Raw genomic sequence first — 72,089 nt, 5'->3', positions numbered from 1 at the left:
AATATATTTCCTTGAGAATTTACCAAGACTATCGCCAATACAAGGAATAGATTTCGGTATTGATTTAGTACCTGACATGCAGCCCATAGTGATACCCCCATATAGTGTGGCACTAGTAGAATTGCTAGAGGTAAAAGAACAGTTACTAGATTTATTAGATAAGAGTTTTTTTTAAATCGAGTTTATTACTGATGGGTGCATTGATATTGTTTGTATAGAAGAAGAAAAAAATGACTCCATACAATGTGCATTGGCTGCAAGTACCAAATAAGATAATAATACATAATGAATACCCATAATTTCATATAGAAGACCTGTTTAATTAGTTATATTGAGATGCTCGCTTTGTAAGATTGCTCCTTGCTTCTGGTTATTATCAACTCAAAAACGGAAAGGAAGATATTCCTAAGAAAACCTTTAGGACTCGCCACTGTATTATGCATTCTTACGATGCTTCAGACTGACAAATTTTCCAACCGCACTCATGAACTTAATGAACAGGGTGTTCAAGTTGTTTCTGGACAGACATGTCGATGTATTTATAGATAATATTTTAGTATGTTCTAATACCTAAGAAGAATATGAGGATCATTTGAGAATTGTGTTGCAACCACAGAAATTGACATATTGTTAAGTTCTCAAAAATAATTTTTGCTAGACTTTGTAGCATTCCTCAAGCATGTTGTATCAAGAAATGAGATTATGATGGATCCTAAGGAGACAAGCATTTCAGCAATATCCAAGACCACTATTCCTATAGAGCATCGTAACTTCCTGGGTTAGGTAGGCTATTTTAGGAGTTTGGTGCATGATTAAAAAAAACTTCTCTAACCAAGCTAACATAGAAGAACCCGAAGTTTCAATAGGCGAAGAAAAGTGTATAGATGCTTTCATAAGCTCAAGACATATTTGATCGACACACCAATGTAAGCATTACCACTAGATTTCAGAGATATTTGAATATTTGGTAAAGGTGGTGATTGGAACTATTCAAGGACTATAATTGTACTATTCTCTATCATCCTCGAAAGATATTTGTTTGGCTGATGCGTTGAGTAAAATATTTATGGGTAGTTTGATATATATATAACTCCGGCAAAGAGACTTTTGAAAAAAAATACACAGACTAGAAGGTGCAAGTATTATATTTATTATGAAAACTTCAGAGGCATTATTGGCTGATATTCAATCCAAGTTTTTATTATTTGTGCACTTATAAGGCTACTCAATACGAGGATGAGCGATTGCTCTAAGTACACGAGACTAGGCCCTAACTGGTGCAAGGATATGACTTTTAATAATGATGGTATTCTTCGACTAGGTAATCAATTAATAGCAGCAAACATATATGGGTTGAGATAGGCTATACGTGATAAAGCTCATAACTCTAGATACACTATATATTTCAGGTCCATAAGATGCATCATGACTAGAAGAAAATTGGATTGGTTGGAAAAGAAAGAAGAAATAATTCGTTAACTTTGTTTCTAACTATTTGATAGTCAGCATGTTAACGCAAACACTTGCTACTCGTAGGCCCACTACAATAACTCAAGATTCTGAAGTGAAAATATAATAGAATTACAATATCTTATATGAACGAATTACCCAAACCATTAGAGGCATGATTATGTGTGGGAAAATTGTAAATTGTCTTACAAAGCAGGCACATTTCTTTCTAGTCAAAACTCCTTACATTGAGGAAAAATATGCATAGATATACATGGACAGAAAATATTCCGACTCAATAGGGTTCTATTGTCTATCATCTATGATAGAGGATTACATCTATGATAGAAAATCTTTTCAAGCTGCGTTGGTTACACAAGTAGATCTTAGTATCGACTTTTATTTACAGACAAACGGACAATCTGAATGTATTATACAGATCTTGGAGGATATCTTGAAAAATTGTATTCTGGAGTTTGGAGGTAGTTGGGATGCCTATCTATCTTTAGTTGAATTTGCCTATAATAATAACTTTCCGTCAATCATACAGATGACACCATACGAAGCTTGTATAGTAGGAGATGTTGTTCTCCTATCAGATAGTTTGAAGCTGATAAGACTAACTTATTGGGACCTGATCTGGTATAAGAAACTATTGACAAGGTCGAGTTCATTAGGCAGAGATTTTTCGCAACTCAAAGTAGACAAAATCTTATGCTGATAAAGGGAAAAAGGACTTAGAGTTTTTAGTTAGAGATCGAGTTTTCCCATGTATCTCTCCCATGAAAGGTGAATTAAGTCCCAGATTTGTAAGACCGTATAGATACTTGAACCTGTAGGAGCTGTGACATATCGTTTGGCCCTTCCTCCTGAGTTATCTTTTATTTATCAAGTGTTTCATGCCTCTATGCTTATAAAATGTATATCAGACTCCTCTCAAGTGCTTGAGACACTAACTATATCGGTTGATGAGAAGTTGTCTTATAAGGAGGAGCCTATGGCTATTATTGATTGACACATAAGAAAGCTATAGTCACAAGAAATTGTGTTCACTAAAATCTTAGTGGAGAAATCATACCGTTGAATAAACTACACGGAAAGTGAAAAATGCTATGTGAGTCAAATATCCTCATTTATTTCAATCTACAGGTACATAGTTGAGTTAAATGTGGGGACCGAATTTCATAAGGTAGGAAGAATGTAATACCTCCCATAAAAAAAATAATAAGGATAGTTAAGTAATTTGCCAACAAAAAGAGAGAACAAACTAATTAAAGGAAAAAGATAAAAAAAATAAAACAAAAAAAAGAGCTAGTTACCTTATAGACAACATAAGTGGCGTAACTAAAACCAAAAAGGAGATTTGAGTCCTTAGCCTTGTAGGATTTTAAAAGAAAAAAATATAAGATTTTGAGGGGAACAAGGAAACGCAACCTTGTTGCGGCTAAAACAGAAGCTGTAACAGTGGCAAAAAATGCAGAGGAGGAACAACAGAGAAGACGAAAAAAGAGTAGTTGTTGGAACAACTTTGACAAGCAAAAGTGCAAAAGATAAGATTTTGATATTAATATTTACAATCAAAAAAGAAGGAGAATTGAACCTATATTGCAGCTCCAAGCGAAACAATTCTTCGGCACAAAAAGGTTAATTTTCCTCTTTCTTTGATTCCTCTTCAGTTTTCTGGTGGATTTCTTTAAATCCCGATTTATGTATTTATAGGATTTATCGGCTATTGAAAACTAAATACAAAAAAAACACATTATGGACAACACTTCTATTTAAGTTTCAACTTATACGCATGACTACGAAAATTGAATAGTACAAGGAATAAACTATATAAATATTTTTTTAATAGAAGATTTTGGAAAACTTTAAATTACTCATAGCATGGGTAAATATAATGATAAAACATAAAACTCGAAGGATTGGGTATTCTAAATCAGTGATGAATTAGCCTAAATAAGGCAATTGACACGAGATCAATATTATGTGATTATAGATTCATTGGAGGAAGTTGTACGTTTGCTCGAGGTGAAGTATTTGGTAATTCGGCACGAGACTGTGAGTAGTAATCTTACTGCAATTTGTATTTTCATAACCTTCATGGTTTATACATGATTTTGAAAAATAAATGTGTTAGTGAATGTTTGAAATTGCATGTGGGACAAGTCCTTTACTTGATATAGTACTGGATAGTTTACTTGAGAGGTTTACAGTTATTTAAAATGTTCTCATGTTACTAGACATGTTTTACTGGTATTTGAGATATGATTACCGTTACCGAAATCGGATTACATGATTTGATAAGAATTGAAATGCCCTGTGCTATTTTGAAAATGCTTTCATGTGAATATTTATTATTACAAATAAAAGTATAAATGGGAGGAAACTTTGAAGGATCCCGTAGCTAACGGCGGGTTCGTTAGACCTGGTGCACCTTTTATTTACCGATTACCGAGTACAGTTATAACTCTCGCTAGTGAAAAGGTAGAACTAGCACAGTTACAGTTATTCCCTCGAGTAGGGACCTACAGTTATATTTGACTCCTTTTACGAAAGGGTCCACATAGTGATACAGATTACATGATCCTTTCTTGGAAACCTCCTAAACATAAAGATTTGCTATGAGACAGTGTTTACCGAGTTTATTACCGATTTGTTAAATTGATTTATGTTACAAGAAACACATGAATAGACTAATTATATTTATTGTTTTAGAAAGGGCATTCTTATGATATTTTTTTGATTAATATACTAGCATGTTTTCTGACTTGTCCCCGTTAAAAACGGTTGTGGTTAAGTGTTATTACTCGCTGAGCTAGCGACTCACTCCCCGCTATTTTTTTTTACACAGACAACAATTGACGTAGGCGAGGATTTCGTTAATTAGAACGCACAGGTTGATAGTCATTGGTAGGCCTCGCACTTGTTCGCGTGAGCGGAGATTTTATTTATTTTTATGGTCTTTTCTTGAAACTCTTAGAATCGCTCCATAGTCATTCTTTTAGTGTTGAGAGTTTTCTTCGTTATTATAGACTTATGATGAGTATTGCACTTTCTTATCAAATTTGGAGATAAATTAGGAGTCTGGTTGTTAGTGGGTTGATTATTAATGGTGGAGACTTGTTTTGGTTAATTGATAAGTTGTTGGTTGGTTGGTTGGTTGGTTGGTTTGATATTAGGATGGTTGGTTGTTGATTTTGAGACAGGAAATTATTTTTGGATAGTCCTAAAATAGGGAAAACTTTGTCCAATTTTCTGTAAAATACCGATGAGGCTTACTTGGAGGCACTTGCTCCTAGGAGCCGGTCATGATCCTAAATTGGGTCGTGACAAAAGATTTTGTGATTTGGAACCGAAACAACCAATAATGTCCAAGATAACGCCTTAGCTAGCACGTGGACCGAGAATCTTTACTTTTTGTGGGACGGGTGGGTTCCACTTAAGTTTTTCTTTTGATTAAAAATGGAGGGCAAGACCGCTGGATTTTAAAATGGGGGAGGGGAGGGGTTACGATTCTGTTTTGGGGGAAGGAAGGAGGCGATCTATATTATATGTATAGCGTTTTTTGTTAAGACGTTATATATAAATAGTGTCCTAACAAAAGACGCTATAGTTTCCGGCTTTATTTAATTCAAATGCAGTGTCTTTTTAAAAGGCACTACACTTAAATGGCCAAACGACCGTTAAAGTATAGCGACGCTATATGTATTTTGGTCACTATATTTTTTTCCCACATATTTTTGTTCTTTGAGTCCAAAAGAACCACATTTTGGTTCCGGACTCCAAATATAAATTCTGGATCCATGGTCCCAACCCAAAGGTGCTTCCTTGTGTATTCGGGGCAAAATAACTTTAGGGATCTTTACATAAATAGCCGGTCATATTTATTATTTATTTTTTCTAGCCATATACATAGATTATATATTGATTATACACAATTATACATATATAATATATAAATTATGCATATATTATACCTCCATCGATTATTTTTAATTTAAGCGGTTAGGTAGGTGACTATTTGGGTTAATTCTTCAAAACTTTATTTCCTTTTTGTTTTGTGTTATAGTTGGGAATAGCCAAAAAAATGGGCTTTCCATTGGGCAAATATGACAATACTTTCATGTCTAAGTGGACTGCATAATAGTAATAAGTTAAGGAAAAATGTCATTGTATAACCATCGTAAAAATAATAGGCTAAAATAATATATAAAATTTGTATATATATACACATTCTGTATGTTATATACAACAATTATACAAATTTTATACATTTTTTCGGCTAGCATATGTAAATAGTTTCTGGCGCGGGCTAAAAGTGATAATACCCATAAATTAAACGTTGTTCTTTTGAGTATCCAACCTTTAAGAAATATGGGCGAAGTGCACTAGTAGTCACTTTTAAGTATATTATTTAAAATATATCAATACTCCCTCCGGTTCACAATAAGTGACCAATTTGCTTTTTTATTTTGGTTCAAAATAAGTGTCCAGTTATGTAATCAAGAAAGAATTCAATTTGCTTTTACAAAATAACCCCTATGTACATATCCCTAAAACATTTTCTTACTCCTCACATTAAATGTTTAATTAGGGGTTAGTCATAGTATGTATTTTTGTATAGAATTTAGTATTTTTCTTAATGGGCGTGCTAAAAGCAAATTGGTCACTTATTGTGAACTGGAGGGAATAATTTATAATTTATTTAAAGTTACCCAATTCATCCAAACTTCAAGACTAAGTATCCTAATTTTTTGAGCTGCTTTGGAATTCTGGACTTAGTATCCTGAATTTTTTAGCTATTAATTTGAAATTGAAGACTATGTGTCCTGAATTTCTGAACTGTTAGTTTGAAATTGAGGACTAAATATTTTGAATTTTTGAATTGCAAATTTAAAATTCGAGACATAAAATTTTAATTTCTGGACACAATATTCGAACTTTAGAACACGATATTTTTGAACGAAGTTTGAGCGAAGACTAATCTTTAAATGCATTATATAATATGGATAAATTTTAAACATCATATTTAAAACTGGCTACCTGGTGTCATTTCCACCAAGAAAATATCTCCCTCTATTTAACCCAAAAGGATTTTTAAGTTAAAATGTGTGAAGTACTATTGCATTTGGGATTGTTTGTCTTTAAAGAAGCAATTCCATGATTTATCCTCCATTAGATTTGGCGGGATGCTAAATGTTAATAAAACATCTCACTCTTTTGTTCTAGTAGCTTTATGGTATGCAATTTGTATAACTTGAGATTCATATCCTTCATGTTTAGCTTCTACTTATCCTCTCATTTAGAGAACGGAAAAGGGCCTAAAATGCCCCTTTACTATGTAAAATAGGATAGGCTAACCCTTCATTAAAAGTCGGTCTCTATTCTGCCCTTACCGTTAACAAATGGGCTCGTATATATCCCCCATCTAACATTTTGCATTTTAAAAATCTAAAACCATATATCCCCTAATTAAAAAAGTCACATGGATTTAAAAAAATACCCTCACCCCTCGTTTTTTTCATACAGCACCCTGCCCCACCCCCAATCTTGCTGGATAACAACATTAAGAAAGAAAGAAAGAAAGAAAGCTAAGTCCGTCGGCCATTCAAAGCACCTGGATTTCAACTGACGAACAAGATTTGAAAATGAGTTTTCTTGAAATTATATGGACCATTCAAAGCACCTGCCATAGGACAGTGGCTGAAACAAACGGAGTCGCTGGAAATTATCCGACTAACTAAAGTCACCAAAAATCCAAAGTCCGATTAGATTCAAAAAAAGACATGCACCTGAATTTATAGCCACAGTTAACGTCCGTAGACGGCATTGACACTGTGGGGTCCATACCTCACCTACTAAATAAAGAAAAATGTGGAGAAGACAAAATAGGCAGCCGGAAAATTTGCAAAAGTTTGGGCGGCTGGACTTTACAAATTATTGAACCAATCAGATTGGTTGGGTAGGTAAAAATTGTGCCTATAAAAGGAGTTATCCGTTCCTCATTGAAGACACACCAAAATAAAGAGAGAAGCAACATATAGTTAGTGAGAGTAATCCACAGATTATTGTCTGTGAGATAATTAGTGAGCGGTAGTAATATTGTAGTGAAGTGTGTTAAATAAAGAGTGTTATTTCTTTCAAAGTTGTAGTAGTTTCTTGACACTACTAGGTTGCAATATTATAGTGATAATATTGCTCCACTCGGGTATTGTATTTTACCCCGCGATAATATTTGGTGTCATTGTTACTCTCTCGTGTTATTATTATTTGCTATGGATATTATTCCTGAGCGGGATTATTTATTTTATCCCAACAATGTGGTATCAGAGTCATGACAAATAATGGTCCGCTATCTTTTCAGTACCCCCGTCTAACAAAAAATAATTATGAGAAATGGTGTCTACGTGTGAAAGTCATCCTTGGCTCTCGGATGTATGGGAAATCGTAGACAGAGGGTATGCAAAACCCGATAATGAGGAAGCTCTACCCCAAAATGAAAAAGAGGTCTAGGCAAAGACAAGGAAGAAGGATCAACAAGCCCTCACGCTCATCCACCAATGTTTGGATGATGCCATGTTTGAGAAGGTGGCAGATGCTACCACCTCAAAGGAAGCTTGGGAGATTTTACAAAATTCTCTTCAAGGAGTTGACAAGGTGAAAAAGGTAAAACTTCAAACTCTAAGGGCTGATTTTGAAGTTTTAAAAATGAAAGAATCCGAATGCATCTCGGATTATTTTTCAAAAGTGAAGGTTGTTGTAAATCAACTAAGAAGATACGGGGAGGACATAGAAGATGTCCGTGTGGTAGAAAAGATCCTTCGCACTTTAACACCTAAATTTGATTTTGTGGTGTGTACTATTGAGGAGTCTAAAGATTTAGACTCTATGATGGTGGAGCAATTGGAAGGTTCTTTACAGGCCCACGAAGAAAAGATCAAAAGGAGACAAGAAGTGTCATTGGAGCAACTTCTTAAAACTCAGGCATCCTTCAAGGATTATGGAGGTGAAACAAGCTATCGAGGAAACGGATGAGGATGAGGCCGAGGACGAAGTCGAGGAGGTCATGGAAGAGGAATAAGTAATGGTAACAACTTCAACAATGAAGTTAAAATCCACCAAACATTCAGAGGTCGTGGTCGTGGATAAAGAGGAGGAAGAGGACGTGGATACTACCAAGAAAATAATAGACAAAGGTATGACAAATCAAAAATTGAATGTTATAATTGTCATAAATTTGGTCATTACTCTTGAGAATGTCGTAGCAATGTTGAAGAAAAGGCTAACCTTGTTGACGACAAGAAAGAAGAAAATGAGTCGATGTTGTTGATGGAACTCAAGGAAGAAGACAGAGATGATTGCAGCTCGTGGTATTTGGACAATGGAGCAAGCAATCATATGTGTGGATGCAAAGAGAAGTTTGTGGAGATCAATAAAATAGTGAGAGGTAATGTGTCCTTTGGAGATACCTCAAAGGTTCAAATCGAAGGGATAGGTACGATTCTGATCTCCTGTAAAGATGGTAGTCACAAGTTAATTCAAGATGTTTATTATGTGCCAAAATTAAAAAGTAATAATTTAATTTTGGGCCAACTTCTTGAAAAGGAATATGACATCCACATGAAAAATATGTATCTTTGGCTTAGAGATTCAAGTGAAATTCTAATTGCTAAAGTGCATATGGCAAATAATAGATTGTTTTCTCTGAATCTTAAAACAATTGATGCAAAGTGTTTGAAGGCTAATGTGCAAGATGAATCATGGTGTTGGCACATGCGATTTGGGCACTTAAATTTTGAAGCGCTCAAATCAATGGGAGAAAATAACATGGTACATGGGATACCATCAATCAACCATCCAAATCAATTGTGTGAAGCTTGTCTTCTTGGGAAACATGCAAGGAGGAGTTTTCCAAAAGGAGGCCATGTCAAGATCAACCAAGCCGCTCCAGCTTGTCCACACTGTTGTGTGTGGACCAATCAATCCACCTTCTTTTGGTAAAAAAAAATACTTTCTGCTTTTCATTGATGACTTTAGTAGAAAGACTTGGGTTTATTCCTTTACCAAAAATCTGAAGTTTTTGCTGCTTTTAAAAATTTCAAAGTACTTGTAGAGAAAGAAAGTGGTTATGAAATTAAAGCTCTAAGGTCCGATAGAGGAGGGGAATTCACCTCAAACAAATTTAATGACTTCTGTCAACTTCATGGGATTCGTCGCCCTCTAACGGTACCTTATTCACCTCAACAAAATGGTGTTGCAGAGAGAAAGAATCGAACAATTCTTAATATGGCTAGATGTATGTTGAAAGCTAAAAGTATGCCTAAGGAATTTTGGGCCGAAGCTGTTTCTTGTGCAGTTTATTTAAATAACAGGTCTCCAATAAGAGAACGTTAGAGATCAAACCCCTCAAGAAGCATGGAGTGGAAGAAAGCCAAGTGTCAAGCACTTGAGAATCTTTGGGAGCATAGCTTATGCTCATGTGCCACATCAAGGGAGAGCGAAGCTTGACGATCGAAGTGTCAAGCATTTGTTTGTTGGCTATGATACGAGTTCAAAAGGCTACAAGCTATACAACCCAAGCAGCTATCACACCTCCTCTTTCCTACACCCCCGAGAAGGGAGTATATAAGGGAGTTTTTCCAATTAAAGGACAATCGAAACGGGATTTATTAATTAATTCAGAGTCGTCACTTGGGAGATTTATGGTGTCCCAAGTCACCGGTTGAATCCCGAATCAAGGAAAAGATTAACTCTGTTTAACAGTTTGTGCACTAGAAATCCGGATAAGGAATTCTGTTAACTCGAGAGAAGGTGTTAGGCACTCCCGAGTTCTGTGGTTCTAGCATGGTCGCTCAACTGTTATATTCAGCTTAATTATCTGATTTTTATACAATTATGAACCTATGTGCAAATTTTAACTTTTAACCGCTTTTATTATTATCATTATTATTTTAACAGAGATTTGCAATGTTGTGAAAACGTATCTCGAACCACGTTACATCAATGTACCCGTGGTTATCGACACATTTCGACTTCGTTGAGATTTGGATTTGGGTCACATAAATGTGCACCCGAGTTTAAGAAAGTAAATTATTAAAGGCGCGCCTAAAGCGACTAGCGTATCATCATTTTGGGGAAGGCCGTAAACTTTTGCTAAACAGCCCATCCCAAAGTCTAAGGAATTTTACAAACACTTATAGAGAGCCCCACAACTTATGTATTTCGTTTGTCGAGGCTCGTCTCATTCATTATTTAGGAAAAAGAATTGCAACATCATGGAAATGCATCTAGAACCACGTCACAATCAATGTACCCGTGATTATCGACATATTTCGACTTCGTTGAGATTTGGATTTGGGTCACATAAATGTGCACCCGGGTTTAAGAAGGTAATATTATTTAAAGTACGCGCCTAAAGAGACTAACGCGTTGTTATTTTGGGAAGAAGGCCGTGAAATTCGCTAAGCGGTCCTATCCCGAAATCCAAGTATTTTAATATATACAATTATCGAGGGCCCCGCAACCTAGGTGCTTTATTTGGCGAAGCTCATCTCGTTCGTTAATTAAAGGGCAAACCGAAAGTAATCTATAGTGTTCTACTTAGTTCATTCCTAAAAATAAAAGGAGGAGTCATGGTTAATTATATGGTTTAAAAGCTTTTATAATTGGGTCATGAACACCACCCGTTTAAAATCAGAACCTAAGTACGCAGACGGGCATGGCTATTCACCAACCTGGGCCCAGGTCCAAACGAATGTAGTGTTAAAAATAGGACCTGAGCCATCTTATTCGAGCGCGGAGGCCCAATCCGCCTAAATACGGGCTATCGATCTCTTTTCGACAAAACACATCACCCTTCCGATTTTAAACGAACCAAACACTTTAATGAAACTTACTTAAGTTATTCTACGCATATTCAACAATTTGCCACGCAGAAATGTGAAGTGATTATATCTAATTAAGTATATTACTACAGGTTTTAGAAGAGCAATAGTTGGAAAGAGGTAATTTAGATGTCTACGCCTAATCCTAAACTCAAACCATTGATGTTACAAGCAGATTGTTGTATTAATTAAATAGTCTATTAGGCCGGATTCTAACGGACATGCATTCGAAATACACTACCTAATAATCAAGCTAAAATGAACCAAGTATTATTGACTACAACTATACATTCGAAATAGACAAGAGCAGATACATGATATAAAGTTCATTCGAAAATTCACAGATTAAACCATTACAAGAACTGTCCAGTTATGTATTCCGTAGGCATTTACATGATATTAGTGAATGAGATATCCTAATATACAAATCAGTAGAAAGCTAGATCAAACTTAAAGCTTCAAATCTTCATGTGTGTTCATGCGTGTGTTTTCAGCTTACAAATGACCAGGGTTACAGCTGTGTACCTGGAAATGGAAATATAATGAGAAAAGAAAGAGGCCAGCAACAACAATAACTCGAATAACAACAGCAGTAACCAATGCCCAGTAATATAGAACAACGAACAGACCCAAGTGATGAACCAGAAATCCAGAAGTGTTTAAAACCAAACAGAATTACCAGAACTGACTCAAAACCAAGCCTGAATAAATCCAAAATCACTAGAAAACCAACCAGGAAACCTATGAAACTCTCACAATCAGGAATCAAGCTAGAAACATGCAACTCATCAACTGGAATTCTAATCTGACTTCAGGAAACTAATGCAACAGTAGGTTTTCTCAATCTTTTTCAAGGTCAGGAAGTGTGTGTCTATCTTTGGACTTTTTCTATTTGTTTTTGACTCTAAACCCTTACTGCCCATTCAAAAAGTCCTCTCCCAATGTCTCTACTAATCTCTATATTTAAACCCAAAACCTCAACCCATTTTCCAGCTCTAAGGAGCACTTAGGAAAGTATTTCTGCCCATGATATTCCCTGACAGCCACTACTACATGTTTTTCTCTTTTTTTTTAATCCAAGGTTATAGGTAGCTTAACTTATTTAATCAACTTCCCATGCCATTAAACCTTGTTCCCCACTGATTACTAAACAATTCATTAGTTTATTGGTATTTTCATACCCCACTGTCAGGACATTCAACTTAACTAATTTCAAATCTTTCAATCCCAAAATACCCTCCTAAAGTCCCTGAAATTACTGCCCTACCCAATCCCTTTCACTCTGCATTGAACCTTTCAACTCTAACCTATTCAACCAACTAAGCTGAATCCAACAAACTACGATAACTATAACCAATTCAAATCAGCATTAACTCAGGATAACAAATGACCAATAAATCCAGTTCAATGAACTGAATATACCAACAGGTTCAGTTCTAAGTTCAACTATAACAACGAGCTCATTTTAATACAAACTTTAGAACACAAACGAGGCAGGAGGGAAACAGACAAGAATGAACCACAAATTAGACTATTATCATGCTAATCTAACATTCAAGCATACCAGACTACTCGACGACACTTATTCAATCGATTACACAAATTATAACATATAACAATCGACAATCAAACAGAAACAATGATAAAAAAGGACCAAATAAAAGGTCCGAGGGAGAAGAAGAAAGAACAATGAACAAGACTGGATTATAACTAACTAAACACAAAACAGAACAAGAAAGAAAGGAGAAAAAATACCTTAACAAAACAGGAACTAGACGAACCCAGGTCGAACTCTTAACTCGAATTTTTTGAGGTCGAACGGACCTTAATCGAGTGTTCTCAACTGAGAACACTTCGACTAAAGTCGATAAGACCCCAAATCATCCTTTAGTTGGGACAGATTTCAACCTCTGGCTTTCTAGGGTTCTTGGGGGTTTGATTTGGGGTTCGAGTGGTTCTGGTCTGATTCGAACCAAACCAACGGTGGTTTGGTGACGAGGGAGGTCAGGGAGATGTCCGGTATGAGTTTGGGACTGGTTGGGGTAGATCTAGGTTCTGCTCGAATCTTCGATTGAAGATTCGAGAAGCTGGAGGTTGATTCGAGGCAAACGGTTAACAGATCCGTAACGAGGGTGGTCAGGGGGTGCCTTGGTATGAGTTTGGGACTGGGTGGGGTAGCTTCAAGTTTTGCTCGAATCTTCGATTGAAGATTCGAGAAGCTACATGGTGATTCGAGCAAAACGGGTAAGGGATACGTGGAGAGGGTGGTTAGGTGCTCTAGGGGTGTTAGTTTCGTGGCCATCGGCGTTGTTGCCGCCGGCTTTCAAGCGAAGGTGTTTCAGGGCGGCTAGCGTTTGGGGGGGTCGTCTCTGAGAGAGACGATGAACAGGGGTGTGGCTTGGGGGGTGAGAGGTTGGATTTATATACGGAAGGGGTGGTTTAATCCTGGTCGTTGGATCAAGCATGATCAATGGCCTGGATCAATTCATTTAAAGGAAACGGTGTCGTTTGGAGTAGTACTGGGGCGGGGTCGATCCGGGGGCAAGTGGGTCGGGTTGTGGGGATTGTTCTGAGGCATTGGATCAAATGAAATGAACGGCCTGGATCTATTGGCTATATACGACGTCGTTTGGATATATCTGGAGATTGACTGGACCGTTTGATCGAGTGAGACAACGACCCAAATCTTTCACGCCTGAACGACGTCGTTCCATCCGCCCCCAAGGCTGGCTGGGTTGGACCGGGCAAGAGGGTATTTGGACTGGGCCTGGACTGTCTTTTAAAATTGGCCCAGTCCGATTTTCTTCTCTTGTTTCTTCTTTTTCTTCTATTTTCTTTTTAATTCCTAATTACCAACTAAAAATCCTAATTAAATTATAAAATTGACAATTAATTAAAACATTAACCCTTAATAATCTATCACACAAGATTAAACAACAAACAAGGATAAAATCACACAATTCGGACATTAAATGCAAAGTACATATTTTTTGTGATTTTTTCATTTTGTAAAACAAACTTGTTTGTTCAATTAATTCCTAAATTATAAAATTAAATCCTAAATGCATATGCAACACATATATTTTTGTATTTTTCTTAATTAAAGTAGAAATAAACATGCACAGACAAAAAATACAAATAAATCACAAACAACACAAAACCATTTTATTTTGAATTTTTTGGGAGTAGTTCTCATAGGGCAAAAATCACGTGCTCACAGCAGCAGTAAGGTGGTGGTAAGTCGTGATGTTGAATTTGATGAAGAACTGACGTGGAATTGGGAAGCTGAGGAAGAAACTTCATATGATTTTCTTCTATACTTTGGTGATGAAGAAGAACCAGAGACCGTGGAACCTGTGCAGGACACAACTCCACCTTCTTCTCCAACAAATGTTGCATCTCCCTCTTCTCAAGAAAGTTCAAATGAACAGCCGCAAAGGACAAGGGGCATTCAAGAGATCTATGATGACACTGAAGAAGTTACTAATTTTGATTTTTTATATTGTCTTTTTGCTAACAGTGAACCAATGAACTTTGATGAAGCTGTTACAAACAAAAGGTGGAGACAAGCCATGGAGGAGGAGATCAAGTCAATAGAGAAGAACAACACTTGGGAGTTAACAACTCTTCCCAAGGGTCATCGAGCAATTGGAGTGAAATGGGTATACAAGACCAAGAAGAATGCTGATGGAGATGTGGAGAGATACAAGGCACGACTTGTGACTAAAGGGTACAAGCAAAGGCAAGGCATTAACTATGAAGAAGTCTATGCACCTGTTGCCCGCATGGAGATGATTCGTTTGCTGATCTCTTTGGCGGCGCAAATGAAGTGGAAGATTCATCAACTAGATGTCAAGTCGGCCTTCTTAAATGGCTATCTTGAAGAAGAAGTCTATGTTGAACAACCATTGTGCTTCGTGGTCAAAAACCATGAAGATAAAGTGTTGCGGTTGAAGAAAGCTTTATATGGATTAAAGCAAGCCCCACGAGCATGGAATAGTTGCATCGACAAGTATTTTCAAGACAATGGGTTTACTCGTTGTCTCCATGAATATGCTCTTTACCTTAAAGTTCATACTAATGGAGATATCTTACTTGTTTGTCTTTATGTTGATGATCTTATTTTCACGGGTAATAACCCAAGTTTGTTTGAAGCTTTCAAGAAAGATATGTCCCGTGAGTTCGAGATGACAGACGTAGGGCCCATGTCATATTACCTGGGCCTAGAAGTGAAGCAGATGGAGGATGGAATTTTTATCTCTCAAGAAAACTATACAAAGGAGATATTGAAGAAGTTCAACATGCTCGATTGCAACCCCGTGAACACACTGATGGAAAGTGGGACAAAATTGTCCAAGTTTGATGAGGGAGAAAAAGTGGATCCCACATTCTTCAAAAGTCTTGTGGGAAGTTTGAGGTACTTGACTTGTACCAGACCAGATATACTTTTTGCAGTTGGAGTAGTAAGTCGCTTCATGGAGGCTCCTTCCTCTACTCACTTGAAGGTCACTAGAAGAATTCTTCGTTATCTAAAAGGTACGATCGATTTTGGGTTATTTTATTCTTCTTCTAATGATTTCAACCTTGTGGGAGATTTTGTGATAGTGATTATAAGGGAGATATTGATGATAGAAAAAGTACAACTGGTTTTGTATTTTTCTTGGGTGATTCTGTTATTTCTTGGAGTTCAAAGAAACAGTGGATTGTTACTCTCTCGACTTGTGAAGCCGAATATATAGCAGCAACATCATGTACCTGTCATGCTATTTGGCTAAGGAGATTATTAAAGGAGCTCAATTGCCACAAATGGAAGCTACATAGATTTGTATTGATAACAAATCTACACAAGCACTTGCCAAGAATCCGGTGTATCACGATCGAAGCAAGCATATAGATACAAGGTATCACTTCATCAGAGAGTGAGTTGCCAAGAAGGAAGTCGAGCTCAAATATGTGAAGTCTCATGATCAAGTTGCAGACATTTTTACAAAGCCACTCAAGTTTGAAGATTTTCAAAGATTGAGAACAAGACTTGGACTGCAGAAGAAAACTCAAAATTAAGGGAGAGATTTGTGGGGTCCATACCTCACCTACTAAATAAAGAAAAATGTGGAGAAGACAAAATAGGCAGCTGGAAAATTTGCAAAAGTTTGGGCGGCTGGACTTTGCAAATTATTGAACCAATCAGATTGGTTGGGTAGGTAAAAATTGTGCCTATAAAAGGAGCTATCTGTTCCTCATTGAAGACACACCAAAATAAAGAGAGAAGCAACATATAGTTAGTGAGAGTAATCCACAGATTATTGTCTGTGAGATAATTAGTGAGCGGTAGTAATATTGTAGTGAAGTGTGTTAAATAAAGAGTGTTATTTCTTTCAAAGTTGTAGTAGTTTCTTGACACTACTAAGTTGCAATATTATAATGATAATATTGCTCCACTCGGGTATTGTATTTTACCCCGCTAAAATATTTGGTGTCATTGTTACTCTCTTGTGTTATTATTATTTGTTGTGAATATTATTCCTGGGCGGGATTATTTATTTTATCCCAACAGCTACCACGCGAAAAATACCGGAACAATACTAAAATGTTACACACAAAAGGTCGGGAAACCCACACAAAACTATAAACCAAAATGGGTCATAAAGCAAAGCAATAATGAATAGTGAAGCCAAAAACAGTGATGGCATCAAGATACGGGAGAAGGTCTGAAAATGGTTAGCCCGGGACAGTACTCTAACAACGATGAGCACCGAAATAGCAGTGCTAAAGAAACAAGGAAAACGGCCGCCAATAACTTTTCCAGCAAGATTCCGACAAAAATCCCAACCTTTTCTTGTTTATCTTCCATTAGATCTAGCAAATAGAAGTAGATAAAATACAAATGAAGTTAAAGAAAGCCAAAGCTCGCCGGAGAGATGTTTCCAGCCAAATCTGAGGTCGCCGATACATTGTCAATCGACAGTGTTTTTATCCACAAAAACGAGTGAAAAGTGAAAGATAGGGGAGTAGCCATGATTGGTCGACCAGACCCACCAGTGGTCAAATCTGGTCGACCGGCGAGGAGGGCTGGCAGGCATCTCTCAAAGAGAGAGAGAGAAAGAGAGACATGGAGCTCCTGTTTGGTGTGTGTGTGGGGGGGGGGGGGGGGGAGCAGGGATGGGCGGTGACATAATGCGTTTGAACTTAAAAATGTACTATTATTTTTTGGCGCAAGTTAAATCTAAAACAATGGGCGAATATCCGAATATACACGTAATGTCTGCACAACTACATCAACCACTGCCTCTCAACTTCCAACTTCAAATTATATTATAGCCTTCACTACAAGTTATTTTTATTATTCGATACATTTTTATCTGGTTTTAAGAATAATATATGCATGCATCGGATATCTGAATGACTGATTCTATGTCAAAAGTTTCAATGGCCAATTTCAATGGTTCTGACTTCTTTTATATTTATTTTTGTAATGAGCGGAATAACTGAACCTCAATAATTAACTTTGGCCAATATGTGATTTATCTTGTTCTTAGTTGTAGTGAAACTTTGATTTTATTTGGCGAGAAAATTTTTCGCCCAAAGATCAAAGTTAAAAGTTTTAGGCATTTTTTGAGTATGTTTAACTTCCGAAATTCATGTCCATCCAAAAAACAAAAAGATTGATCCTACTAGATTTTAGTTTTTTTTGAAGAAAAATTACATGTTATTCGATATTTACACCAAATTAACATACTTTATCATGATCAAATAATAATTTGAGGTGAAAATACATATTAGCCATAGTTAAATAAAAAAAATGCAGAAGATACCTATCATGTTATTAGTGATTTGGTGTACAAAAGTTTTTATCATTTTACTTTGGTGGAATGGTGTTTTAGTTCTCCACATAAACTTATACCAAATCTTGTGGAACTATTCTTTTTGTTTTTTGTTTTTTGGATCACCATATCTTGTCGAGTTTATTGGAGTCAGTTCATTTATTTAAAGTTTTGATGTGTACTGTCCCATAAAGCTAATTTCAATCAAACTAAACTTTTCGCCTTTTCTCTTTAGTGGAGAATCATTTTGAATTTGTCCCATGCACTCCACACAAAAAAATGCTTCTGTTTCTTTATACTCTTTACATCAAACTTTTAGACATAGAATTATACACATAGATAAGGAGAACAAAAAAGTGCTATAGTTCAAAACTTTTCATTGCTGCATTTTAGCTTTTCTCTTCTACATCCAAATCAAAATTGGAGAAAATACCAAAAAAAAAAAAAAAAAAACTACTCCTAATATAGCTGTTTCTCATATGTATAAGTATTCCCGAGTATATATAGATTTTATGTACTTATGATCTATATATATTATTAATTAATTTATTCAATTTAATTAAATGGCCAGAATTCCAGTTGCAAAGATTTGGCCATTTCCACAAGGGGAGCTCGCAACATCAGCAGATCTTGCAATTTCTGAACTACACTTCTCTTTGTGTTCATCAATTGCTATTTGTCTGTACCGACACTCTGTGCTACAAAATGCTTTCTCTCCCCTGAAAAATTATTAACAAATAAACATTAGTACACTTACGTTAAAGAGTTTTAACTTTTACACGCTAAATTAATTATATGTAATTATATAAGATAAGTGAAATTCGGTAATTTTAAAAAATAACACAAGTAACCTATTAGTTAGAGCGTAGATCGATGATTTAAACTCTATAAGTATTTTTAACTTTCTTAAACTTAATTCATTGTGTTTTTAAAATTATGATTTCAATCAACTATTTGTTGCAGTAATTTCAGTAAATTTTTACACATAAATTTATACTGGGTTCAAATGAACTCGATACATATCCACCTCTGCTATTAGTACGTGTGTAATTATACTAATAGTGTAAATATTCGTTAAGAGTGTGTATAAGTTAAATTATTAAATACGAGATAAAGGAAAATTAAACCAAAAAAAAATAAAATTGGAACTTGAGAACGTACCTATACATGTATATGTCTTTTCCGTGTAGCTTTTTTTGACACAAATGACATGAACTGAGAAAATCGGAATCTGGACCCGCCGGAAAATCCCCTAATCTCGCCGGAGATATGTCAAAAACGCTCGGACGATTACATTTTCTGGCCTGAACCGCCGTTCCACCGCCGTATACCTTAGTGTAAGATTTGTTACCTGGTGCACGACAAGTAACAATTGTATATTCTTCAAAACTATCCATTTCTGTTTCGTCAAATTCCGCTTTATATAAAGCTGAATTTTTGGTTGAATTCACTGGAATAGGAAGTGTCCTATTTGAATTCCGGTTGTAAACAACGGCTTTGTTCGCCGGAGTTTCGCCGTATTTTCCACCGGATTTTTCTAGTGCAGCCACAATAGCTAATCCAACTCCACCAAAATCAAAGCTTTTTAAGCCTCTTGGTGATTGAATTTTGAAATCTAGTGGACTTCTTGGGCTAGTGGCACCTTCCATTATCCCCTTCCGGCTACCAGAAAATGCTACTCCGGTGAGTTTTCCGATCACCGGCGTTGATCTTTTTCCTATCATGATTTATAGTTCAAAAGATTTTCAAGGCTGTATTTGTAAGAAATGAAGCTGTTTTTGCCTAAGGCTTAAGGCTTGAGTCTTTGCAAAGCTCTTTATAGAATGGCTCTTTATACAAATGGTGTAGTTTTGCAATATGATGGAGTTGTTAGATATAGCCCATGGTTTAGTTTGGTAGGGTATCATAGAGAGATGATTGACACAATAAAAAAATAAAAAATCAAGTGAGATAATTGAGTCACTTTATTCTATTTACTCCCTTCAGTCTACTTTAATTAATTTTTTTGGCTAGTTTTGCCCATGTTATCTTTTTTCGTTTTCTTTCCGTCTTCCAAAACTGAGTATTTATTGAAAACAACCTTTCTGCCCCATCAGAATAGGATAAGATTTCTAACACACTACACTCCCCAGACCTCACTGATGATATTTTAGTGGGTCATTATTGTTGATTATTTTTGCACGTATTAAGGAACTCACATTTTAACATAACTAACAATGAAATAGATTATATTAACCTTAATTTGTTCGTTGCAAATACAACACATACTCCTAAAATTTTTACTACAAGAATAACTTTGAGAAAGGAGGAGTTAATTCTTCCTTAATATATAAAAAAGCAAATATTACAGACTAAAAAAAAAGCAAAAAAAATCAATTAAAATTAACCGGAAAAAATAAGTATAGTACGGTTATTAAATTGGATTCCAAAGCAATTTTTTAAAATGTCACTTGTCAATGACCAATTTTTCAAGAAACGTCTATGTCCAATAATTGGGACCCAATCAATTGGTGGGACCCAACATTGCAGATCAAAAGATTCCGGCAAGTTATCGCCGGCGATTTGTGTACGTGTCGAGGGATGAGAAGAAAGTGTCAAGATTGTAATTATTAGTGGGACCACTAAATGGGGTTTGGAGCCCATTGATTTATTTTTATGTTTTTTGTTTTTAGTGTGGTGGGACCCTGGCCTATGGCTATTGGAATATGTGGGGCCTAGTGCTTTTGGAATGGAAAGCGATTTATGGTGTTAGCTGAATTCTTCTCTGTTCACAGGGTGGTTGTACATGTTAAAATTACATAAGTACCCTTTCAAACCCCACAATGTACTTTCTTTTTTCCAAACAAAAAACTCTTTAAAAGATTTTATTCTTTTTGGAAAAAGGAAGAAATCGAATTTTTATTTTTTAAAGTGTTAAAGGCCTTTTAAACTGAAGGATTCTCCATTATGAAAGAAAAAGTAAAAAAGCGAGAAGAACTAAATAATTTGAATTTGACTAATTTTTCTTTAAAACATCGATCTTTCTCTTCTTTCTTTTTTTCTAAAAAATAATCATTACGATTAATTCAAATTCAGAGTTGAGCGTAATAAAAGAAAAAGATTCGTGTATAAATGGTATCAACTAGTAGTATGATGATAAGGTAAATTTAACTAAATGAAAAACGTGAAAATTCATATAGCCAATCAAAATTAAATAAATATGATTACATTAAAAAGCTTCTTAAGCAAGAAGAAGATATCAAGCAATTGAAGAAGATACTACGATATGTTGTGTCTTACTAGACATATCAGATAAGATAAGTGATATTTTTATAATTAACATAAACTGTTGGAATCGATTCTAAATTCATATCCAAAAAGTTAAACTTCAAGGATTTTTGGAGGAAGAAATTTTTATAAAGTTCACTCATATTACTGAATTAATTGAGAGAGAGAAATATGAATTACTGGTAAAGATATTTTGATTAAAAAATAAGATTTGCATTAATCAACATGGAAAAAAAACAAGTTATCAAAACGATTTTAGTTCAACAGAATAATTGTTGTATAAACAATTCAAGTAGACTTTATCCATCAAATAAATCAAATATCTATGAGGTATAATACACAAGATGCCCATCGAATTTTGATCGAATTTCTAACTATGTACATTAAAACTTTGCGGGAGAGATGTATGACTCCTCTAAGTTAGTTTAAAGTGAAATTATAGCCCATTATGTGCTAATATAGCATATGAAGTGTATTAACTCAATGCTTATGGTGAGTTAAAAGGCAAGACAATAAATGCATCTTATGGCCGGAAAACACTGCAAATTTTATAAATTATTTTGACTATGCTAATGTGAAAAAAGAGGCGAAAAAGTGTTAAAAAGGGAAGAAAATAAAATAAATTAATGAAGAAAATGCTTTTTCATAGAAAAATATAATATACTATTATTAATGAATGAATAAAATAGTATTACTCTCTACATTTTCGAATAAGTCCTCTAAGATAGAAAAATTATTTTTGATAGACTTTCGACAAATATCAGAATTATAAAAGTACATTAAAAAATAAAGAATATCATAATTTGGTTTTAAAAGGGCAATATGGGCAGCTAAGAAAGAAAAGAGAGTTGCCGTTGATTTATTTCAAACAGTAGCTGCATTGGGAAACCTCCACTTCCAACCAAGAGGTTGTGAGTTCGAGTCTACCCAAGAGCAAGGTGAGAAAGTTCTTGGAGGGAAGGATGTCGAGGGTCTATTTGGAAACAGCCTCTCTACCCCAGGGTAGGGATAAGGTTTGCGTACACACTACCCTCCCCAGACCGCACTAAGTGGGATTATACTGGGTTGTTGTTGTTTGTTGTTGTAGCTGCGTTGGACACCCGGCACCTAAGTTGGAGCCATTAGTTCTATTGCGTACGTGTTTATACTATTTTTTGGGAGGTTTCGTAGAACCACGTGAACTTACTCCAAGGATTGCGACCTTCACTTTATAATTGAAAGGGAGTTTAGCTATTGACAAATTTTTATTTTATAAAATTTTCATTATTTTTGTATTTTTAATTTTGGTACATTTTTCTATATCATGATGATACATTCAATATATATTTTTGTAATTCTTTTGAAACAGAAAGTGTATTTAATTTTAAAAATTCCATTAAAAAGGAGATAAGGGAAGGGAAAGAGAGAGAAGGATAATGGAAATAGAATTCACTTATTGAGAGGTTCTCACTTCTCACTGATAAGTTTGTTATAAAAAGTGAGTATCAATTATAATATCACCTGATTATCCAAGAAATAAAATAGAAAAAAAAATTGAATTTTAATTAAATAAATGACAGCCTGATGCAACAAAGTATCATGTATTCACACAAGGTCTGATTAAGGACCGCACCTCAAGGGATGTGATGTAGACAACCCACTATAATGCAAGCATCAACATATGTTTTCACGGTTCGAACTCATGACCTATAGGTTACACAGAAACAACTTTACCGTTGCTCCAAAGCTCCTCTTAAAAAAATTAATATTGAAAGAAATTAAAAGGTCAAGGTGGAATGATGTTTTTGTATTATAAATAAATTTTCAATATTTTTTATTTTAATTTTGGTCCATTTTTTAAATTGGTTGATACATTCAATATATATTTTGTACTTCAAATCCCTATATTTCTTTTGAAGCAGACATAGTATTTTTTATTTTTTTTAAAATCCATTAAAAAGAGATAAGGGAAGCGAAAGGGCGAAAGGGATAATGGAAATAGAATTCACTTTATTAGGTACTCATGATAAGTTGGTTATACAAAGGGAGTATCAATTATAATATCACCTGATTATCCAAGAAACAAGATATGAAAAGAAAAAAGAATTTTAATAAAAAAAGCAGTCAAGTGCACAAAGTATCACGTATTCATGCAGGTCCGAGGAAGAGGCACATCCCAATAAGTATGACATAAAAAGTCTACCCTAATGTGGTTGCTTTTACGACTCAAATTCATTACTTATAAGTCACACAAAAATAACTTTACCATGCTCCAAAGTAGGGGGTATTCATGGCTCGGTTTGGATCCGTTTTTCCCTAAAAAGAAATCAAACCAAGTAAGTCGGTTTTCAAATATTAGAACCAACCCAAACCAATTAAGTCGGTTTTTTCTCGATTCGGTTTATGTTGGGTTTTATCGGTTTTTCGATTTTTTCTTAAATATAAGACATACATTACCAAACACATATTTCGGAGACCACATTTCAACGTAACACTATCAAATCAATTGCCTTTTGAGAAATCTATTATTTACCGAGATATATTGATGATAATTGAATCAAAATTAAATAGTGATGAATAATTTAAGGACTCGATTAAAAATATATTATTTTAACAAGAAATGGATTCTTACACTTAACAAAAGAAAACTACCAATCAAACTAGAATGTAAAGGTAAAGAACTATACTAAAATGCAAACTATTAACATTTACCATTAAATTTTTGAAACTTTGTATAGAAATATACATATATATAGGTTTAATAATAAATCTGAAACAGCTACTCCTATAGTCGGTTTGGTTCGATTTTTTTAGATTTTTTTCTAATTAAAACCAAAACCAAACTAAATTTGATCGGTTTTTAAAATTCAAAACCAAAACCAAACCAAACCAAACGAAAAAGTATCGATTTTTTTTGGTTGGTTTGATTTGGTTTTCAGTTTGGTTCGATTTTTTGGATTTTTATGAACCCCTACTCCAAAGCTACTCTTCAAGAAAAAATAATTAGAAGAAATTAAAAGGTCAAGGTGGAATGATGTTGACACACAACAATTTCTTCAATTATGAAAGAGATGTGCCATTTTAAAATATATATACTCTCAGTTCACAGTCTTTATTGACCAGATTTTAATATCTCCTAACAATTATTTTAAGAATTTTAAGAATTGTTTTTCAATTACTATACATAAATTTTATAATATAAATTAGCAACTTGAGTTTTAGATACCAAAGTTATGTGTCATCTCTTCTGAGATTTCACCATTGAAAATACTTTGATGTCCCATCATATTGGCCATATTTTCAATTCAATTTAAAACAGCAGTTGGGTGAAAACCATCTTAATAAGTTTCTATTAAGAAAATGTAAAATATAATTTTTGTCATTTCGACATTTCATTGTCGAATAGAGTGTGAGTCTTCGTAAGAGAAAAAAGAGTCGGGGTCCACTTATAAAGAAGGTAATTGATGACATAACTTTATTTTCATTCTTATCTCTAAAAGGGGCCATTTGGTTTCAATTTATTCATCAGGGATAATTAAGAGGTTCTAATTAAGAGGTTCTTATTGATTTTTTTTTTAAGAATTAATCTAAATAATAGCTCAATCGCTTAAACTAACAATAATAATTCATATATAATATATGTATAATTATATTTAATCAGAATATAATCTATCAATACTGATTATAAAAAAGTAAATAGTAAATTCGACCAGCTATTTGCGTAAAGATTCCTTAATTTTTTGGGCAAACTATAAATCTGGCCGGTCAGTCAAACCTAATTACATCTGATGTGATGTCACGATTCGGATTTCCCACTGTCAGGACCGTGATGGTGTCTAACCTTTCAGTTGCTAGGCAAGCCAACAATTAGAGATTAAAACGCTAATTGTTAAACAATTCAGTAAATAACAACAATTAACCCATAACATATTAAAGGAATGCGAAATTTTATAATAACCCAAATAATTATACACAACTACCCAGAATCTGGTATCATAATTCACGAACTTCTAAGAGTCATTACAAATAACTAGCAAAGTACAACTGTTTTTGAGTTAAAAGAAACAGTAAACTGAAATAACTGGAAGAGGACTCCAGGGTCTGCGAATCACGTTAAACCAACTCTGTTTCTCACCAAATTTCACAGACATGACTTAAATATTATGTTGAACCTGTATCGGACTCCGAAACCAAAATACGGACCCGATACTAACAAGATCAAACATTAACAATTTCTTAAAAACCATTAAATTTTCAGACTTACCATTTTTAACAATAATTCATAACTCGGGCTAGGGACCTCCGAATGTAATTTTGGGCATACGCCCAGATCCCATATTTTGATACGGATCCACCGGAACTATCAAAATATGAATCAGGGTCCGTTTACCAAAAATATTGACCGAAGTAAATTCAAATAAAATTTTTAATAAAAAAATCCCTATTTTTATCAACTTTCAACACAAAAGCTTTCCAGAAATGCGCCCGGACGGCGGATGCAAATCGAAGAGAGATAAAATAAGGTTTTATAGGCCTCGAAATATAGAATTTGATTTTAAATCATAAGATGACCTATCAGGTCATCACATTTGAGCAGAAGGTTGTTGGGCAGGTGGCGATTTGTGCATTGCGTTTGTATGGTCAAAATCAAACTAGAGAAATTCGACACGCAAAGACAATTGTCATGAGTGACCTGCAAATCAATATGGGCAGTTTGGCCGAGGTCGATCAGTGATCAACAACAAGCCACTGAGCAGTTCATCAGGGCTGAGGTCGAGCAACATAGATAGAAGTAACAACTAGTTTTGCTTTGGAATCTTCGGTGGGAGTATTCTATTGAATATTCTCTATATTTGTACTTTTTAGGGTTCTTTGGGAATATCCCATATAAATAGTATGAGAGATAAGACAAAAAGCATGTAATATTCTATATTATAAGAACAATTTTAAAAAGTAAGCTTTCAAGATAAATACAAAGGATAACTTTCTCGAGAGATTCGACATTTTCGGATTATCTATTGTTATTTCCACCAGATCCGAGAAAGTGCTCAACATTCTCTTATATTCTTGTCATTCATTATTGTCAGAGGGAGGAATCATTCAGCTCATCCAATATTGGGTGAATCTTCTTCCTTATTTATATTTATTGCCATTGATTATTATTTAATACTTGATACTTCAATATTAGGATTCTTGTCACGACCCAAAAATCGACCCAGTCGTGATGGCGCCTATCGTGAAACTAGGTCAGCCGATACAACTCCCGAATCAACAATTATTCAATAAAAGTTATTTTTATACCATTTATTAATCAATGATCTCATGATGTAAATTTAAATAAATAGTGTAGAATAAATCTACGACATCGGGGTGTCACTAGTCATGAGCATCTACTACACTGTCTAACAACATAAAGACCAACATGGCCGAAAAAATCACAAGAATACATTAAGGAAGAATAGAGGGGGAGAAAAAGCAGGGTTGCGATTGCCAGACAGCTACCTTGCTAACTCCGATGAACCTGCCACTGAGCTTAGAAATACCTGAATCTGCACACAAGGCGCATGGAGTAATGTGAGTACGCCAACTCAGTAAGTAATAAAAGTAAATAAAGACTGGGCAGTAAAAAATTATGTAAACCACGTCATATCACCACAGTGGTTACAGTATGTTCCCAAAACAGGATACCATTCAAATCATTTTGTTAAATTTCCAACCTCAGTAAAATCTTTTTAAAAAATATCTTTCTAACCCTTTCAATGGAGGTTTAATGAAAATATATATAGTAAAAGTGATAAAAATCATAATCAGCCCCTCGGGCAAAATCATAGTTCGTATACAGCCCCCGAGAAAATAGAAATTCATAACCATCTCGTAATTTAGAAATCTCAGTGGAAGTAACAAGCCAAATCAGTGACTAAATTTCCGAACACCTTGTAAAAACTTCAGTTTAAAGAAATGTCGTTTAAGAATATTTGTTTAACATTTTCAATAGAGGCTCAGTCTAAAGATGAGTGAAAGCAGTAATTTAATCAGCATAATCAATAGAAGCTCACTTTAAGAAGGAGTGAAAAACAGTATGTTCATAAACAGGCCCCTCAGGCAAAGCATCACTCGTATATGTGTATATATATATAGCCCCTCGGGCAAGCCACTCAGTCACTCATGACTTAACTCTCCGTAATCAGCGCTCACACTCAGCACTCACGCTCAATATATACCATATAATAACCGGTGCGGCACGCAACCCGATTCATATATCGCTGCGGCGTGCAGCCCGATCCATATATATAGTCGGATGCGCTCACTAGAGGTGTGCAGACTCCGGAGGGGCTCCTACAGCCCAAGCGCTATATCGTTGCGGCGTGCAGCCCGATCCAACATATCGCTGCGATGTGCAACCACACACACACACACACACACACACACACACACACACATATATATATATATATATATATATATATATATATATATATATATATATATATATATATATATATATATATATATATATATATATGCGGCGTGCAGCCCGATCCATAAATAGGTAATCCTCACAATCAGGCCCTCGGCCTCTCTCAGTCATTAATCTCACAATCAGACCCTCAGTCTATCTCAGTCATCAACCTCACAATCAGGCCTTCGGCCTCTCTCAGCCATCAACCTCACAAGCCACTCAGACTATCAGTAAAAAAAGGGCGTTCAGCTAAAAATATCATTTATAGTATCAAAATTAGTAAATAAGGCTGAGTTAAGAAATCAATAAAACACAGCATGACTGAGTACAATTATTAAGTCAAAACAGTGAGGAACAGTAGTTAAAAAGCCCCATAAGGGTTCAAAACAGTTGGCACGAGACCCAAATATGGCATTCCGCCCAAAACATAGCAATACTTTTCGAAACACAATGATATCAAATAGTTTTCAATCAAATACGCGACTTAACAGTTGTACGGGACGAACCAAGTCACAATTCCCAATGGTGCATGACTCCACGCTCATCATCTAGCGTGTGCGTCACCTCAAAGTAGCACAACAATGTGAAATTATGGGTTTCATACCCTCAGGGCAGCATTTACAATCATTACTTATTTCAATCCGGTGCAATCTCTAGCCCGCGATGCCTTTGCCTCTCGAATCAGTCTCCAATTGCTCCGAATCTAACCAAAATAAGTTCCACATCATTAATACACGCTAAAGAAACAAAGCCCAAGCGAAAATAATCGAATTAACTCAAAAATCCCAAAATTGGCCAAACCCGACCCTGTCCCACGCCTCGAAATTCGATAAAAATCACATCAATAGAATCCTTATCCTCACACGAGTCTATACATACCAAAATCATTAAAATCCGACATCAAGTGCCCATTCAAATCCCCAAAAGAATCTTCCAACTTTTCTTCCATTTTCCCCCAATTTCCACTCTAATTCCTCAGATTAAATGATGAAATTCAAGACTAAATCATGGAATTAAACCAAATATGAGTGAAGAATACTTACCCCAATAGCTCCACTGAAAATCTCCTCAAATTTCACCTTTTCTCGAGCTCTTTAATGGTTTTTGTGGTATTGGACTTAAACCCTCGATTTTAAAAATATAAACTGACTGCCCAAGTATTTCTTCATTGCGAACGCAGCCTCACGCACGCGTAGCACAATTAGCTACTGATAAAAAATCCTTCTACGCAAATGCGAGGCCCATCTCGCGAACGCGATGCACTGCTGAACGAACCTTCGCGATCGCGGCTCCCACTTCGCGAACGCAGAGTACAAATCCTCCCTTGCCTCCAGTTCCCATGCGAACACGAATCTCCCCCTCGCGAATGCGAAGGAGGAAACCAACAACTGAACACTAGATTTTTCTGCAATTCCAACAAGTCCAAAACTAGTCCGTTAACCATCCAAAACTCACCCGAGGCCCTCGGGACCTCAACCAAATATGCCAATATATCTCATAACATCATCTCAACTTGTTCCAACCTTCGGAACACTCAAAACAACATCAAAGCATCAAATCATCATCGGATTCAAGCCTATGAATTTCAAAAACTTCCAAATTCCGAATTCGATAAAAAAGTCTATCAAACCTCGCCCGAATGACCTGAAATTCTGCACACACATCCTAAATGACACAACAGACCTATACTCCAATTTTCGGAATTCCATTCCGACCCCTATATCAAAATCTCACCTATCAACCGGAAAACGCCAAAATCTAAATTTCGCCAATTCAAGCCTAAACTTTCCACAAATCTCCAAAATACATTCCGAGCATGCTCCTAAGTCCCAAATCAGCTAATGGAGCTAACCAAATCATAAAATTTTCAATCCGAGATCATATACTAACAAGTCAAAACTTGGTCAAACTTTTCAAATTTTAAGCTTCAAACTGAGAACTGTTCTTCCAAATTCATTTTGATTACCTTGAAAAACAAAACCGACGATTTACATGAGTTATAATACACCACACGGGGCTAGTCCTGCCCGAGAGCTGGCGAGCGAAGTGCAAAAGCCCAAAACAACCAGTCGGGTCATTACAATTCTCTTGCTAAATAATTAATTAGAAGATTTAATTATTTGATTTTAACATAACAAATAATTTATTCTAGGGAAAGGGGTCTGATTTACCCTTTTATTTTGAAAAATAGTATAATTTTAACCTCTGTTATACTATTGGTCTATTTAAAGTTTTACCGTTAACAAAGTAGAAATAATAATCCTATTTTTAGCGAAAGTCCACCTTGGCAAGAGCCCAGTTATTAAAATTCAATATGGCCTGACATTTTGGGTGAGGTGGACGCCACGTGGCATGCCACATTACCAAATTTTACTTTTTCCTTATTCTCTCTTTTGCTCTTTCTTATTCACAGTATTTTTCTTTCATTATTGATCATTTTTACCCATTAATACCTAATTAACGTAAAAGCCATCAATAACCATAATCTTAATCAACACTAGAACCCACCCACCTCATCCCTCTATCTAGCCAGAAACAAATCATATTTTCTTCATTTCTTTTCCATATAACCAAGAAACCATTGGAGAAGGCTACCAAAGAGAAAATCTTTAGTTTAAACTTTGATGTCAAAAGTAAGATTGAGTTTGGTGGTTCTTGAAACTGAATTTTGGGGCTCGCATTTAATGGCAACTGTTGCAAAATTAAGCTTTTGTTAAGAGATTGAACTAATAATACATTTTGCTAGATACTTCAGTTGGGTGTTAATGAATGTTGTTGGATACTTCAGATCTAGTGGTTCTTTTTTTAATTTGGAAGCCTTCTTTCTTATGAAGATGAAAAGAAAAACTCTCCTCAAAAGTTGAAATCTGGCCTGAAGAAATAGTGGCTGGCGAACCTAAGGCCCGTTTGGCCATATATTTTGGCAACGTTTTTCCAAATCTTTTTTGAAAATATTATTTGTTCATAGATTAATGATTTGTTTTAAAAAAATTTGTAAAATTATTTTTCAAGTTCCCAAAATCTAGTTTAAGATAGATTTTGGGTGAAACTTGTTCTCCCCCTCACAAAACTTCAATTTTTTTTTTAAATAAAATGGATGTCCAAATATAATTTCAACCTCTAAAAATTATATTCAAAACTATTTCAAAAATTATTTTTTTAAGTTTCAACTAATCTATATCCAAACGCTAGCTAAGCTTTCCGAACAACCAAAAGGTTTCCTCAACTTTTAACCTACTCCGTTTTCCTTTCTTTTCCTTTCATTCCGTTTAGTATCAAATTCACCAACAAATATCTCTCTCTATATAAGAAAGAAACAAAAAAAGAAAGAGAAGAAGCAAAGCAAAGATGGCGTGGAAGGGGAGATAGCAGCTGCCTGAAAATTAGAAAAGAAAGAAGAGGAGGGACGAGAAAAAGAAGAAAAATCTGGAATGAAAAAAGAATATTCAGAAGTGATAACTAATATAATTAATTATATATCATCCAATCAATAGATGACACATGTAGAGTTTGAAACAAGAATTCCAGCCACAGTGGGCAATTGTTTCGGAGGTTAAAAGTATATATTTATCAAAAAATCAGACCCTTTCCCCTTTTATTCTACGATGATTCAGATCTTAATATTAGTTCGGCTCTTATTTTGAATATTTAATCTTAATTATAATTTTATCGATCATAAATTTTATTTTGAAGAGTAAAAGATTGATATGGCCTTTCACTTTTAGTTTTTTATATCTCTAGAATCATTAGTGGTATTAACTCTTAACAACCATTTTTTTCTCTTTCTCACACATTTATATTCGTAAATATTTTCTTAGTTATTTTTTAGTTATTAGGTATTTTTTAATATTACACGAAAAATTGATAAAAAAAATTATTTGAGTAGGAAAATAATTCAAATATAATATAAAAATATATTATCATGGGGGTATTTTGTTTTCTCTATTTCAACTCTTTATATAGTCTATTTAATATTATTTTTATTTTTTCTTGGTATTAGACATTATAGAGTGGTAATGTATTGCCAATATGGAGGATTATTATGAAATTGATTTTATTAAACCTTCCTACATATTTCTAATAAAAATTTAATAAACAAAATTTTCTTAATTTTAAAATCTTAAATATTAAAAATTAGCATAGAAGATATTGTAGTCCAAAAATAGGTTATTACAGTTATGTCCTTTCTCTATGAGTTCTTCCGTTTAATATTTTAGGGCTATTTTAGTTATTAATATTATATTTATACTTTTATAATAATAGAGGCTCTCCTTTTTCTAAATGAATTTGGACAATATAATACATTCTCAAATTAAATTTGTAATATGACATTATAATATATTTTAAAGTTAAATTAGTAATAGAAGTTTTTAAGAAGTATATTCTAAAAGTAATAAGATTACATGACTAAAGATATTTACTTATTCAAATTTATATGAATTAGACAGTCCGAAAGTAATTATACTAATAAGATTCCTAAAGGTAATCATGTAGGATTCCTAACGTGTAGTATTATGACCTAAAACTAATAGGATTATAAGGCTAATATCTAGAATTCCGGTTATGTCCTTTTATGATGAGTTATTATGCTTAATATTATAAGGTTATTTTTGTAAACCGACATTGTATTCATGCTTTTAATAATAATATAGATATAGATAGATAGATATAATACATACATTTATAGAAAAAATATTTTGTCGGCTATTATTTTTGGGAGTAATTAAAAAATATACATTTCTCTATTTTTTTGGAAAATAAAAAAAAGTTAAAGCTTAATGGGCTATTAGTTGTCAAAAGCAAGCCCCACTTGGGCAACAGAGGTGGAGAAATTGCACGGGGCGCCCTATTTGGTCGCCCCCATTTAATATATACCCATTTTTTTAAAAACTTTGAACTTGTAACCACTTTTTAAATAACTTCAGCCCCCTTTCTTCTTCTTATTCTTCTTCTTCTTCTTCTTCTTCTTCTTCTTCTTCTTCTTCTTCTTCTTCTTCTTCTTCTTCTTCTTCTACGGAGAAACAACATTTTTCCAAAAGCAGTATATGTATGAATGTTCTTAAGTTTAATACTTTCATTTGCAAAAAGGTAAATTTGACAGGGTCTTTTTATAATTTGTTTTCTAGTTGCCTTGTCTATGTCAATTCAAATAAAAGTATTAAACTGGAAAATGACTAAATCGAGGGGAATACACTAAAGTCAATTACAGAAGCATTATATTAATTCTCCATGTTAATATATCCTACAACATGCTGAAGTTAATCCAAGGTTGAGAAGAGCAAGGCTGCAGAGACTAATATGCCGAAGAGGCCTGCAACATGCTGAAGTTAATCAAATATAGAACAAAAATTTCAGCTTTAGAGCTGAAGTTTTCTAGTTATAACACAAAAACTTCAGCTCTAGAGCTGAAGTTTCCCAGTTACAACACAAAAACTTCAGCTCTAGAGCTGAAGTTTCCCAGTTACAACACAAAAACTTCAGCTCTAGAGCTGAACTTCAGGCCCGGCTACTAGAATGCTGAAGTTTTGCGTGATTGTCTTTGCTACTTCAGCCCCGTGTGCTGAAGTTATGCGAAAAAGCGGGTACGCTTGCAATTTTTTTTGCAAAGCGGGCACAAGTTAAAATGTGACACAAAAAACGGGTATACATGCAAATGCCCCTATTTAATAATTCAGGCACATGAAAGTCATATTTCTTTAAATTAAGATATATTCATAATGGAGAAAACAAAATTTGTAATCATAGGTTAGTATAGTAATCATAATATTGGACTGGTCACTCAAAAATAGCCAGCATTTACGAAGTCAATGAAAAATAGCCACTATTTTGCTGCAACAAAGACCGGTCCAGCATAATATACTGGAGTTCGGTGCACCTGTGTATGAACTCCAGCATATTATACTGGACTGGTATACTTTGCTGACTCCAGTATATAGCACCGATGCTCCAAACTCCAGTATATTATACTGGACAATTATACTTGCTGGAACTCCATCATATTATGCTGGAGTTCCAGCATACTTATCCTGGAACTCCAGTATAATATGCTGGAGTTCAAGCATACTTATGCTGGAACTCCAGTATAATATACTGGCGTATTTTTCGGGTTTTGAACAGTGTTTTCGCTCAGATTTATCTTTACATGAAAAGTAGCTAAATTTCGATTACTTTTAAAATTGGGCTATTTTTGAACGACTAGTTGTAAATATGGCTATTTTTGAATTTCTCCCTTGATCACATTCAACGTCTTAAGCCCAGAGTTGCAGTTTTGAATTATATAATTTCACCGTCAAAATAGCATGGGCTGACTAGGTTTTGAATTAATAATTGAAAAGCAATCAGTACTAGTAAAGTAATTGAAAAATAGTTCAAAAACTGACTAGCCCGTGCTATTTTCACTAAAAAAAGTAAGCAGTAAATTCGGCTGGCTATTCGCGTAAAAATCCCTTAACTTTTTCGGGAAAACTAAAACACTTACAGCTTAATGAGCTATTAGTTGTCAAAAGCAAGCCCCAGTTGGGCTACAAAGGTAGTTTCATGGGCTCAGTAGTCAGAAATCGAGTGCTGCTACTAATGGGATGATTATGAACCAGATCGAATAGCCCAGTGATCACATTCAACGTCTTAAGCCTAGAGTGCGCAGTTTTGAACCATATATTTTCACCGTTAAAATGGCACGGGCTAAACAGTTTTTAGATGGAATTTGTGCCTACCCTATACTACATATGAAACTTATTTACCATCCTTAATCAAGTTTAACCTAATTACATGGTCATATTGTCACGATCCAAATCCACACGTGACCGACACCCGACACACTATCCGATCCGAGCGAACTAACCCATATGATGCACCTAAATCATATGCATGAAAACTAATTTAACTGCAGAAGCTCTTTAAATTTTTTATATATTTTCAAGTTAAACCATGGAATACTTTTTCAACTCAAAATCATACATGAAGCCTCACATAATCATAACATTGAGACTAAGTAAAATAAATATCTTTTCATGTATATCGCGTACAACCCCATTACCACAACTTTTCACAACTATCTATGGAGCCTCTATACCAAGGAATAGAACTAAACACTTAGGCTAATGCTCGACTAACATAAATTTAGAAAACAACATGATAGCTAACACGAAATAGGAGTGGAGCCTTACCATATCCCTCAGGAAGAGAGTCATCCTAGCCATGTTCGTATGCCATGTACCATACCCCATCCTGAAATATGTAAAGTAAGTGGGGCCCTGGAGGGCCCCCTAAGGACTGAGTACACCATAGCGGTACTCAGTAAGTGTCATAGACTCTCTCTAACTCAAGTTCCTGGGATAAGATTTTACAAAAAACTATACAACCAATATTGGACATAAAGTGGTAAACAGTTATATAAATCATGCTCTTTATCATTTTAAATAAGAGACAAATGAAATGTAAGCCATGGTATAAAGTTTTAGAACGTCTCTATCAACCCAAGATTTTAATAGAAATCATATAAAACCATTTCAATCTCACTAAGTCATTGAAATGATTTTCGGCTCCTTAGGCCTAAACATAAGAAAGTTCTCTTTTACCTTTCACCGGGAGTACTATACCAACACTAACACAATAAACAACTACTAGGTGATCGACTTAGTAATAAGTATTTGACCCTACTTGTCTGGGCGACTTTCCGTAGTGCCGTACGAGTCGACTTAACCTCATTACTTTAAGTAATGATCATCTGTTCTCTCAATGGGGGACATTATCCCACAAACCTCGGTTTAGCCTTGGAATGTATCCCTACACCGACACGTGTAGTTCCATGGTAACGAACTCAATATTCGAACCAATCTCGGTGGTCTCCACTAATAACTCCCAAAACATTTGATATTTCAAAAATATTCATAGAATAATTGCCTCATAGGATTTATTTTTATCAAATCATGATTTTCATAGCCATTCCAAACCATTTTAACCTTTTTCATGCTAAAGCCTTTAGCAATTAACATCAATCTTAAGATACAACAAGTGCTTCCTTTGTAGAAATTTCAAACTATAAAATTTTTCATGAAAATATATATTGAGCACTAAAGCGTTTTATACTCTTATCAACAAATAAATTTTAATAAAACTTATACGAATTTCCTTAAGTGTCATCTTGCTAACAAGTTTTGAAACAAGACTTTTATAAAATCTCATGACACTTTATAAGAAATAATTTAGAAATACATGGTGACAACTTTCCTGCTTGTCCCCACAAGTGCGGATGCACATTTACAAACCAACTCACGTAATAACTCAAATATGATTTTAGAGAAAATCCCTCAAGGAGAATAAGTATTAATAAACTTACCTCAATCTTCAAGCTCCGAAAATACTACAATGCTCCAATTCATTAAAATGTTCAAATATCGCCCACAATTCAATATCTACCATTAAATGCCCCAACTACATAAAAACAAATACGAAAAGATTCATGAATATCCATGTAGATTTCACAATTCGGCAACAAGCCTTCAACCATCACAAATTATCCAATGGGCTCACCCATTAGCCTATTCAATTCCATTCTTATCATTTAATACACATTTGGAGTCATTAATAATATTATGTTAATTACCCAACATCATCAAGTCACTATTCATTGTCTTCTCCAACAAAACCCTATGTTCAAGAACACCTATTTCAAGAACTAGCGTTGTATCTTCACCAAATGGTGATTCCCTATTCAATTCGTTCATCAATTAAGTTATCAAGTCTATTGGAATCATTAGAAACTCAAAACAATTCCTTTTATATCAATTCATCACTATTCATCTTTTTCTTTGCCCAAAATATTATTTTCAAGGCCTTCCCTTAGGGTTTATATAATATCCCATTATAACTTCAAGTAAAACTCATAAACATGTTACCCACACTCCAATATGACATATATATGAAGCTCAAGCGAAGGGATTGCCTCTTGGCGGAAGAATCTCACTTTTTCTCTTTTTGGTGTTCTTGAAGATTCAACCCATTTCCTATGGATCTGATCCATAATAATATTAGTGCTACCACTAAAGATGTCATATAATCATCTTTGTTCCAAAAAAACTTACCTTGAAGTGTATCCATGGTGGAAGAGCTCCTCTTTCTCTCTAGAAATCCATTCCAAGTTGAAGAGCTAACCATTTCTCTCTCTAAACTCCTTATTTTTACACTTTAAAGAGGGTTCTAATGGGCGTATGTCACGACCCAAACCGATGGGCCGTGACGGGCACCTGGTACCTTACTTAATCGAGTACCAACGTAACGTATCTTTCTTATTACATCATCATATACACATGACATACGGGCCTAATAGGCCAACATGATCCTTTATAAACTCAAAACATAGGCCGACAAGGCCGTACAATCTTTTATGTATACGACATATGTCTACAAGCCTCTAAGAATACATAAATGTCATAAAGGTCGGGACAGAGTCCCGCCATACCAAACAATACACGTCTAAATCATACTAACCAAACGAGCAACTCCGAAGCAAATGGAGCGCACCAACATCTTCCGCTGAGCTGATAGCCTACCTGGTGGGCTCTCGACCTGTCTATCAGGACCTGTGGGCATGAAACGCATCGTCCCCAGGCAAAAGGGACGTCAGTACGAATAATGTACCGAGTATGTAAGGCACATAAATAAATACATAAGAGACATGGAAGAAATATAGAGTATATGACTCAATCTATAAGTCTGAATAACTTTGTAAATCTTAAATTACTTTTAGCATCATGCATATGCGTATGAATGTCATGTCGTGCATAGGTACATGTTTCATAACATCATCAGCCTCTGAGGGGATCCCATCATATCATATCGGCCACTGTAGGCAAAATCATCATCGTATGCCAGATGATCAGGTGGTGGTGCATATATAACGTCATAATCTTTCCCATATCCCATATACACATATATACATACATATATACGCGTATATAACGCCGTTTGAATCATATTTCATCCACTGTGAGCAACATCATCAACATATACCAGCTGATCAGGTGGTGGTGCGTATATAACGCCATAACCTTTCCCATATCCTATGTACATATATATACATACATATATACGCGTATATAACACCATCTGGTCATGGGTCAATGCACATGAATGCAATGCATGAAAAGTACGTTAATAAAATCTTTTGGAGTTTCATAAGACCATTTTGCCTTTGAACAATATCATAAAGTAAACTCTTTTCAACTTTCGTATTTTTTTCTGAGACCCATGAACAGATGATAAAATATTATGACACACGGAAATTCAAGAACATAGATATCTCTAATACTTCTATGAATAGAGTCATTCATGAAATTTGTGCATTTGCACGTTTCGTTCGTATCGTATGAATCATGCCAAAAGAAAGAATGGATAGCCTTAACATACCTAGAGTAGGGAAAATCCGTATAATATTCTTTTCTCAATTCGGTGGCTGTTCGAAAAAAAAAAATTGGAGGCCATTCTAGCGGCATTGCTATTACTTCTGTTGCTCGTTCTGATGCAATAGCCCCTTATGTTGATCATTCCAATGAAATCGTCACCTCCAAGAGCAATTCGACCATTTTTTAATGACTTCTCAAGCAAACCATTTTTCCAAAAGCTACTATTTAGATAAGAAAAGAAAGAGCTTGCTAGTTGTTTCTTCTTGTATGTATACATGCATAAATACAGAAGGTATGAACCTCTCACCACTTCAGGTTAGTGTACACCATTAATCAGCAATTCCCATTGTTAAAAGCGTATTTCACAAAGTATGATACAAGATTAAAAACACTAAATCTTCAAAGGATAATTAACTTTTGCCACGTGTTATCCTACATAGCCACCTAAGAAAATAAGACCCTTAGTCATTTCTTGAATTGTGGCTTTTTGCCACGTGTGATTCCTATCCACTTATTGGTTAACTAGGTAATGTCCTATTATCCGATAATTAATCAATTACCCGTATAATTTAAAAATTACTACAAGTTACTTAAAATATTACTCACTTTTCACATACCTTATACACCTTACTAGCATGGTCATGTAGTATCTTGTATGACACTAGTTCATAAATACCGGGTATTTTAGTTCGGGCCGTATTTTACCCCCAAATGCCAAACTTCGACAAAATTTGTTTTGTTCAATATTACTTACCCTCTTACCTTCACGAATTTACTCATCACTTATAATCCTTATAATCCCCAACTAATCTTTTCCTTGGACTGATGTCAATTACCTTACGATAAATTCAACGTACAATACTGCAGGGTGCAACATCATCGTAATTTATTACTGCAAAGCGTAACATCACCGTAATGTAATACTGCTGGGTTTAACACTGTCGTAACTTAATACTGCAGGACGTAACATCAATCTTAATATATTACTATAAAGCATAACATCAACGTAATACTGCGGGGCGTAACAGCGTATCCCATGCGTAGGCTACGCACAAAGGCTACGCAGCTTCTAGATTTGCCTTCACAATAGTGCGTAGGCTACGCTGCTATGCTGTGTAGGCTATGCAAGACTCGCGTAACTATTCTGTCACCCTTTAGTAAAACGGTCATAACTTCTTGTAGAAATCTCCAAATGACAAACAGTTTGAAACATTAGAAACTAAATACATAGACCTTTCATTTGATAGGTTATAGACCATATAACTCTTCATATATTGAGATTTATGCGCGTTTGAAGTTAGGTCTTGTGCAAACTCACTTGAAACTTTGTCCCATCATATAATTTTCAACTTGACTTAGCCTTAGGGCTCTTCTTAAACCATAAACCATTCTTAATACACCCCATACATATATTATCATGATCAATTGATATAATTTAAATTATTAGTCCTGTTCATACCCGAAGTAATATAATTAGCACATGCCAATCTTCTTAACAGTCTTAAAACACTTCAAAATTTTCTGCGGTGTTAGTGTTACATTCTCCCTCACTTAAGAACATTCGTCTTTGAATGTTTTACAAGTCATTATTAGGCATAGTATTATCCTCCTTTCACTTTAACCATCATCTTTAATCATTTCTGACTTCATATGGATCTTTGATATTCTTCCAAAATTTCAACTTCCTTAAGACCCCCAAAATTTAGCTAACTCTCTAAATTCTTAAAATTTTCACCAGAGTATCCTCTGTAACTGAGACTATCCAAAAAATTCAGCCTGTCCAGAACAAGCCCCCACACAGACACCAATTTCAACAACCAAATATCTTTACATAATATGATGTCTAGGCCTAACACGACCGCACATATATGCTCAATGTACAACAACAAACTATTTAGGACCCATATGGCCACATACACCCTCAACGTATAATAACAAAATATCTAAGTCCCTACGTGGTTGTACATATACCAAAATTGCATCAAATAATTCTTTATAATTTTAAGCAATTGCATACCCATACCTCTCTCATTCCAACACCGGATTTGTCTGTCACGCCCCAAACCTGGGGAGGCGTGGCTGGCACCCGGTGTCGTGCTGGCCCGAGCAAACCACTGTGTAACTCATTTGTTTTTCTTCTGTAACTATCATGGGCCAACATGGTCACAACTCATAATGTATAACTATAAGTGGGCAACACTGTATCACTGAACCATATTTCTTAAAACATTAATACATATGGACCGTTAAGGCCTCTGACATACTGTACATAATAAACATGTGTCTACAAAGCCTCTAAGATTATTTTGACATAGAATGGGATAGAGTACCGACCTACCCATATGTCTGTAGTAAAATTCTGACACGATGACTTATAGACTCGACTGCACTCCGAATGAGGTGGAGTCTAACTGATCCTTCGCTGAATGCCAATCTCGTCTACTATGAGGGCTCGTCAAACTAATTATCTATACCTTCATGCATGAATGCATTGTCCCCAACAAAAGGACGTCAGTACGAATAATATAATGAGTATGTAAGGCATGTAAATCAGTATATAAAGGACATGGAAGAAACATAGAGTAAAAGACTAAACATGTAAGTTGGAATAAGTCTGTGAATCATTTAATACTTATAATGTCATGCATATGCATATGAATGTCATGTCGTGCATAGGTACATATGTTCATATTATCATCAAGCCTCTGAGGGCATCCCATCATGTCATTTCGGCCACTGTGGGTAAAATCATCATCGTATACCAGCTGATTAGATGGTGGTGCATATATAACGCGGTAACCTTTTTCCATATCCCTTATACTTATATGCACGTATATAATGCTGTCTGAGTCATATTTCAGCCACTGTGAGCAACATCATTATCGTATACCAGCTGATCAGGTGGTGGTGCGTATATAATGCCATAACCTTTTTCCATATCCCATATACCTATATATGCATATATACGCGTATATAACGCTGTCTGAGTCATGGTGAATGCACATGTAAATGAATGCAATGCATGAGAAGTACGCTAATAAAATCTTTTGGAATGTCATAAGACCATTATACTAGTGCCGGCTCGACCCCCAGGCCACAAAAGATACATAATAACACCAAAGTACTCGCTAAATTCTTGTCACTATAATTCTAATTATAAACTGGAGTAATAAATAACTGGGGCTTCTCATAAAGAACAGAAGAGATTCCAAGAGTAGAAGAGTAATCAAACAGGACTTGAAGATCATGGAGAATTTTCTAGCTGAAATTCTTTTTATTGAGATTGAAGATGTTATATATGTTTCAAGCCTGGTTTCCGATTTTTGTTTCACATTTTGAAACCAACCAATGTAGTGCTCTGTATCCTGTTGACATGCAGATATTCAATCTCTAGACAAATAATGGCTGCTTGCTACGAAGAGTCAGTATCATATTAGTCTAAAAAGGACATATTCAAGTTGTTTAGCATTATCCAGCATAAGACTAGATTCAACTACACAAAAAATAACATTCAAAATAAAATCCTTTTGACAGCTTCTATGGGGCAGGCTTGTGGACAAGATAAACAGTTCAATAGGACAAGATCCTGATGCAAAAAAGCATAATTGGCGTCCTTGATATATATGGCTTTGAGAGATTCAAAATCAACAGGTTTGGATAATTGGTTTTGCCAATTTTGTGTATATAAAATCTTTATCTCAAAATTAACAGCTCGTTACATACTTTACCTCAGTTTTGAGCAATTCTGCATCAACCTAGCAAATGAGAATTTTATTAAGTAAGTCTAAGGCCTCATGTTAAGATTTAACTTTAGGCCATTTGTTATATTGGGCCGCCTCTGCATTATATCTCTGATTAATATCATGAAGTAAACTTTTTTCAATTTACAAATTTTTTTGAGATTCATGAACAAATGATATAATAATAATTCACATGGAGAATCAAGAATATAGACACCCATAATATTTCTATGAATAGAATCGTTTATGAAAATTGTGTGTTTGCTCCTTTCTTCAATATAATTTGGATTATGCCAAAAAAAAGGGGATAGCCCTAACATATTTGTATGATCTCTTCCTTATTACTCAACCAAGCTCTAACACAACTTCTTTCATTGTATACAGAACAAGCATGAGAACAAAGATCATCACATCACCTGCCTTAGACCTCCCAAGCAGCAGTATTGAGAATTATTTTATGATTATGTGAAGTTTTAATATAACCATGTTATTGCAACCCGTAAATCATTATGGCATCCTGCCCTTTTTATTTGTGTTTAAGATTTTGCCTATTACAAATTAAAGAGATAGCTTTTTTGAATGAGAAGGATGGAAAGAATTAACAAATAATAAGGACACTAGAATGAACACTTCAGTAACTATATTGATAGACAACGAATCATACCCTCCAAATGATTTTCAATCTTGCCACCTATTCTCATGACTTAAGAGTCATACAAATACTTTAATAGGTAGGGTCTCCTTACCCGGTAATTAATCAATTACCCGCATAATTAAGAATTATCTCAATTTACTTAAAATGCTACTTACTTTTAATACACTTTATATCCTACTATCATGGTCATGTGGTACCATATAAAATTAATACATACACTATTATTTTATTAAAATATCCATGTAAAAATACATATATTTTCTTAACTTCTAATATTCCTAATCTCATATAAAGAGTACAAATTTTCGTATGCTTAATTCTTAAAATAGGAAAAAAGAGATAACCTTCTTTCCTTGTCAGAAAATAATTCATATCTTTACAATAAATAAAATCTCATGAACTTTTCTCATATTAGGTGTATAATTTAAAACATATTCGAAAGTAGTAATATTAATAACTAAATAAAATCATATTTTTCAAACCATTTTTTTTCTTTACAAAAATATTCTATAGAATACCATATCAAGTATATATATCAAGGTTGTTAAACTTACGGGGTGTAACATTGTCATGACCCTAGTTCTCCCTCCATGAACCGTCGTGACGACACATAGTCTCTACGACTAGGTAAACCTAACACTTTTCGGAATTTGGAGGAAAACATGAAAAACTAACAATTTAACAGGTAACTTAATTAAGAAATTTAGATGCCGCTTGGCATATACAATAATCACTCTCGAACTTAACATAAATGCTCCCAAAACCCAGAATATCATGAGTCACAAGCTAAAGAAAGTAAATAGTGCTTCTAAGCTCCAGAAACTATCAACGAAGAAAAATACAAGAAAGTGTTTAACTTAAGGAAGAGTAGAGAGGGACTCCTAGGTCTGCGAACGCGATAGATATACCTCGAAGTCTCACTGGTAATGCAACTGATGTGAGGTACCTAGATCTGCACACGAATAACATGTGTAGGAAAGGGCATGAGTACACCACAACGGTACTCAGTAAGTGTCAAGCCTAACCTCGGTCAAGTAGTGACGAGATCAGGTCAGAGCCCTACTGGTATTTATATATAATAAAATAATACAGTATGAAATATCACATTAAATATAAATACTAACATTTAACGAGAATGAAATCACAAAAAAACAACAACTTAGTACACACAGATCTTTGGTTTCTGACACACCAAGGCATACATTACTGGCTGTGAGATCTTTGGTTTCTGATACTCTGTTGAAGGCCTGGCATTCTCAGTTTTACTTTGGGCCTGATTTAGGTTCCCTATAATATAGTTTCATTTACTTATGTAATTATATGATCCTGGTCTATAATAATATTATTTGTAAACAGATGATGGGGTGATTAGTAAAAGGGGAGGGTTCCTATATGATGTTTATGGGTAAACTGGGTAGATACCATGCTTTAGGTTGATGCATAGTAGAAATCATACTCTTAGTTTATATGTATAAATCATGCTCAACATCATATTCCACTCGTACGTAATCAATACTATAGTAACGCTTGATGAGTGTTTGCTCTCTTCCCATATATTACCCTGTTAAATTCAAAAAAGCATATTTGCGGTAAAACTAGTCGATCAGCGGTGCGTTCGACGGTTCCGTGCCTTTTCCCCTCAAGTTGTCCGCTTGAGGGTCCTAGTCTAGACCTCTATAGCAACCTTACTCTGATTATTTGTGCATGCATCATGGTCAAACCTAGCCGGGTTAGTATGTTGTCCGCATAATAACCCTTTAAGACAAACCTCATCCAAAAGTCCATCGGGTTTTCCATAATCCTAACGGACGCAGCCACGATTGTGTACATTGATTTTAGGAAATAAGTGCCAATATGTTAATCATTATTATATAAATAGACGAACCTGGAGGGGAAAGGGCTTAACCATCTTTTGTTTTGCAGAAAATGAGGCACGAAGTCCCCGGATTCAGTATGGTCGGTAGCATACCTCCACTTTTGCTTGATTGGTGGAGGGATCTTCCCTCAAGTGACCAAATTCATGTGAAACGAGTTTTAGGGAATTTGTCTTCACTGTTGGATCTTCAACCAAACAAAATATTGATTGAAGCTGCCACTCTATTTTGGGACAAGGAAAGGGCCGTGTTCCGCTTAGGGGACATAGAAATGACTCCCCTTCTATAAGAAATATGAGGATTTGATGGGTTGCCTTGGGATAGCCCTGGTCTGTTAGCACCTGAAAATTGCACCGCTAGAGGGTTCCTTAAGATGATGAGGCTGAAGAAAAATGATGACTTGGAGTTCCTGAATAACTCCTACATACCTTTTGACTTTCTCTATGAAATATACGGTCACAGTAGCTCTTACCGTATTTTTGATGATGAGTTCTCAATTGCCTCCTTGGGCTGGGTTCATCGTAGGGTCTTCGTGTTCATTGTGTGTTTCTTGGGCATGCTGGTATTCCCAATAAAAGGGGATAGAATCCACACCAGGCTAGCCATGGTGGCCAAAACTTTGATGGACGGGATCGAGGGACAGACATATACTATTATCCCTATGATCGTTGCAGATATGTACCGGGCCTTGGAACGTTGTCAGAAGGGGTCCAGATTTTTTGAGGGTTGCAATTTGCTGTTACAAGTTTGGCTGTTAGAACATCTCCAAAGGGGTCAATACCGCCAAGAGTTTTCACGAAGGAAGTGGAATGACCACATAGCTTTCCATCACCCTAAGAGAATGAATTACATTCCGGACATGTTTGCTCAACCTAAGGATGCTATAAGATGGGTGCAGTTCTTCAACAAGTTGATTGAGGACCAGGTTCAATGGATGTTCGAGTGGATCCCCACCGACGAGTTCATCATCAGATCCAGAGACGTCCCACATTTGGTGCTGATTGGGTTAAGGGGGATACACCCTTATAGTCCCCTCAGGGTTATGAGACAAGCAGTTAGGAGACAGGTCATACCACGGGTCGCTAAAATGAGTCACTTCATAGCTGATTTCCAGGGTGACGCCATCCCATATAAGAATGAAGCACAACATATGTGGACTTTCAAGATTATTGTGGAGAAAGATACCATCGAGCCAGACCGATATCATGTGGGCCATTCATACTTTTACCCCTCATGATTGGATGGTAATCTATCAGGAATCTTTGAGCCAAAGGTTGGTCTAGGAAATAGGGTCATAGATGAGTTTGCCTAAGTGGATGTGAAGTATAACAAGCTGCGCAAAAAAGTTCAAGATTCTGAAGCTGAGCATATGGCGCAACATAAGGCCGATATGGAAATGATTAATGAGTGGAAAGAGAAAGCTGTTAAATCTAGCGAAAGGCTGGAATATCTGGAGTACAGTTTATTGGAATTGGAAGGGAAAATAAGAAAGAGAGTCACCGACTGCTAGAACGCTGAGGGAATCGAAGGAGGGCATTTGGCAAGGCATTCTTACTGCTGAACCTACGCGACCTGGGAGAATTGATCGACAATAGCATCCGGTCTGTAGAGGGTCTGTCTGAGACCAAGTAGATTAGGTTTACTTGCTTTTCTTTTAAATGTAATAAGGCCATGTGCCATTAGTAACATTATTTAGTATCTTTTTGGGTCATTTATTTTTACATTAATGAAATGAGGCAATTATTGGCACTGAATTTCTCCAAACCTATTTGTCGCTAGGCCTACCTCGGGCACAACAAGGCTCCTAAACACGAATTTACATTCCCGCAATATGTATTTAAATACTGCAAACATTTCAGAACCCTTACTGACTTGTTTACCTTTTGTTTTTTCTTTATTCTTTATTTCCAACCCCTAAGGTTGGTTCGTACATACTGGCATCATCAGCATATCACACCAGATATAGAGGCCTTCCACCTCCTCCTCCTCCAAGTAATACAAGAAGCAAAGGGAAGGCTAAAATGGACGACTTAAGTGGTATTTGAAAGGAAAATGCTGAGAATGTGGAAACTTCAGACGGTCGGAGTACTCCGGCACCAAATGATTTAGTTTTTAGGTTGGAACAAAAGATACTAGAGTTACAGGGAGAGCTTGAGAAGGTCCGCAACTTGGAAAACCTATCCATCACCCTAAATGTCCCCGATATCAACCAACAAAACACCAAAAACCCAGCGCCTCCCCAAAACACACCAAACCAGCATCCACAAAACCCTCATGTACTGCATCAATATGCTACTTCACCTCAAAATCTCAATCCCTTACCGATACCAACTCTACCACAACACCGTCATCAACCAATCCAATACCCACAAACTGCTGCTTATCACACTCCCCAGAACACACCGCAACCCATTCTCGATCCTCAAAACTCAACCAATGACCACCACTACACCCAAGTTCCTGGCACTCACCAACAACCCTATATATGTGGAAACCGTACCTCACTCTACCCAACCAACCTCCTATACACCAGAATCCGCTGAGAAGGACCTGCTCATCAAAAACATGGTTAAGGAACTCAAGAAATTGACAAGTCGGGTTCAGGGTGTCGAAGGAGGCAAAGGGATAGAGGGTTTGAATTATAAAGATTGTAGAACTACCACAAGGTTACAAACCTCCCAAGTTCGAGATGTTTGACTGTATAGGTTATCCCATGATTCATCTAAAGACCTATTGTGATAAACTCGTCGGGGTCGAAAAGGATGAAAAGATCCGGATGAAGCTTTTTATGAGGAGTCTTACAGGAGATGCTTTGTCCTGGTACATCAGCCAGGATCCTAAGAAATGGTCCAATTGGGTGAGTATGGCGTCTGATTTCATGGACTGATTTAGGTTCAACATAGAAAATACACCAGATGTTTTTCACATTCAGAATCTTAAGAAGAAGCCCACCGAGAATTTTTGCGAGTATGCTACTCGATGGAGGTCGGACGGCCAAGGTCAGGCCAGCATTGGACGAAGAACAAATGAACAAGTTCTTCGTCAGAGCATAGGATCCGCAATACTATGAAAGGTTGATGGTTATTGAAAACCATAAATTCTCTGATATCATCAAACTTGGCGAGAGGATCGAAGAATGCATCAAGAGCGGGATGGTAACAAACTTTGAGGCACTACATGCCACAAACAAAGCACTACAATCAGGCGACATATCAAAAAAGAAAGACGTTGGGGCAGTAAAGGTGGCTCAGGGCCCAAAATCTCCACTCACATACCAAATATCTCCACTCACATACCAAACACCTCCACCCACATACCAAGCACCCCCACCCACATACCAAACACCTCCACCTACATATCAGCCCTCATCTACCAGATATCCCCAACCAACCACTGTCTATCACACCTATAATTCCCAACTATCTCATTTCTAGTCACCTCCAACTCGCCAAAATTATCCAAGACCACGACCCAATTTTGACCGCAAAACCACCCAAACAATACACTGCTATTACTGAACCCATCGACTAGTTGTATGAAAGGTTGAAGTCCGCTGGTTACGTCACTCCTATTCCTACTGTGGTAGTGGAGAACCCTTCCCAATGGGTCAACCCAAACAAAATTTGTGCATACCATTCCGGTATGAAGGGGCACATCATTGACGCGTGCCGAACATTGAAAGATAAAATCCAGACATTGATTGACAACAAGGTCATACAGGCGAAAGAAGCTGCACCCAATGTCCACAACAATCCTCTTCTGAATCATAGGGGCGGTGGAATACATGTGATAGAGATGGATGAAGAATGGGATCCTGAGGGGTCAATCGGGATTATTCGATAAGGCGATGACTTTAAACCCGCAGTCACACTTACTCCTATTGTAGTACAGACTCAGTCACCAGTCGAGGTTGAGGTAGCTGTATCAGTTCCATTTGAGGTAGAGGCAGCTCCACCTGTGGCCACCCCTGTTCCATTTGAAGTAGAAGTGTCCACACCTTTCACAGTGACAGTATCAACCATACCTCCTTTCGATTCAAAAGAAATACCCTGGGATTATGTTGCTGAAGCTAGGCGAAATGGAAAGGCAAAGATGGAAGAATCCGGTGCTGCGTAGGGAATGACTAGGACTGGAAGAATATATACACCTGATCACTTAGGAGGACCAAGTAAGGATGCCACTACCAAGAAGCCTGTCATTGAAATAGGACTAGATGACCTCTAGAGGAAAGTACAAGCAAGGGAATACTCTGTCATTGATCATTTGAACAAAACCCCAGCTCAGATATCTATCCTATCACTGTTGCAAAATTCAGAGGCGCACAAGAATGCCTTGATGAAAGTGTTGAGTGAAGCTTACGTACCCAACAATATCATCTGCGGAGAGATGGCCAACATGGTAGGGCAGGTGCTGGAAAGTCATAAGATAATCTTTCACGAGGATGAATTACCACCTAAAGGGTTGAATTATAATCGAGCATTGCATATCACAGTACAATTTGAAGATAAATTCATTGCTGGAGTTCTGATTGATGGAGGTTCAAGCCTCAACATTTGTCTGTTGGATACTCTGAAATGATCGGGCAAAGGTTTCCATGAAATATGGGCAGGAAACATGAACGTGAAAGCCTTTGATGGGTCTTAAAGGGCCACAATTGGGGAGATTAATCTTTCTTTGCAGATGGGGCCAACTTGGTTCGACGTTGAATTCCAAGTGCTTAACATATCAGCTTCATACAATCTTCTGTTGGGTCGACCATGGATACATGTCGCTGTGGCTGTGGCTTCCATATTACACCAGGCCATGATGTTCGAATGGAACCATTAGGAAGTGATCATTCACGGGGACGGGAGTAACCCCATTTATACCAGTCAAACCATCCAGGTTATCGGGAACAGAAGAAGACTAGGAGGGAAAACCTATCATCATATCGAATGTGTCAATGCCATTGACAAAGGCAAATGATGGAGTAACAAGATAGAAAACATACTAGCATGGTCTGGGTATGAACCCGGCAAAGGACTTGAGAAGAATCTCTAGGGTATTACCAAACCAATACAGCTAAAACGTCATGGTACTACCTTCGGGCTCGGATACCAGTATACATGGCAAGAGTATGATTACTGGTTTCCTCCATGGTGCGGACCTTATTACCCTCTCGAGAAACCAGTGCCATATCTAGGTTAGACTTTTCACCAGGCTGATATAATATGGGGAACTGGAGAAGAAGAAGCATTAGCTGGGCTGAGGAATCTGTTCTCGGAGGACAAAGACATGGATTGCTGTGCAATAATTGAGGAGGAGGAGGAATAAGGCCTCACTATTCAGACTGTGGAGAAGGGAGCTGTTCTCAGAAACTAGGCTGCCACACTATCCTGGGCCTACCAAGTCCCTGGGTAGCTTGGCAATCAACTTAATTTTATTTCTATAGCCATTCTAGGCATCTAAGATTTTCAGTAATCTTGTTTTTAATGACTTACTTGTTTCAAAATAATTGCTCGATTCATCGAGCCGTACTTGTTTTGGATGTTTTCAGTTTTAATCAATGCATTGCTATTTACTATTCATTATTACCTTCCACACTTTTCTTTCTACAGTGTTATTATTACTTTTCTTGATGAACCGGTGACTGTGACATGTAATGAGGTAACTCAATATAAGGACAGTGACTCAGATGAAGAAGATGAAATACCTTAGGAGATTGTCAGAGAGGTTGAGAACTTTGAGAATAAGCCTAAGTCCAACTTGGACGAAACCGAAGTAGTAAATTTGGAGACGTCGAAACCGTCAAGGAGACTCGCATAAGCATTCACTTATCACCGACAGAGAAGAAGGAGTACATTAGTTTCTTGAAGGAGTATGAGGATATTTTTGCATGGTCATATGATGACATGACCAGTTTGAGCACGTCCATAGTGGCTCACAAGTTGCCTACCAATCCCATGTGTCCGCCAGTGAAGTAGAAACTCAGGAAATTAAAACAAGATATGAGTCTGAAAATCAAGGAGGAAGTTACTAAGCAGATAAAATCCAAAGTCCTTAGAGTGGTTGAGTACCCAACCTGGTTAGCCAACATTATACTAGTTCCTAAGAAAGATGGGAAAGTTAGAGTATGTGTTGACTATCGAGACTTAAACAGAACAAGTTCCAAGGACGACTTTCCGCTACCAAATATACACATCCTAATCAACAATTGCGCCAAGCATGAACTCCAATCCTTTGTAGATTCATTCGCGGGTTATTACCAGATCTGGATGGATGAAGAAGACGCAGAGAAAATAACTTTTATTACACCATGAGCGATATACTACTACTACTACAAGATGATGCCATTCGGTCTAAAGAATGCTGGGACTACTTACAAGAGAGCCATGACAACCATCTTCCATTATATGATACACAAATAAATAGAGGTGTATGTAGACGACATTATTATCAAATCCAAGAGGACTGCAGATCACACAGCGGACTTGAGAAAGTTCTTTGACAAGTTAAGGAGGTACAACTTAAAACTGAACCCCAAAAGTGTGCATTCGAGTTTCCCACAGGAAAGTTACTGGGATTCACTGTCAGTCATTGAGGGATCGAGCTGGACCCGTCTAAAGTTAAGGCTATTCAGGAGTTACCGTCGCCTAGGAGCAAAAAGGACGTGATGAGCTTCCTAGGGCGTCTCAACTATATCAGTCGCTTTATAGCACAATCCACAGTTATATGTGAACACATCTTCAAAATGTTGAGGAAAGATGCCGAAACAAGCTGGACCGAGGATTGTCAGAAAGCTTTTGGCAAAATCAAGGAGTACCTTTCCACACCACCGGTCTTGGTCCCGCTAAAGCTAGGTCGACCATTGCTACTCTATCTATCTGTATTAGATGGAGCCTTCGGATGTGTTCTGGGGCAACATGACGAGACAGGGATAAAGGAGCAAGCCATATACTTTGACCTGGACAACTCAGAAATTGAGGCATTACTTCTGTGCCTACACTACATACCTTATATCCAAGATGGAACCTCTAAAGTACATATTTCAGAAATCCATGCTGACTAGGAAGTTAGCCAAGTGGCAAATATTGTTAAGTGAGTTTGATATCATCTATGTAACTCAAAAGGCAGTCAAAGGACAAGCATTGTCATACCATCTTGCTAAAAATCCCGTGGGAGGAGAATACGAACCCTTGAAAACGTATTTTCCTGATGAAGATGTGTCATTCGTAGGAGATGACATTACTAAAGCTTATAATGGGTGGAGGATGTTCTTTGATGGGCCTGTAAATTTCAAAGGAGTAGGCATTGGAGCGGTTTTGGTATCAAAAATGGTTCAACATTATCCGGTATCTACTAAACTCAGATTTCCCTGCACCAACAACATGGCAGAGTATGAAGCCTGCATACTAGGACTCAACATGGCAATCGACATGAACATTCAGGAGCTGCTGGTAATTGGTTTGTACACCAGGTACAAGGAGAGTGGGCCACCAAGAATTCTAAGATATTGCCATATCTGCACCATGTACATGAATTGAGAAAAAGGTTCACGAAGATAGAGTTTCAACATGTGCCCAGAATTCCGAATGAGTTTGCCGATGCATTGGCCACTTTGTCATCCATGATACAACATCCAGATAAGATTTTCATTGATCCCATCCTAGTGAGAATTCATAATCAGCCAACATATTGTGCCCATGTTGAAGGGGAGACAGACGAAAAACCTTGGTTTCATGATATCAAAGAATATTTGGCAAAAGGAGAATATCCGGAGCATGCAAACCATACTCAGAAATGCACTTCAGAGATTGTCTAATCACTTCTTCCACAGCGGAGGAAACTTGTACAGAAGAACCCCCGATTTGGGATTGCTAAGATGTGTCGACGCAAAAGAGGCTTCTAAGCTACTTGAGGAGATAGATGCTGAAACCTGCGGCCCGCATATGAATGTTTTGTCTTGGCCAAGAAAATACTTAGGGCTGGTTCGTTTTGGATGACCATGGAGACATATTGCGTCCAGTATGTCCGAAAATGCTACCAATGTCAAGTACATGCCGATATGATAAATGTGCCGCCAAATGAGCTCAATGCCACAAGCTCACCTTAGCCATTTGCCGCCTGGGGAATGGATGTCATCGGTCCTATCGAGCCCACTACTTCAAACGGGCACAGGTTCATTCTAGTAGCCATTGACTACTTCACAAAATGGGTAGAGGCTGTGTCCTACAAAACTGTAACCAAGAAAGTCGTTGCAGACTTTGTCAAGGATCGTATTGTTTGCCAATTCGGAGTTCCCGAGTCCATTGTCACTGATAATTCCGCCAATCTCAATAGTGATTTGATAAAAGCTATGTGTAAAACTTTCAAAATCAAGCATAATAACTCCACAGCGTACAGACCTCAGATGAATAGAGCCGTAGAAGCCGCCAACAAAAACATCAAGAAGATACTACGGAAGATGGTAGAAAACCACAAATAATGGCACGAGAAGCTACCTTTTACTTTGTTGGTATACCGCACCACAGTTCTCACATCAACCGGGGCAACTCCCTACATGCTGGTCTATGGTATCGAAGCTGTCATCCCAGCCGAGGTAGAGGTTCCTTCTTCAAGGATCATACAGGAAGTCAAACTCAAAGATGCAGAATGGATAAAGAGCTTCTATGGGCAATTGGCCCTTATATATGGGAAAAGAATGAACGCAGTATGTCACGGTCAGCTTTATCAAAACAAAATGTCCAGAACTTTCAACAAAAGGGTCAAACAAAGACAGTTTGCACCAGGACAGCTGGTGCTGAAGAAGATCTTCCCACATCAAGATAAAGCTAAAGGGAAATTCTCTCCCAACTGGCAAGGTCCCTACATAGTTCATATGGTGCTAACAGGAGGAGCACTCATACTTGCAGAAATGGATGGAGAAGTCTGGCCAAAACCAACTAATTTAGACACAGTCAAAAGATACTATGTTTAGACTATTTACATTTCTTCATCATGATGTAATTGAACTATGCTCGACCCGATTCCCGTTTAAGAGGGGATACGTAGGTAGCCTTGTGGGTTCGGTCATATTATAATAAAATTTTCATTTTCCCCCAGAACCAGAAACTGGGGCAGAATTTTGAGGAGGACTCTCAAAATTCCGAAGCAAGTCCAGCCGATGCCATCGCATGACAAAATTCAGAGATTGGTTAAGAAATTGGGGTAGAATTTTGAAAAGGATTCTCAAAATCCGAGGAAGGTTCAACAAGTTCCGTCGCTTGCAAATGGCCGCAGGATCATCTACCAAACTCTACCAAACTGGTGCAGAATATTCTAACATGAGAAAGCTGAATGTCTCTGAAATATGTTACAGTCGCTAGTTCATCTAAAATTACCTGATATTCCAATATGTTTCTAAAATAACTCTAACTATTTTTATATTATCAAAGCAAAACTCTATTTTTGTAACAACCATGTGTTACCTAGGGAAGCTCAAACCAGGCCTCCAAAATGGAGGAGCAAAGCCAGTAGACGAAGGTACGAACCGACCTCCCCATACAAAGCTTACAATTTTTCTTTGAGCGCAGGCACATCTGACGTAACCGTAGCACTCACAAATATATACACGCAGCAAAATCACTATCAATTGGGCCACCATACATAGAATATATCCCCAGCTAAGAAATATTCTACTCTTATTTGCTACTCGTTCTTTGCATGAGACTAAGCTCTGTCTCCATCTTGCATGAGGCTAAGCCCTGCCTCCATATTTGCATAAGGCTAAGTTCTGCCTTTCACTTGCATGGGACTAAGCCCTGTCGTGAATCTTGCATGAGGCTAAGCCCTGCCTCTATATTTGCATGAGGCTAAGCCCTGCCTCCATTTTGCATAAGGCTAAACACTGCATTCTCTTTGCATGGGACCAAACCCTGTCCCGCATCCTGCATGGGACTAATCCCTGTCCCGAATCTTGCATGAGGATAAGCCCTGCATCCATATTTGCATAAGGCTAAGCTCTGCCTTCCATTTGCATGGGACTAGGCCTTATCCCGTATCCTGCATGCAACTGAGCTCTGTCTCCACCCTACGTGAGGCTAAGCCGTGCCTCTATATTTGGATAAGGCTAAGCTCTACCTTTCACTTGCATGGGACTAAGCCCTGTCCCACACCTTGCATGAGGCTAAGACCTCCCTCCATCTTTGTATAAGGCTAAGCTCTGCTTTCCATTTGTATGGGACTAAGCCTTGTCCCGCATCGTGCATGAGACTAAGCTCTGTCTCCATTCTGCATAAGTCTAAGAACCGCCTTCTCATGGGACTAAGCATTGTCCCTCCTTGCATAAATATTGCTCTATTCCAGCACTATCTATTTGCTCCTCTTTCAGGCTAAGCTTTGCCCTCAACCTCACAAGACTAAGCCTTGCCTTGTTAATTTTAGCATCATATTATTACATCTCATGGTATGAAATATTGACAACTTGTCCAAAGGTGTCATTGTCTAAAGACATAATCCTCATAGCCGGAAGACACCATTGTCACACCTCCTTTTTCTACTCCGGAAAGGGATATAAGGGAGTTTTTCTAATTTAAGTGATAATCGAAACGAGATTATTTATTTATTGTTTAGAGTCGCCACTTAGGATAATTTATGGTGTCCCAAGTCACCGGTTTTAAATCCCGAATCGAGGAAAGATTGACTCTGTTTTACAGTCCGCGAAACACAGAAATCCAGGTAAGGAATTCTGTTAACCCGGGGGAAGGTGTTAGGCATTTCCGGGTTCCGTAATTTTAGCACAGTCGCTCAACTGTTAATATTGGTCTATTTACTTGATTTGAAAAACATATTTGAATCGTATGTGCATTTTATTCCTTTTAAAACCACTTTTAATAATCCAATTGTTATACAACTAATTAATTGATTACCTGTTGCGAATCATGTCACGGAAACCATACCCATGATCCACAATATGTTTATTTTATTAACAAGATTAAATTGTGTCCGGGGTCACATAAATGTACCCCGAATTTTAGAATTTAATCGTCACAACTACGTCACGGGAACTGTACCCGTAGCTATGATAATTTATTTAATTAACGCACCTAAAGCAAACTACGAGATTTTAAGGCATTTTTTACACTAATTAAGATATCGATGTGAGGACCATAGACTAGGTAATTGTATGGCACGCCTCAATTTTATTAAAGGAGAAAGCATTCAACTAAGTGAACTACGAATGTTCATATTTAAAACTAATTTGAAATTAAGTATCAGAATTACGTCACAGGAACTGTACCCGTAGCTATGATAATTTTATTATTTATCGCACCTAAAGCAAGCTACGAAGGTTCGTATTTACTAAACTACTTTGAGATTATGCAAGACCACGAGTTATGAAAATTACTTTATGGATGAAGTGTACCATTTGACCACTGTATGTTTTCTGAGATGAACTACTAAAAAAAATCTAAGGATTGCTCAACTCAAAACCCCCACAGCCCAATAATCTTTGATAAGCAAACTCACATATATGGACAAAATTTATGGCACTCAAGAAAGAAATGCATAAAATATGATCGACTAACAAGTAAAAGACTCCAACAAGATAACTACAAGAGACAAAATAACAAAAGGTGGGTTAAAGGGATGATAAGAGCAATGTGAAAATCCATTTGTAACCCCGTCGACTCCTAAATGCCACCTATTGTTCTAAAATCCAAACGGAACAAATACCGAAATGCTATTATTTTCAAACCATTTTTGAATGCCAAGTATTTAACCTTGATAATACCAATCTCATTCATGACTAAACTCAAATCCTTATGACACAGAAGATGCAAATTGACACAGATAAAAGTTTTACGCTACATAAGATCAACACAGAATTGCAATTCACATAGAAACAAACGCATTGAGTGAATAGTTCTAGCAATTAACATTGGTCACACCAAAAGGAAAATAAAGATATCAGTTCTTGAAAAATTATTCCTATAAGTCATGTCAGCTATTGATGCCAAGTACACAATAAGGAGTGATATTTAAGCCAATTAATACAATATTCCCAAAAAAACACCAAAACCAGTCAGTAGTTGTGCAAATCTCAAATTGACTTCTTAAAGATCCATTTCTGTTATCTCTCAAACATATGGAATGCAACGTAGCTTAAAGAAACATTAAAGATAAGAAAATACCCAAAAGCAACTGAAAACTTAGGTTCCCATTTAACCATTTCAACGCCAATTCACAAACTTAGCACACTAGAATAATACTCAAATGAATCCAAAATTAGCGACAACAAATGAGTTCAACAGGTCTGAGTATGTCCAAACATAAAGATAAAAATGAAAATCTTCTTAGATCAATACTCAATTCAGTCCCAGTAAATTTGTTTTCAACAATTATACCAATTCTTTAAACCCTTAGACCCATTTTAACCCACAACTCTTATCATACTTCAAACGACACAAAGAAGAAAGAAAAGAAAAGAAAAGAAAAAAAAATAGATTAAAGGAGCTAAGAGATGAACCTGAATCAACAAACACCTTGATTAATTCTGCTTAAACACTAAATACAAATGAAATCCAGTACCTAATATCAACACAAATAACAATAGGTTCAAGTAGAAATCGTGAAGCTCAGACAAAAATTTGAAACAGGTACCGGAATTCAGCACTAAACGCAAACACCAACTTAACTTCAATCAAGCCCCATTTTTGAGAACAAGAAATCAAGAGAGAAAAAATGCTGAGAAATCTATTTTGGTTATTTTTTGATTTTTTCTTGAAATGAAGTAAAACTGAAAATGAAACTTGGACTGTTTTGTTTTTTTGCCTTTTTGTTTATTTTCTCAAAATCCGACTAAAATTGAAGAAACTGAAGAAAGGGAGCTCCAAGAACCCTAGAAATTTTTACTCTCCTAAATTTTCGAAAAATCCCCCTTCTCACCAAGAAATCCTTACCTTATATATAAACCTCTAATCTTCTCGAAGCTTCTTCCAAAAAATCCGAAAATCCAATCCGTTTGTAAACGATTTTAGGGACAAATGGAATGTGTGGATTGATTTTCATCCATCCACGCTCCCATTCATCCAACAAATCGTTCCAGAATGCAAAAATAACGTGCAAATTCGGAGGGAAATTCTTGTTTTGTCAGAAATTCGTTAGGATTAGAGTGACGTGGAGAGATGGTACCCGTGTGTGAGTGAACTCGCCTGTGTTTCAGGCGAGTTAGGGTTGGGTTTGGACGAGGAGAAGATGAATAGTAGCAGCGCCACTTTTTGGCCTTCTTAGGTTTAGGGTTTGTTTTAGGGGGAGATATTATAAGAGAGATTATATATGAGGGGTTGTGGGGCGTGTCAACAGGGCGGGTTTTAGGGGTGTTTTGGGCTGGGGTGAGGGCTGGGTAAGGGGTGTATTAGGGGTGGAATTTGGCATTGGGACTCAGCCCCAACTTGGCCCAAATCAAATTAGGATAGCCCCCTTTGCTTTTTTTTTTCTTTTTCAACTTTTCTTTTGTTTTTTCCTTTTCCTTTTCTTTAATTAATGAAATCCTAAAATTAAATTCCTAAATTATCTAAAATGTAAAATTATACTAATTATCTAATTAAAATAATTATAAAGATTACTTGATCCTAAATAAAAAGAAAAATCACTAATCCAAAAATTAAAATGTAAGATGTAAACATGAGTCATTTTTTATTTTTATTTTTTAATAAAACAACTAATTAACTAATTAATCCTAAAAGTGCAAAAATAAAGATCTAAATGCAATGTATGGCATTTGTTTTTGTATTTTTCATGATTTTAATAGAAGAAACATGCATTAAAAATGTAAACAATTAACACAAATTCCTACAAAATCCTATAAAATTGCAAACAATTGGGAAAAATTTATTTCTTTAATTTGTAGGATTATTTCACATAGGAAAAAAATCACGTGCTCATAACCATGTCATGGCCTGAGGATCTCTCAAATTTGCATATCATTATTCAAAGGCGTCATGGTTCGAAGACACCATTTTCATGGCCCGAGAACATCATTTCATGGCCGGTGAATCACCTATCTCACAATTCATGGCCCAGGACATCATAGTCTAAGGACATCATCCGCACCGTCCAAAGGCAATCTTTCATGGTCCAAAGGAAATTTTCATCACGTTTAAATTTTTGCAGCAATTTACTACTTGCATGCATCGTATTTTGACTTTGCAGGTGATCTCGGAGGTAACTGTTTTTCAAACGGGAGCAACCATTCGCTCCGCTTTCCGCTCATGCCATTTTCGTTTTGCCATTCATAACCGATTCTCATCAGCTACCCATCTTATGTATTATATCCAGTTATCTGCCCTATAATACATCTGATACACTCTAGACCTATAATCATAACTCCACTCGACATTACCCCTCATAAAAGAGCCTTTGCCAAAATTGACTACCATTCCTACAACAACTCCATCGGCTTCGTTCACCAGTGGATCCGGAACTACACATGGCCTGATTCCTATAAAATCAGGGATATGTAGGCAGTTCAGAGATCAGGATTCAACCCTTATTATTTCAAAACATCCCAATCGGTTAAAATTGGCCATCATTTCTTTACCCAAAAACTCTTTCATCCTTCCCAGGTAAAGAGGGGCATCTGTTGATATCCAATTATTTCTTATAATATTTTAAAATGCATGTATACTTTCGAAACTATGCATTAGCATCAATTGATATTTTTCCATAATTTCTATATTTTTAAATTAATTTATTCTAGTATTTTATTTTATATAAATAATATCAAAATTGCATCACAAATGGTTCTATAATATTTCATTGATTTAATTTTGATATCTATAGCCATATTAAGTTCAAATTATTTTACAAATAGCCAGATTTACACCTTTTGATTACAATTACACTAACTTTGCAATTATAGCCCATGTATACATCACTGCATATTTTACCAGAAATTGGTCCATTATATTTTTAGAAACATTGAATAATAAAGTACTTCTATGCATGAAAATTATTTTATAAAATATTTATTTATCAATTATTTGGGTATTTAACAAATAGCCTTTTAATTTCTCTAATTTTCGGACCTAACCCACTGAGACCAGGCCCAAACCAGTCAAACCCAACCCCAATTAAAACAAACCCGACCCGGGTCCCTCCTAATCCTGACCGTTGATCTCAAAGATCAACGGCCCTGATTTGTTCTTACCTTTTTTAATCAAACAACCCCCTAAACCCTAACCATTTCTCACCAAACAGCCGCCCTAGAATCCTTAATCCTCTCTGTCTCTCTGAGATCCAACCTTAACCCTATCCGCCGCCACCCAAAACCAGCCCTAATCCCTTTGATTCCTATTTGATCTATGGATTTCCATGGCTGTATGAGACTTCTACTTGTCTCATACTTCCCCTGGTTCCTTGATTTTTTGATTTCGTGGAAGAACCTCGAAGAGATATAGTCCAAATCTTATTCAAAACTCTCCAAGAGTATGTCTATGGTCTGTGAGTGCTTCTCTACTACTAACTGATTTTTAGCACTACGCTACTTTAGGTTTTTGACTTCTCTGACTTCTGTTGTTCGAATCCCTGTATGTTTGATGTGCTTTCAAGTTTTCATGGCTATTTTCTGTAAGGGTTGTTTGAACTCTATACTGTCAATCAACTCTATGTGTTTTCAAATTAGGGGTTTTCTACTTCTTCTGTTTTTGCAAATGATTTTTTGAGATCCTCATGTTTTATTTAATCTTTCTCGCATGATTATGTTTCTGTTTCAATTGACTGACTATTCATTTTTTGATTTCAATCTCTTGTCTGTTATTTTATCTAGGGTTTCATTTGTTTACTGAAGAATTTTGTTGATTTTTGTTTGTTTCCCTTAGCCCCGAGGCTCTTAATTTGCATCTCTTGCCTATTTATTGGTTAACTGACCTTTGATTGGTCTTTGATTATCTTTGATAGCCTTATTCGTGTGATTGATTGCTTGATGTATGGGCTCTAAACCTAACTGACTATTAAACTTACTTCTTGCCTTATTTGAGATTCAATTAGAGTTATTTTTGGTAAATTCCCTAATTTCCTATCCCCAATCAAACATTGATTGATTATTTGATTACTTCCTTTACCTTATTTACAATATTTACCTACCTCGCCTTAATAATCTATCCGCATGGTTTTGTGGATTCTTACTGATTCCTTTACAAGGTATAATTGGGATTCTTTCATTAATTAGACACCTGCTATTACCATTTGATCAATTACCCCTAATTAAAGGAGTCTATTCTAAACTCCTTATGTGATGGGATTCTGATTGCCCTTAATTGTTGATTTCTAATTCTTTTACCTTATTGGCTCCACTCTTGAACTGCTACATAAGCACTCTCATTCTGTTCCTTCAACATACGAACACTATTCAGAACACACACACATACATTCAAACTCTCTCTCCTTTCTTTGCTACTTGTGCTGACGGTTGGTCTAGCTGGCTGAAAGCCAAGGCTAGATAGTGGAACTGCCCTGTTTTTTACATTTTGTATTCTCTTCTTTAACTAGTATGTCTCTAGTTAAGTTTTGAAACTCAACCTTATGTGCTCCATGTCTATATATCCATGTTTATTCCTATATTAGTTACTCAACTTGTTTCTCTGTTTGCTGTTATTAAGCATGTCTAGATTATGCCTTATGTGTAATCAGCATGTCTGACTCCACTTAGTTCTTTGATACCTGCCTAGCATGTTTACCTAGTCCCTTACCCCCTTCTTTTAATTGGTGTGACTATGTTAGTTATTTAGTTTTCTAGTGTATCCAATTGGTCCTGATTGTATCCTATGCCTTTCAATAAATCTCTGTCCTTAATATGGTCCTGCTACATTCTTTCTCTATGTCTTAACTAACTAGTACCATGATTAACCTGATTCAGTAGACTTCTAGTGGTTTTGTACACTTGTTGTATCAAATGCTTCCCTATTTATATGGTTTCAGCCCTATATGTTCACAATCCTCTTCGCTCTTGTTTGTAAGTCTACCTGTTGAGTGAATCTGGGTACTCTATGATCAATTGGGTTGTTTGTTGAGTATGCTTTCTTCAAAATAATTTCAAAACTGCTACTTAATCCTGGTATTCTTCTCAAAGAAACTGGTCACTCCCAATACTTTTAAAAACTGTTTCTGAATCTTTTCACTTCTAATCTATTTTACCAAGTCTTTCAACACTATGTCAAGCACTCTCACCCTACTCCTAGATTATTAAGTTCCGCCCCTTTGGTATGTGTACTGTTTGAGGATTCTTGAGATCTCTCTGAACTCTAGTATACCAGGGCTGGCCCTTCCACACTGCATATAACCAATCCCCATTAGAGAAATGGTCTTGGTGTGAGCACTGCCCGGGATCCTTGAGGTCCTTAGGGAACTCTGACACACCAAGGCATACATTACTAGCTGTGAGATCTTTGGTTTCTGATACTCTGTTGAAGGCCTGACATTCATAGGTTTACTTTGAGCCTGATTTAGGCTTCCTATAGTATAGGTTCATTTACTTATGTAATTCATTTGATCCTGGTCTGTAATAATATTATTTGTAAACAGATGATGGGGTGATTAGTAAAAGGGGAGGGTTCCTATATGATGTTTGTGGGAAAACCGGGTAGATACCATGCTTTAGGTTGATGCATAGTAGAAATCATACTCTTAGTTTATATGTATATTTGCAACAACAATCCTGCTTTGAGTTTATGTCATGATAGATATCATGCTTTAGGCCCATATGCTATGTTACTTTCATTAAAACATGTCATAAGTCTATAATATTTGCATTAGAAAACCTGCCTTAGGACACTTACGATTATATTTTGCATAGTAGAAGTACGTTATGAGTTCATAATTTCTTTCTTCGACTCTGCATTAGTTATTATCACTTGAAAATCATGTCATTAAACTGCTTAATAAAAATGATCATCTCTATGTGCATTAGAAATTCTGATTTAGGACTTTGTTTGCATTGGCTCTAAAACATGTCTACGTCGTGTTGAATAAACAACTGTTTATAAAAGGGTTTAAAACAGTACCAACATATAGATATCAAGTCCTACTGTCAACATGCCTAAAATCAGTATTTTGTAATATTAATCCCTTAGATCAGCATGCCTATAGGACTAAATAATTTTAAGTTGCTTAATTAATTCCCAGATTATGACTGCATACAGACCCACGCCTAGGCAAGCCTTAGGCAATTAAATATATGTGAAACCAAGTTCCGTTTATGTGTAAAATTGTCCAGGTTTAACATGCTATGAAATCAATAGGCAAACTAATTAGAGTTCCGCCACTTCGCTTTTAAACAAATGCTACATATTCTGTATCTGTGACGTTCATCTAGATACAATGTTCTAAGGCTTTCTGAATTTTTTCAAAATTAGTTTTTTGAGACATGCTATGTATCTGTTTATGTGTGGAGGCAAACATGAGCCCTTAATTGCTTCCATATTTGACAGTTCTACGTGTTCTTTATTGTCGCTAAGATTTTATCTTTTAAATACCTTAGGAGTGTCTAGAACTGCCTAAGTATAGAGGTCCTAAACGCCTTCGGGACCACAAGGAAGGGACGGGTAAAGCACTCTTAGAGTTCGTTAATTAAACTCGATTATATAACCAATAAGGGGAGGGTAATGGGTAGTAAAAGAATATGATGACCTGCGCGCTAATGTCACATGTATCCCCTATAGTTGAGGAGGATTACCGAGCATTGCACAGATTGATCCTATAGGCTAATCAACTTAGGACTTCCCTTCCCCAATTCACATGTGTGTGCTTAGACCACCTAAACTTCCTTGGTTTATATATGCTCGGACTATTCAAACCTCCTTAATTTACGTATTCTTAGACCATCTAAACTTTCCTGATTGTATATGTGTTTAGATTGTGTAAACTACCTTTATTTGCAAATCTGTGCTGAGACCGTTTTCTTGTTAAATGACTAATTCACATAGTTTAAGTTCAGGCGGGACCCACCGTTGTGGACCCCGAGGGGTGCCTAACACTTTCCCCTCAAGGTTATTTCGAGCCCTTACCCTAATCTCTGGTAATGCAAACTGGTTACATGAGTTAATTGCTCTAGGTTCCCTAACGCACCTTAATCCGTTAGTGGCGACTCTTCAAACACTCAATTCCCAAAAGGAAATGAGTTGTTCCCCCATGAATGTCGAAACCCGGACTCCGTAAAGGAAAAGGGGGTGCGACACCTGTCTTGGAGAATGCAAAGAACAAACATAGATGGTATCCTTGATGCTCTATGCCATCACGAGCCTTCTCACGCGATCACGATGAAGGATTTTCAAAAAAACACCAGAAATCTGCTACTTCTCCATGTCCAAAAATAACCCGTTGAGCATCTGAAACACATTTGAGGCCACTGGGATTTCAACTAAACATAACAACCAACCCTAAAACACCATACGAACTTAGTCGAGCCTTCAAATCACATCAAACAATGCTAAAGTCATGAATCATCCTCCAATTCCAACTTTAAGAACATGAAACTTCAAAATTCTACAACCGATGCCGAAACCAACCAAACAGCGTCCGATTGACCCCAAATTTTGCACACAAGTCATATTCAACACCACAGACCTATTCCAACTTTCAGAATCGAATTCCGACCCCAGTAACAAAAATTCTACTACTGGCCCAAAACTCCAAAAATTTGACTATCGCCATTTCAAGCTTAAATAAGATATGGACTTCCAAAACACTATCCAGGCATGCCCCTAAGCCTAAAATCACCCAACAGAGCTAACAGAATCGACAAAATTCCATTCCAAAGCCGTCTTCACACTATTCCAACGACCCAAATTCTAAGACTTAAGCTCTCATTTAGGGACTAAGTGTCCCAAACACTCCGAAACCCGAAACGAATTATCCCGTCAAGTCACAATAGCAGAAATAGATAACGGGGAAATAGTTAATAGAGGATTGAGGCATTAATTCTCAAAACAACCGATCGGGTCGTTACATCCTCCCCTTTTAAAACATTCGTTCGTCCTTGAACGAGCATGGAGACATACCTGAAGTGGTGAAAAGATAAGGATAACAGCTGCGAATATCCTGCTCGGTCTCCCAAGTCGCCTCCTCGACCGGCTGACCCCGCCATTAAACCTTTACTGATGCAATGTTCTTTGACCTCAGCTTTCGAACATGCATGTCCAATATAGCCACTGGCTCCTCAACATAATATAGATCCTTGTCTAATTAGACTGATCTGAAATCCAATACGTGAGACGAATCGCCGTGGTATCTCTGGAACATCGAAACATGAAATACCGGATGAACTCCTGCTAGGTTGGGAGGTAAGGCAAACTCATAAGCAACCTCCCCAACACCCCACAACACCTCAAAAGGACCAATAAACCTTAGGCTCAGCCTTCCCTTCTTTCCGAACCTCATAACGTCTTTCATAGGTGAAACCCGGAGCAAGACCTACTCTCCGACCATGAATGCTATATCGCGAACCTTCTGGTCCACATAACCCTTCTGCCTGGACTGGGCTATTCAAAGTCTATCCCGAATCACCTTGACCTTCTCTAAGGCATTCTGAACCAAGTCTGTGCCTAATAATCTAGCCTCACCCGGCTCGAACCAACCTACTAGGGACCGACACCGCTTACCATACAAAGCCTCAAACGGTGCTATCTGAATGCTAGACTGATAACTATTGTTGTATGCAAACTCCGCAAGTGGCAAGTACTGATCCCAAGAACCTCTAAACTCCATCACAAACGCACGGAGCATATCCTCAAGAATCTGAATAGTGCGCTCGGACTATCCATCTGTCTGGGGTGAAATGCTGTGCTTAACTCCACCCGAGTACCCAACTCATGTTGTACGACTCTCCAGAACCGTGATGTAAACTGCGTGCCCCGATCAAAGATGATACATATTGGCATGCCATGAAGTCTGACAATCTCACGAATATAAACTCGAGACAGCTGCTCGAAAGAATAGGTAGTCATCACAGAAAGGAAATGAGCTGACTTGATCAGTGTATCCATAATCACCCACACTGCATCAAACTTCCGCTGAGTCTGTGAGAGTCCAACAACAAAATACATAGTGATCCGCTCCGATTTCCACTCTGGAATCTCTAACTTTTAAAGCAATCCACTCGGTCACTGATGTTCATACTTCACCTGCTGGAAATTTAGACACCGAGCAACATTTTCCACTATGTCCTTTTTCATCCTACGCCACCAATAATGCTGCCTCAAGTACTGATACATCTTCACGGCATCCAAATGAATAGAGTATCGCAAGCTATGAGCCTCCTGAAGAATCAACCCACACAAACCATCTACATTAGGCATACATTGCCTACCTTGCATCCTCAATGCACCATCATACTCAATAGTAACCTGCTTAGCATCACCGTGATGAACCGTGTCCTTAAGGACAAACAGATAGGGGTTATCATACTGACGCTCCATGATACGATCATAAAGAGAAGATCGAGAGACCACACAAGCCAATGCTCGACTAGGCTAAGAAATATTCAATCTCACAAACTGGCTGGCTAAGGCCCGGACATCCAACGCTATGGGCCTCTCTGTTGCAGGTAAATAAGCCAAACTCCCCAAACTCTTTGCCCAACAACTTAAAGCATCGGCCACCATATTTGCCTTCCCCAGGTGGTACAAAATAGTGATATCATAATCCTTAAGCAGCTCTAACCACCTCCTCTAACGCAAAATAAGATCCTTCTACTTGAACAAATATAGCAAACTCCGGTGATCGGTATAGATCTCACAAGGGACACCATACAAATAGTGCCTCCAAATCTTCAAGGCATGAACAATAGCAGCTAACTTAAGGTCGTGGACATGATAGTTCTTTTTATACAACTTTAGCTGTCTGGACCCGTAGGCAATCACCCTACGATTCTGCATCAACACCGCGTCGAGGCCAACTCGCAATGCATTATAATAGGCTGTATAAGACCCCGAACCTGTAGGCAATATCAATACTGGGGCTGTAGTTAAAGCTGTCTTGAGCTTCTGAAAGTTCTCCTTACACTCTTCCGTCCACCTAAAATGGAGCACCCTTCTAGGTCAGCCTAGTCATAGGTGCTGCAATAAATGAGAATCCCTTAACAAATCAACGGTAATAACCCGCCAAACCAAGAAAACTCCGAATCTTTGTAGCTGAGGATGGTCTTGGCCAACTCTGCACTGCCTCCACCTTCTTCGAATCCACCTTGATCCCTTCACTCGACACTATATGACCCAAAAATGTCACGGGATCCAACCAGAACTCACATTTTGAGAACTTTGCATACAATTTATTTTCTCTCAAGGTCTGAAGTACTATCCTCAGGTGCTGCTCATGGTCTTCCCGGCTTCAGGAGTACACCAGGATGTCATCAATAAAGACAATGACCAATGAGTCAAGATATGGCCCAAATACATTGTGCATCAAATGAATAAATGTTGTTGGGGCGTTGGTCAGCCCAAATGACATAACAAGAAACTCGTAGTGACCATATCGAGTCCTGAAAGCAGTCTTCGGTATATCTTGCTCCCGAATCTTTAACTGATGATAAACTGAACGCAAATCAATCTTGGAAAACACTCGAACACCCTGTAACTGATCAAATAGGTCATTAATATTAAGCAAAGGATACCGGTTCTTCATTGTAACTTTGTTCAACTGGCGATAATCAATGCACATACACATAGAACCATCCTTTTTCGTTACAATTAAGGCAGAAGCACCCCAAGGTGACACACTGGGCCGAATAAAGACCTTATCAAGCAATTCCTCTAACTGTTCCTTCAACTCCTTCAACTCAGGAGGGGCCATACGATAAGGAGGAATAGAGATGGGCTGTCTTCTCGGCAACAAATCAATGCCAAAATCAATATCTCTGTCGGGCGACATGCCCAAAAGATCAGCTGGAAACACATCAGGGAAATCCCTCACTACTGGGACTGAATCAACTCTAGGGGTATCAATACTGACATCTCTCACATAAGCTAGATAAGCATTACACCCCTTCTCAACCATTCGCTGAGCTTTAAGAAATCAAATAACTCTACTGGGAGTGTAATCTAAAATATCCCTCGACTCTAATTGTGGTAAACCTGTCATAGCCAGTGTCACGGTCTTTGCATGATAATTAAGAATAGTATAATGGGGTGATAATCAGTCCATGCCTAAGATAATATCAAAATCTACCATGCTGAGCAATAATAAATCGGCTCTGGTCTCAAATCCACTAAGAGCGATCAAACACGACCAATAAACGCGGTCCACAACAAGAGAATCTCCCACAGGAGTAGACACATAAACAAGGAACTCAAAGAATCCCGAGATACACCCAAATGCAGGCAAAATAAGAGGACACATAGGAATAAGTGGAGCCTAGATCGAATGGAATCAATGCATCTCTATGGAATACCATAACATTACCTGTAATGATAGAGTCAGAAGCAATAGCCTATGTACGAGCAGGAAGGGAATAGTATTTTGCCTGGCCTCCCCTTTTAGGGCGACCTCTACCTCCCCAACCTCCACATCTAGCTGTCTGAGCAGGTGGGGTGGTAGCTGGTGCTGAAATCATAGCCTGGGTACCCTGTGGAGCACACTGTGGCTGAGAAGACTATGGAGGTGCACCCCTCCTAAGCTTGGGATAATCTTTCACCATATGGCAAGTGTCGCCACACTCAAAACAAGCTCTGGGAGGACATGGTGGTTGTGACTGGCTCAGGCCAGATCTGCTGGACTGACCACTGTAAGCATCCCGTGCAGGAGGCACACTAGATACTGGAGGTGCATAATAAGGCTCCTGAGATCTAAGAGGAGCTGGGATACCATTGGCGACTGGAAGAGCTGAATGAATGGGGCAACTCACATAACCCCTACCATGACGAATTGCAGTTAGGGCACGGGAACCAGAATAATGGCCCAACTCTCGAGACCTCTTGGCCTCTCTCTCCTCCTTGTACTGAGCAAGCATGCCCTCTACTCTCCTAGCAATACTCACCACCTGCTGATAGGTGATATCCATCTCTAACTCCCGGTCTATGCTAGACCTGATGCTGGGAATGAGACCCTAAATAAACCGATGAACCCTCTCCCAAAATATAGAAACCAAGGCTGGTGCATGCCTAGCCAAGTCACTAAAACAGACGGCATAATCTAAGACAGTCATAGTATCCCGACGCAACTGCTCAAACTCTATGCGCTATGCGTCCTTGAGGCTCTATAGGACATGCTCCCTCAAAAACATATCCGAGAACTGAGTCTATGTAAGGGAAGTTTCCTCAGCTGGACTGTCCAACTCAAAAGTACGCCACCACTGATAGGCTGCCCCTCGAAGTAGGAAGGCAGTGAAAGAAATCCCACTCAACTTTTCTATGCCCATAGTGTAGAGGATACGGTAGAACTCCTCCAGAAATCCCTAAGCATCCTTTGATGCTAGACCACTGAATGTAGGAGGGTCGTACTTCATGTACCTCTCAAGCCTCCGCTTCTCCTTCTTTGAAACGGTCGCCCTACCCTCGGGCTGAGCTGGGGCTACAGGCAGTACCAGTATAACCTCTAGGATCTGATCAACTTGAACCCGTTGCTTTGGGGTGCAGGCGACGGGAGTCTGTGCTCCTCCCCCAGCTTGAGATGTGGCTGCAGCAAGGGGAATCAACCCTGCTTAAGCTAGAGTGCTGTACATACTCATGAACTGTGTAAGGGTCTTCGGGAGAGCTGGAGTAGTAGTAGTAGTAGTAGTAGTAGGTGTATCAGGTGCCTGGGCTCCAGCTAGAGCTACCGGTGGCTCCTCTGTAGCATCTCGCCCGGGTGCTCTCGCTACACCACGTGCACGTCCTTGGCCTCTACCTCGACCCCAGCCTCTGGTGGCTCTAGTAGGGTACGTGAGTGTCTGGTCCTCTTTGATAACACGTGTACTCACCATTTGTGAGAGAATAGAAGATAGAAGTTTAGAAGTTCGAAGTCAATAATCTCACACGACAAGGAATCAAATAAAGTGGAATTTTCCTAACAGTTCCATAGCCTCCCAAAGATAAGTATAGACGTCTCCGGACCGATTCACAAGACTCTAATAAATCATCTTGTGACTCACGACTCCTATGAACCTAGAGCTATGATATCAACATGTCGCAACCCTAGTTCTCCCTTCGTGAACAATTGTGATGACACCTAATCTCTACGACTAGGTAAGCCTAACACTTTATGGAATTTAGACGAAAACATGAAAAACTAACAATTTAACAGGTAACTTAATTAAGAAATTTAGATGCCGCCCGGCATATACAATAATCACTCTCGAACTGTACATAAATGCTCCCAAAACCCAGAATATCATGAGTCACAAGCTACAGAAAATAAATAGTGCTTCTTGTAGACATGTGATTTTTGACCTCCCCAAGATTTTTTATATTTTAGCACGTAAATACTTAGTTTAGGTCTAATATAGTTATTTTATTTAATTTTGACTCTTTTACTTTGTTTTATCACAAAAATTAAAAATTACAAAAAAATAGTTTCATTAATGTTTTGTAGTCATTTTAATCTTGAAAAATACCAAAAAAAACTAGTTTCATTTTAGTTTTATCTTTAATAGTTTTTTAATTAATTAGGAGTAGTTTTAAATTTTTATAAATGCTTTATACTATTTTAAATAAGGAAAACTTAGTCCCTTAGTTAATGAAATCCAGATTTTCTAAGAAGCCCAATTGTTAGTTAATTCAAGACAATTTTAGCTTAATTTTGGGCAAGATAATGGCCCAATTTCGGACTAGCCCTTGAGCCCAAACCCCCCATTGCCCCAAAATTAACCCTTAGCCCAACACCCATTCCCTTTAATTAATCCCTAGACATATACATATAAGGAGGAGCTGAAATACACAGAAAATAATGCCTAGGGACAAAAAAAGGCTGACAATCAGCGCCGCAATACACGACCACCCCTCCTGCCTTTGAATTTCGTCTTCTTCGGAACCCCCACCCCCACGTTGTCATCTCCTCCCAAACGACCCCTGCTCTCTTCATAACCACACACACCAGCGACAAAACAAACACAAACCCCCATTTACACACCCCACCTTCTTCTTCACCCTACATCTCCTTTCATCCAGAACTCGCCGAAATTGGTCACCGGCGAGTGGTGGCACTGCCAGCAACAGAATCAGCAACTACCACACTTAAACACACACACACACACACACACACATAATAGCCCTGTCATTTACCCCTCATTCTCACACAAGCAAATTGCAACGAACAAAAAGAGGAACTCGAAGATCTGAAACAATAGGTCCTCTACTGGTTTTTGATTTTAAGGAGAATTTAGAGTCAAATCGTTCATTTGATTCCGTCAATTTTGCTGTTTCTGAGATTGATGGGCTCCAGTTAAGATTTCTTCTGCTTTAATTAGTTTATTCTAGTTTCCTTGAGCCAACCCGTCGTGTTTGTTATTTGAGGTTCGAGGTTCGCGGGGTAATTTTTTGTTGTTGCTGCTGCTGTTTGCCGTCTCTGTTCTTACTGTGATTTATTCGATTTTGGTCGGAGGTCCTTGTATATCTCTCAAAGTATCAAGGGAAAAGGGAAATCTGATTTTGCTATTCTAAGGTCCCTTCTTAAACTGATCTTTTAATTTAAGTTATGTTTCAAAGCTCGCTTTACTTGATCTTTGTGGTATTTGGATGACTGTGATTCGTTAGTCAAACTAGTATATATTGGAATTTTGTTGAATCTTCCCCTGAACCTTTGAATGAGGATTTGAGCGAAATACATGGTTCATTAGCCTATGTTTGCTTTCGAAAATTAGTTCATTTGTTAAATTCTCTAATGAGACATAACTGTTCATTTGTTCGAACTTGTTTGTTTCGTAATGTCGCTTAAAAATGGTTCTTTGAATAGTTTGTTGGATCAAAGACTCTAGTGACTTGAACAAGATATTAGTTGGATTGGGTTTAAAAGTAGAATAAATTATGAATACCGTAGCTTGCTTTAAGCGCGGTTATAATACGATCATCGTGACTAAGGGTATGGTTCCCGTGTGACCCTGCCATAACTTCAAATAATATTAATAAAATAAACATGTTATAAATCCAGGTGTACATTTCATGTGACCCGACTCCAATTTCCAATAAGGTTAAATAAAGCATGTCGTGAACCGCGGGTGCATTTCATGTAGTGTGACTTATGATGTGTTTTAAATAACTTTGAATTTTCCTAAAAATATTAAAAGTGGCACGTAGGTTTAAAATGTGTAGTTAAATTAGATAATTGATCCAATAATAATAGTTGAGCGACTGTGCTAGAACCACGGAACCCGGAAATGACTAACACCTTCTCCCGGGTTAACATAATTTCTTACCCGGATTTCTGTGTTCGTGGACTATAAAATAGAGTCAATCTTTCCTCGATTCTGGATTTAAACCGGTGACTTGGGACACCATAAATTATCCCAAGTGGCGACTCTGATTTTTTTTATAAACAATAATCTTGTTTCGATTGTCACTTAAATTGGAAAAAACTCCCTTAGGGTGTAGGAAAAAAGAGGTGTGACAGCTCTGGGGACTCTGCTGGGGATA

The 72,089-nt window shown here is 37.0% G+C and overlaps 1 protein-coding gene and 2 long non-coding RNA genes across 3 annotated transcripts; 1 reads left to right on the top strand and 2 right to left on the bottom strand.

Moving 5' to 3' along the window:
- Positions 1-2,789: 2,789 nt before the first annotated feature.
- On the top strand, positions 2,790-3,691 carry LOC107798214 (uncharacterized). The gene is made up of 2 exons (XR_001650850.2): positions 2,790-3,092; positions 3,449-3,691. It is a non-coding gene; the product is annotated as an uncharacterized LOC107798214 (long non-coding RNA).
- Positions 3,692-18,517: 14,826 nt separating this feature from the next.
- Positions 18,518-20,011, bottom strand: LOC107815681 (FCS-Like Zinc finger 13). The gene is made up of 2 exons (XM_016641301.2): positions 19,319-20,011; positions 18,518-18,876 (listed from the first exon to the last, which is right to left on the bottom strand). The coding sequence occupies exons 1-2, from the start codon at positions 19,879-19,881 to the stop codon at positions 18,717-18,719; spliced, it is 723 nt and encodes a 240-aa protein (XP_016496787.1). The 5' UTR covers positions 19,882-20,011; the 3' UTR covers positions 18,518-18,716.
- A 37,012-nt stretch (positions 20,012-57,023) lies between these two features.
- LOC142164809 (uncharacterized) lies at positions 57,024-57,802 on the bottom strand. Its single transcript, XR_012695875.1, has 2 exons — positions 57,456-57,802; positions 57,024-57,084 (listed from the first exon to the last, which is right to left on the bottom strand). It is a non-coding gene; the product is annotated as an uncharacterized LOC142164809 (long non-coding RNA).
- Between the last annotated feature and the right edge of the window lie 14,287 nt (positions 57,803-72,089).

The sequence above is a fragment of the Nicotiana tabacum genome, chromosome 10 (genome assembly GCF_000715075.1).
Source record: "Nicotiana tabacum cultivar K326 chromosome 10, ASM71507v2, whole genome shotgun sequence".
Classification (NCBI taxonomy): Eukaryota; Viridiplantae; Streptophyta; class Magnoliopsida; order Solanales; family Solanaceae; genus Nicotiana; species Nicotiana tabacum.
The sequence above is the reverse complement of the archived record's forward strand: the minus strand, read 5'-3'. Positions and strand labels throughout refer to the sequence as shown.

Excerpts from the sequence above, each read along its gene's own strand:
- LOC107815681 (XM_016641301.2), bottom strand. The coding sequence starts at position 19,881 with ATGATAGGAAAAAGATCAACGCCGGTGATCGGAAAACTCACCGGAGTA. Across the intron at positions 18,877-19,318 it reads AAAGACATATACATGTATAG|GGGAGAGAAAGCATTTTGTA; the intron begins GTACGTTCTCAA and ends ATAATTTTTCAG.